Source organism: Sceloporus occidentalis, unplaced genomic scaffold, assembly GCF_023333645.1.
Source record: "Sceloporus occidentalis isolate IW3139 unplaced genomic scaffold, rSceOcc1.0.p SCAF_33, whole genome shotgun sequence".
NCBI lineage: Eukaryota > Metazoa > Chordata > Lepidosauria > Squamata > Phrynosomatidae > Sceloporus > Sceloporus occidentalis.
In genome coordinates this window covers 585,958-657,219 of record NW_028317013.1, presented here as the reverse complement: position 1 = coordinate 657,219, position 71,262 = coordinate 585,958, and the positions used below count along the sequence as shown (strand labels likewise).

General features: G+C 38.8%; 6 protein-coding genes across 6 annotated transcripts in view; 3 read left to right on the top strand and 3 right to left on the bottom strand.

Annotated features, from left to right (window-relative positions):
- Positions 1–6,008, top strand: part of LOC149298305 (transmembrane protein 183-like) — a 7,848-nt gene extending 1,840 nt beyond the window's left edge. The window contains exons 4-8 of the mRNA XM_089487487.1: positions 697–859; positions 2,692–2,872; positions 4,969–5,049; positions 5,594–5,746; positions 5,823–6,008. Coding sequence (XP_089343613.1) covers positions 697–859; positions 2,692–2,872; positions 4,969–5,049; positions 5,594–5,746; positions 5,823–6,008 — 764 coding nt within the window. The remainder of the gene's footprint in view (positions 1–696; positions 860–2,691; positions 2,873–4,968; positions 5,050–5,593; positions 5,747–5,822) is intronic.
- Positions 6,009–8,407: 2,399 nt separating this feature from the next.
- On the top strand, positions 8,408–10,343 carry LOC149298304 (putative G protein-coupled receptor 139). Its single transcript, XM_089487486.1, has 2 exons — positions 8,408–8,480; positions 9,373–10,343. The coding sequence occupies exons 1-2, from the start codon at positions 8,408–8,410 to the stop codon at positions 10,341–10,343; spliced, it is 1,044 nt and encodes a 347-aa protein (XP_089343612.1).
- Positions 10,344–15,928: 5,585 nt separating this feature from the next.
- On the bottom strand, positions 15,929–21,690 carry LOC149298303 (ras and Rab interactor 3-like). Its single transcript, XM_089487485.1, has 5 exons — positions 21,483–21,690; positions 19,805–20,569; positions 17,075–17,389; positions 16,730–16,858; positions 15,929–16,167 (listed from the first exon to the last, which is right to left on the bottom strand). The coding sequence occupies exons 1-5, from the start codon at positions 21,688–21,690 to the stop codon at positions 15,929–15,931; spliced, it is 1,656 nt and encodes a 551-aa protein (XP_089343611.1).
- Positions 21,691–26,945: 5,255 nt separating this feature from the next.
- LOC149298302 (NAD-dependent protein deacetylase sirtuin-2-like) lies at positions 26,946–42,610 on the bottom strand. The gene is made up of 14 exons (XM_089487484.1): positions 42,577–42,610; positions 41,476–41,586; positions 41,347–41,388; positions 40,803–40,909; positions 36,077–36,133; positions 35,474–35,542; positions 35,213–35,342; positions 33,983–34,042; positions 32,342–32,397; positions 30,692–30,768; positions 30,489–30,540; positions 30,306–30,373; positions 29,405–29,471; positions 26,946–27,077 (listed from the first exon to the last, which is right to left on the bottom strand). Coding segments are annotated over exons 1-14 (1,029 nt in total). The 5' UTR covers positions 42,578–42,610.
- A 3,537-nt stretch (positions 42,611–46,147) lies between these two features.
- Positions 46,148–57,948, top strand: LOC149298301 (G protein-coupled receptor 161-like). The gene is made up of 8 exons (XM_089487483.1): positions 46,148–46,202; positions 49,756–50,068; positions 51,186–51,904; positions 52,226–52,330; positions 52,561–52,674; positions 54,432–54,617; positions 55,618–55,675; positions 57,885–57,948. The coding sequence occupies exons 2-8, from the start codon at positions 49,926–49,928 to the stop codon at positions 57,946–57,948; spliced, it is 1,389 nt and encodes a 462-aa protein (XP_089343609.1). The 5' UTR covers positions 46,148–46,202; positions 49,756–49,925.
- Positions 57,949–58,439: 491 nt separating this feature from the next.
- Positions 58,440–70,588, bottom strand: LOC149298300 (dermatopontin-like). Its single transcript, XM_089487587.1, has 4 exons — positions 70,293–70,588; positions 59,559–59,684; positions 59,002–59,109; positions 58,440–58,506 (listed from the first exon to the last, which is right to left on the bottom strand). Exons 1-4 carry the CDS (start codon positions 70,586–70,588, stop codon positions 58,440–58,442), a joined length of 597 nt encoding a protein of 198 aa, XP_089343713.1.
- Between the last annotated feature and the right edge of the window lie 674 nt (positions 70,589–71,262).

Here is a 71,262-nt window from a genome sequence, read left to right as displayed (position 1 = left end):
GGTCTCTCCATTTCAAAGGCCTTCTGACAGATGTCATGCAATAGGTCATTCCTCTTGTCATACTGTAACCAGTGCTCGCGCCAAGCGCTGTCACACGCAGTCTGTCGGCCGGAAGCCTCAAATGCAGGCATCTGCTGATGGGGTCCAGAGTCCAGGCTGTCGTTAGGCAGACTCATCTCCTGGTACATCCCAAGAGACATCTTGCCTCACCTTTTATCAATGTACTCATACAACCACGGTAGCAGTTCTGCTTTCAGTGCTCAACGGTGGCGGTATAATGGTGTTCACACCAAATGCTGTTACGCCAGAGCTGTCGGCATAGATCCAGTGGTGCTGGCTTCTGCTGGCAGGGGAGAGTCCAGGATGACTTGAGAATAAAAAGGCTGGACATACTATTGTTTTCAAAGGGGAGCATTTTTGGTGTATGTAATAGTACATGCATTGGGGTGTTAAGGGGTTAAATTAGTGGGGGATCATCAATCCATTGACATTAACTAGTTAGTTTGTTATTACATTGTAGTCTGTCTCTACACAGCGAGTCCTAGGTGGGATTGTTCACCATAAGTTCCTTTGATGGATTTTTTAATTGAAGTGATCATTTTTAGGGTGTTCTAAAGAACTTTAGGAGAAGAGTTAGGAACAACACTTTCGGTATTTCATAATGAGTTTGTTGATTTTGGATTTTTTTTCTTTCAGAACAAATCGCGGTGGAGAGAACAGGCGATAACTATCCAATAGATATCTGGCTTGTGCTGGCTTCCTACATTCGGCCTGAAGATATCACTAAGTTTGCTCTTATTTGTAAGAATGCTTGGATCGTTACTTGCACTGCTGCCTTTTGGATAAGATTGTACAAAAGGTTTGATATCATTTAAACTGCCTCCTATCGTGTGCGTGTGTGTGTGTTGTTAGGGATATTAATGAGACAAAATAGGCAAAACCAATATTTCGTCACACACACAAAATAACGACGCTACCAAATATTGTAGTACCACATCTACGATATTAATTTAAGGAGATACCCTATATTTTATCTCCGATCCTAAATTCTTTCAGATCGCCGAAAACTATAATTCAAATTAGATAGATATCGCCACGATAGTCAATAAAAATATTATTTATTGTAAATACAATTTATAATATATATGAGTCACACAGTGCATGATATAAAACACTAAATTCTTAAAACATGTCAAAAATGAATCAATACAAATACAATATATTATCGATAGTTATCAATATGAATTGTTATTTTATGAGTCTAACACAATTAATTTCCAGTCCACTCAGCAACCAAAAATTGATAATAATCAGGGCAGTAATAAAGATATCACTATCTCTCCAATATTAGTTTAACTAATATGACAAATTAAAATAATTTAATTGTGTCTAAGAGTATTAGTGAAGTTCCTAATAGATGCAAATAATGTCAAACTTCATCTATAGGTAAAAATACCTTTTCATTATTGTTATTATCACGGGTTATAAGCTGCAGTCTCACAAGCCGTCGTATACAATAATGCAATATACTATTTCCTGGAAACAGGGAATTCTTTACGAAGAAGACAAAATTCACCTCTATTCAGAATAATAAAACAATTATATTTACCACCACGTGTTGCTGTTGTCCAACTGGTCCTTGTAGAAATTAATCCAGATTCATTGTCAAGAAATTAAGTGGGCAAGAATATAACTTTCTAGAAGTTAAATAGGTTAGGACTGCAAGTAACTCTAAGTGAAATATGGTGCCAGGATCTTAATTCTCTGGGGTAAATTTGGTGAATAAATCCGTCCATTTCAGGGTGCGATCTTTTTTTTTTTTTTTCTCCTTTTTTTTTATTAAAGACATAAGCTTTTAAAGACAGGGCTTATTATCATAGCCTCCACCTTTTGATTGGAATTCTCCAATCATAACGGTGGGTTTTACCCATTATAATTCGAATTTCTACTCATATTTACACCGTTGTAATTTCTTAATTTACCTGTGAGAGACGCTCTTGTCTAAGAATTAACTTAAAACCATTACATATGTGTTTGGAATTTATCCTTGGTCACCCTAATCGCCAAATGTTACTTCCTAGATAGTAACTCAGGTCTTGGTAGTCTTACCATGTATCCCCCCATTCCAAGTTACATTTCTAAAGATATGCAGCGTCTACTCCTTAACTTTCTTATGGAAGATAACATTAATTGTATCATATATACACTGAAACATCATTATACATGAATACTCCTTTGTTCTCAATTATAGAGGGAACAAGGACAAAAAGAAATAATCACTATATGATTAAATAAAATAAAATGGCTCTAACTCCATTTTGTGTAAAATCACAGAATATAGAAATACATGTTTTCTGTGATAAAATATCTGACAGTGTATTATAAATGTGCCTTCTCCATTAGTGGTAAGGTGGCATGCTTTTTGCATGGTGTCAGCAAAAAATGGAGGAGCTAAGCATATCAAGATCCTTTCCAGGTCGCATTAAGAAGTTTGTTTGTTATATGACTTCATTCTAGATACATTCTTGGTAAACACGTAAAGTATTGGAAATTGTGTTTATAAGAATAAAATATATAGGGATACTCTTAATAAACTGATTTCCCATCATTCTCTTATGGCTTGTATATGGGTTGATGTTTTGTGTAGCTTCATTCTGTCAACTTAATTTTGTCTGTTTCCTTGTATTGCAGACATTACCGTATGAACGTGTACCTTCCTGTCCGTCTGCTTCCGGAATTCATGGATAGACTACGTTGTTTGCGTGCCTGTGTAATCCGCTCCTTGTACCACATGTATGAGCCCTTTTGTTCTAGAGTGGCTAGAAATCCTCCAATCCCTGAATCTACTCCGAACACCTTGGCAAACGCAAAAGTAAGTAAAACTATCAAATGGGACTCCTTGTGTTCCAAATTATCCTATTATTATTCTTCCAGTTATAGATACATTAGCCTTTTTTTCTCACTTTTTTGAATATAAACTATTCTGATGAAAGATGTCATCTTGCTACGCCTTGGCTTTTCAAGCTGTGTCATCCTAAAATGAAAAGCGTCATAATTGAGCGGTTCTCTCGATTATGGTTCCAGTCCCATCCACAGAGGAAATGCCAGCATTCAGTGCTGGATGTCGGTGTGGCAGAGCCTGTCCTGGTGTGTGTGTGTGTCTGGGTGTTGCAGAGCCCGTCCTGGTGTGTGTGTATGTGTGTCCGGTGGAGGCGGTCTTAAAAGCCGCACAACGGCTGTTTTGAACTTCGCAGCCGTGCGGCCGCTTTCAGTATGGTCTGCTGGCCCATGGACCGGCCGGTCCCCCGGGAAACTTGCTCACGCGGGCCGCACCTCGAAGTCCGTTGGACGACCCTGGCTTACAGCAATCCTTTTGATTAACTGCTGTGTTTGCATCAGTACGGCTGAGGGTAGTCGGTGTGTCAGTAGTTAAGTCTCATGTAATGGGCCCAACTTGGGGGCTCCCAACGTTTTGTAAACCAAGGAGGGGAATTCTCTCCTCTAGAGCATTTTGAATCTAAGGTCCTTTTTAAGTTGTAGTGTGAAGGAAAATCTTTGCAAGTATGCTGTCTGTTAAATGGGTGCAAGCAGAGCACACAAACCATGTCACAGCTTTCACAACACGGTATAAATGGTGCTGGCAGGTGGCTTGCACTGCTAAGGAAACCGTTTAACATTTACTGGGAAGATATTAATTTACCTGGAGCCAATGTACGGTTTCAAACTATTGTTGTCCTTGGAAATATGCAGAAAGGGTGTCCCTGATTTGATATGCGCATGGTCAATAAAATAGGCGTGATGTTGGTGTTACATTTATCAGACTATGCATGAATCGAGCATTTGTTCCATTCTCTCCGATGCTCTATAACAACTTGTTTTGTAGTGTACCTATTGATTTTATTATGGGAAAGTCAATGTGTATCCTATTACAAGTGCAAACTGAGCTTGGATACCTCCTGCTAGATGTGACTTGCTAAAGATTCTGTCAGTGGCCATTGAGAAATTGGCAACTTATAGCTACATCTCCTGTTTTTGCATTTTTGTTCCTTTACTTTTAACGGGGTTTTTTTGTTTTTTTTTCACATTTCTTGTGAATAAGATAACAACCCGTTATAACCGTGCGGGAAATGTTTCAGTCATTTCCCAATAATCTTGGTCTTGTAGTCTCATTATTAATTTGTGTGACTTAGGGGCAGTCTCCTTTTTTTATTTTTAGACTAATATTTTATCATACTATCATTTCCGCTATACTTTTTCACCAAGATTTGGCATTTAGGATTTATAAATTGCGGATCAAAATACTTTCCAAAGAACAATTTTTCCTGCTTGCTATTTCAAGGTTTGTGAAACACGCAATGAGCAACATAGTTAAAACGGAACATTTTAACAAACGCCAAACTGCCGATTACACGCATTATTTGGAAAGTTACTCCGGCCAACAAATGCACTTTGTGTTCCCTGTGCAAATCCGCAAGAGGATTGATCGGGATTCCCTCTGTGCATTCGCATGGATTACTAGCTCTGAAGCTTCAGATTTGTGACAAAGTAACATGTTTTTTTGTGTTTTATTTTAAATAAGACAGCTGTCACAGTTGGCTTAGTTAAATTAAAATAATCCTGTAACATGGTTCTTATGGGATGTTACCGCTCAATAGTTTTTGTATAGTGGCTGTCAGAGATGTATGCTGCTGCAACTATGTTTATGACAACGTGTTAAAGCATGTACATATGCATATATTGTGTGTGTGTGTGTGTGTATATTATATATATATATATATATATATATATATATAATCTCTCAGCTAGCTTTTGTTATTGGATATATACAGAAGTGGCGAGGTGGTTTGGTATGTTGATTAGAGAAAGGTAAAACTGATAAAAGCGAAAGATCCTATTTAAGTATGTTAGAACTTCTAAGCAAAAAATTATGTGATGGGAATCTAACTTTTTTTCTTTTTCTTTACCCAGTGTTTACTTTTCTGGTATCGAAAGGTAACTGGCGCCAAGTCAGAAGCAACCTGGGAGTTTAACTTTAAATTCCAGAAGCAGGTATGTTGTGATTCCCTTTGCTTTTTAGATGTACAAACATGTATGATTCACTAGATGTTAAATCCACTATGGGGATGTATGTTTTCCGTGGTGTGGCAAGTCATTAGGAGCAATACATTGGCTGTAGCGTTAGTTTCCTTACCTATCCTGTCATCTTATTACTCATCATGTGGCCAATTCGGTTACAAGGTGGGAATCATGCATTGTCTGTTTGGGTGTAAATGCCTGAATGCAGTAAATATTTTAGTATGAGTTAAGACATTAATCGCCACTCAAATGCATTCCCGGAGCTAGAAATTGATGGAGAATTCCCTGAACGTCTATAGTGTGATTAGCGCAATAGTAATGAATTATTAAAAGGTTGTCCCTTCGTAATAAATTGGTAATGTGGTAAAATTGTTTTTTCATGTCAATGCAGTTTCAGTACTGCGCACAAATACATAGTTCATAGTTTTATTACCCAAGGGCTTTTATAGATTATATATTAAGGTAATATGGTTAAACTGCTTGTGTATAAGTTTCTAATTTATGTATTATTCACTAGCCTCCAAAGAAGAAGGACTATCTTAGTAGGTTGCAACCACCTCTTGAATACAAAGATGTCCATTTTAACCCAGATCATGACTGTTGCCTTCTCCAAGTGTCGACTCTAAATTTTAGTTGCATACCTGTGGTCATGGGCATGACCCTATGTTATGTAAGTATTTCTTACTACTTTTCCTGTAATACTAGAAAAGACTCGGAAATAAAAACTTCTATTTTGTTTCTTCTAGTTCACAATTAACGTCAGCACTGACATGAGGCACCACAGAGTGAGGTTGGTCTTTCAAGACACCCCAGTACGAAATGGAAAGAAGCCTCGTGGTGATCAAGGAGTGCCGATTGTCTTGGATCCTGTGCACAGTGTTAATCTCCTAGATTGGTGGCATCCAAAATATCCCTTTTCAGCTATGGCCTAGCATCTGTGTAGCCATTAATGGGTGCTGTTTGGGGAAGGGGGGGGGGGGAGTCAATTTATTATTTTATTTTTTTTGTACAGAGCTTTCCAGGCAAGGTGACATACAGAATAAAATCACATGTCTAGTGCAGTACTTCACGCTTTACAGAAACAATCTACACATCGCATTGCTACTGGTAGTGCAAAATATATATTAGTAATTGCGCTTCAGATGCCCGATTCCTGCCATAGTGACCACATTTGATTGCATTATTCCTCTGCGGAGTCCCTTGATAAGTACGATTTCTCCATTATTAAATTGGACTCTGTTATTCAGCTTGTGGGTAAATAAAAGGTTTATTCCCCGCTTCAAACCAAAGTCGCATAGGTACATGGTTATTGTTTAGTGCCAAAGAGCAAAGTAAGCGTATTCCCATTAGTTACATTTTTGTAAATGTTTCTAAGATTTTGTATAAATCACTGGCACCCATGATGTATTAATGTCCAAGACCCCCTCCCAATATTTCTATTTCAAATTAAGGACAACAAATGTAATACTTTTATTTTTTCTGCTTCTTGTCAAAGTTGTTGAAAAAATGCCTTTGTCAAGTCTGTGTCCATCCTCCGGCACCATAGTTAAAGTAGGGCTTTCTCTGTTATGTTGGTGAAAGCTGATAAAATGTATGTGATAAGAGCGTTGATAAATAACTCTGTACGGTGATTGTCGGTACATTATGTAAAGCAACTATTTGAGATAATGAAATCAAATTAAGCACAATGACTAGCTGTCCTAATGTTAAGCCCAATTGTTCAGGTTGCCATTTTGAACAGGCGACAAACTCTCCAAACTACCTTTAGAAAACTGGACTTTAAACTCCCAAAGTAAATCTTAAGATTTCTAGCGTTAAAGGACCGGCCAATTACTGTTTTGATCATTGGCTAATTATTACCTATTATTATTACCTTATTAACATCACAGAATGTATGTAAGGAATCTGAAATGTGCATCTTCCCGCTATCCTTACGATCAGCGCCTTAGACCCTTCCCGCCGCAGAGCTAGACACGGAAGCGTAACCCTCTGTTTTTCAAACAGTTGTCCAGAGATTTTACTGAACTTTGAAAATATCAAACCATTTTTGGGACAACTTATGTGCAAGAAGAATAGGCAAATCTTTAGTTATCTCGTTATTAAAATCATACTTTTATGGATTAAATGCAAATATCTGAATCTCAATTTTCCATGAAAAATTTGTAACCTTTTAGGAAATCAGTCTTACTGGGCTATAAAATTTGAGCTATAATTTAAGAAAGCTACCCGCTTCCTTGTAGAAAAGGGTGATGGAATCCAAAATGTTTATTTTATTTCTGGAAAATAAACAGAATCTAGCAAATAAATGGTGGGAGTGCTGGCTTATAAGGAAACTGGTGGTTATATGAAGTTAACATTTTCTGATAGATTCAATGCTGTGTGCACGGGTGAAGCAATGCCAGGCACTTAGCTGTTCATAGAATCCTTCCAATGTTTGTTGTAACTTTATAAGTTAACGTGTTGAAATGCTTGAGGTGGGAAGCTAAAATATTGTTAAATAACTAATGGGGTTCTGGATTAAAAATCTGCTACTGTTATGTAAAATAATTCTGGTATAATTATATTTGTAAAATATGTATTTTTAACAGATTCTTTTTATGTTCCATGCCATGGACAAAAACTACACATGCCTGATGTTAAAGAGAAATAAAATGTATGCTATCTGCAGTATTTCTTTTTTTCTTTTCTTTTTTTTTTGTCTCTCCCTCATTCCAGGAATTGTACTGGATTCACACAGTCCATCTTGCAGGTGGTAAAAAGTCAATTTATTCTTTAAAACGAGTCTGTATCAATCTTTCACAGACCCATGATAAGTGAAATTAATTTCGATATATCTAATAGACGTGTGCAAATGGGCCAAAAAAAGATGAAGACGAATTTTGTTCCTTGCCCGTTTGGTCCGGGCGAAAAAATCGAGGGGGTATTTTTAATTCAGAAACGGGATTCGTCGCCCGGTCCCCACATGTGCTCTCGCTCGCTCACAACTATCACCAATACAAGTTCTTGGTCATTAAATGTATTGTGTTTTACAAATTAAATTTAGTGCCCTATGCGTGTGCCATGTGGCTGATTGGTTAATGATTAGCTATTTTATTGTGTCGCTTTGGTGTTTACCACGGTAAATTATAATAAGTGATTTGATTTAAGATGTGATAAGCGGCAACAAACCAAATATTAGTGATACTAGCGTTAAAAACGTATGAACAAAGCTTAACTGCATTTTGCAGCCACGAAGACGGACGTTCTTTTGGGAAATCGTGCCTCTATTCTATTCGTTAAAAATGTGTTAGTGTTTGTATGTGTCCGAATCTGATGTCCACCTTATTTCACGATGAAGAATGAACACTGGATGATAAGCTTGCAGAAAGTATTCTACCCTTTTCTTGTCATCATTGGTGTCCCATGTAAGTAACATGCTTTTTTTTTTTTTAATATTTGTTATTATTGTTTGTTTTTGGGTTGTTTTTTTTTTACTGTTAGCATGCCTGTATAGTTTTCCCAGATTATCCCTGGAAGCAAGTAGGTGTAAGCATGCTATTAATATTGTACCCCGAGTCAGAGAATACCATTATATCGCCTGTTGCTTCAAAAGAACTACAGTATTATCTATAGGGAGACACTAATTGAGACCAACCTGGTGAAATTAAAGAGGTAGTAACATCTTGCCGATAGTCTGGTGTTGCATAGAATCTCTAATTGAAATCCATGCTTGTTTAGCTGATAGTGTAATTGGCATGACTTACTATATGGTATAAATTATTATACATGAGCTATAGGCTTAGTGTTTAATCAAGAACCTGAAAAGTTGGTATATGGAATACATACGAGTTGTAGTGAGATGTGTGTGGGGCTCTGCATAACATTGTTAGTTAAAGGGAATTATTTAGAGGTTATTTAGTTGAATAAAGCGTTGCGATAAGCAGTAAAAAAAAAAACAAATCTTGTAGAATGCTGTAAGTTGGCCGCTTCATAGTGTGTGTGTGTGTGTGTGTGTGTGTGTGTGTGTGACATGTCAAGTGGGTGGGAAGATTCTCCCCATGTCAAGTGGGAGAATCTTCTGTTCTTTGTGTGCATGGTCACGGAAGGGTTAAAGCCCATACTTCCTTAATTCGTATATTGTTGAGAAACAGGCTTCTGTCTGGTGACCTCCTAGGCATGTCTGGTATGCCCCATGGCCAGACCAGGACTGGGCCATGCAATGTAATTTAATAAATGAAGTTCGGCGTTGTGGCTTATTTCTCTCTTCCACTGCTTTCATTTATTCGACAATGTTAAAATGTTTGTGTCTATTTGCAGCTAACACAATAACGTTCATGATCTTCTGGAGAAGGAGCTGCGGACTTTCTCCTTCCTGTCGGTGCTACATGATGGCAATCTCTGTGGCTGATACCCTAGTTCTTATCCAGATTGTTTTGCTTGAAATGATCCTTCAATACTACACCATAGAACCGTTTTGGACCAGGGTCCCGTGGTGTATGATTCGTGATGTATTTAGCTACGGTGCGTACAACGCTTCCGTCTGGCTCGTGGTCTGTTTCACCATTGAACGTTTTTTTGCTATTAAAACTCACCATTTGAAGCCCAAGATATGTACCAAAAAGTGTTCTTTGTGCATTATAGCAACTGTCTTTATCTGCAGTCACGCGTTTTCAATTCCATATTTTTGGTCAAACGAGTCAAGACATCTCAATGGAACCAACAGGTTTACCTGTGTTTATAATAATCACTTACCGAGTTTCTATGTGGAAGGACTGGTATGGTTTCAAGCTACCCTTGTCTACATTATACCATATATAATCATATTTGCACTCAATGGCTCTATCTTAAAACACATTTGCAACAGCAACAAAGTACAATGTGAAACTTTCCAAGACCGTAGAAGTTTTTCATCATTTACGCGTTCAAAAAAGCAGAAGCGGAAATCGGTGGTTCTGTTGGTTACGGTTTCAATGACTTTCGCTTACCTTTGCACCACACGTTTTGTTACCCAAATCATGATTAAGACGTTATATTATAATATAAACAGAAAAGACTACACTAAGACTATCAATGTTGCTGCAGATATAGGGACGATGCTTGACCTTACTAATGCTGCTGTGAACATGTACCTTTACGCTTGTACGCAATACAGATTTCGAAAGGAATTACTAGACATTGCAAAAGCTGTTAAGTCAGGCAAACTATATGAGAAGCAGAAGCATAAACATGTAATTTTTGTCGTTCACTATAGTAAATACCCCCCCAAAAAAGCATTAGTCGGCTACTGAAAAGAATTCATACATTTTTCACTTATTGATGAAAATTAGATTATATTTGTTTCTATTACGTATTTGTCAATTTTCCTTAGAGATTTACCGTATTTGCCTGATTATAAAATGACCCCCCAAAATTTGAATATTCAGGAAAAAAAAAGAAAAAGCCTGAAGACATGTAAACTATTTTTCAGATTTAATAAAAACTATGATTGAGAAAAATGCATGTTTGTTTTTTCTTTCCTTTTATTTGCCAACCTGCCCCCCCAGTTATGCACATCTGCCCTCCAAATATGCCTCATACCCCGTTATATGCCACTCTGTCCCCCAGAAATGCCTTATACCCCCTATAAGCCACTCTGCATCCCAGATATGCCTCTTCACCCAGTTCGATGGTAGTGTTTGTGAGGGAAGGGAGAATAAAAAGATACAAATGAAAGGAAAGATGATAGAAGAAAGCGAGAGAGACATAAGAGATGACAGAAAGAGAGGGAATAACGCAGGCACCAGCAAGGTTTATTCTTTATTCTGTAACCTTGCTGCCAGGGGATAGTGCGATTAGAACACAATTGCTCCTACTACCTATGCTTGCGTGGATGAGATTTAACTTCATCTATCAAAAAGGCCCATTACATCAAAGTGAGCATTAGTTCAAGCTGTGATGTCCATATGCATAAATTTGAAATTATTCTAGCCTTGGTGCCCGAATAATTATAATTTTAATAAAGACAGGAGGCGAGTATTTTGCATATCTTCCTTTACTCTCACCAACAGCAGCAAAGAAAGAGTTAATAACACAAGTGAAAACAACCAATAGAAACAGTACACAGGTGGTATATAAACCCCTTAACTATCTTCCTCTTCCTCTTTCGTCCGCTGTGAACCGGAACTGAAGAACGCAGCAAACCGTCTAGCAATGTAAAACCGAACCCAACACCCAAACTGGAACCAAAGTCAAGAGCAAGGCGACAATGCACTCCAACTGGGAAACAGAACCACTGACACGGAGATGGCAGCAAGCTGAAACAAAGAGAGAGACATAACAGAACCAAATTCTTCACAAACATGGTAACACACAGTAGAACGAGTCATCACAAATTAGCAAACGCAACGGAGCAGACAAAACCCCCCAAAAAACAAATTCAAACCTGGCCTACTTACCCAGAGTGTACACCTAACCATCGGGAGGGCAGGGAGGGAAAATACTCGCCTCCTGTCTTTATTAAAATTATAATTATTCGGGCACCAAGGCTAGAATAATTTCAAATTTTAAGGCAAGACAGGAGGCTTCCTATTTTGCATTTTTAACGCCGGAAACCAACGCCATTGCTCCTGAAGAAACCAGGCGAAATAAAACGGTGGAGGCACGGGACCAATCTGCCGCTCGCAGAGTATCCACTAAAGCTCCACCAGCCCGAAGGGCACAGGAGGCCGCAGCTCCCCTGACGGAAAGAGCACCGATGCTCTTGAAGGAGAAGAAAACAGCCTTGAAAGGTTTCACAAAAGGAGAGGAGTTGAGATGTCAAGACCGGACAGAGCGACGTCGTGCGTGACAGATAAGTCCTGACACACCTGGCGACACATATTTGGGTCGCCTAGAAAACGGCTAGGATACAGATGAGAACAACTCATGGAAGAAATAGAGACAGCATGAGCATCCAAGGCGCTAACATCCAAAACCCTGCAAAACGATGAGACAACACAAGGGTAAGTTTCGCCGACAACTGTCTGAGGGAGAGCGAATCGTTGTCTGGCCATCCCGAAGGAAATCTAACACGACAGCTACTTCCCACAGAGAACCGTAGCGTGGCGCCGGAGGACGGGATAAACGAATACCACGCAAAAGGTGGCAGACTAAGGGAGCCAAGGGGATCCATGTGCCGTCCCAAACTCCAAGGAGCCCAGCCTCACCAAGCTGTCCGGTATGACATACTGGTACCTGGAGCCTAAGATTTGCAGAGCAAGGACTGAGCCGCCTCCAATAGGCCCAAGACTGTTCGGGGTCCCCTGAAATCATCCATACCACCAGGAGGAGATGTCTTTCCAGGATGTGCGGATGAACCTGGACCTCCGGGCCCGTCAGGGGATAGTACAGAGATGGGATCTCCAGAGGATCCTGGGCAGATACCCGCAGCAGGGCTGGAAACCACGGCTGAGCATGCCACGGGGGGGGGGTCACCAGAACCAAAGACCCCCCGTCCCAACACAGGTGATGGATGACCCTCGAAATGACCGTCAGGCGATTCGTCCTGGATGCAAATAGGTCCAGATGCAAGACCTGACTGAGAAGTCTCCAGTCGCTCGCATCCCGCCAGTGTCTGGAGAACCCGTCCGCCAAGAGAACCGCGGCACCCGGGAGGTATCCTGCCTGCAGAGTATGCTGCACGCAAGGCAAAAGTCGAAAAACGTCCTTTGTTACCTCTGAGGTACTTGGACCAAGAACCCCCTAAGCGGTTGATATACCGAACCGCCGACATGTTGTCTAAGAAGCCTAAGAAGAGAAAGCGGCTTAGGACCAGGTCGGAGTTGAGAGAATTGACTAGAAACCCTAGTTGGTGAAGGATCTGCACCACGAAAGCGGTCTGGACGAGCAGGGTCTCCCGGCAGCTAGAGAAGAGCAGAATGCCTAGATAGACTATACACCTGATACCCCTGGACCTGAAGAGAGCCATAACCGGCTTCAGGAGCTTTGTAAGGCACCAATGGGCTGAACTTAGGCCGAAGGGAAGGGCCTTGAACTGCCATACCTGCCTGCCCCAGCGAAACTGAAGAAAAAGCCCGGAATCTGGGTGAATCGGGACGGAGAGAAAGCATCTGAGAGGTCTCACCGTGTAAACCAATCACCTTCCAACATAAGGTCTCAGAAGAGACGGATCCCTTCCATTTTGAAGTGGCGATAAACGAAAGCATTGAGAGCCCGTAGATTGATCACTGGGCAGAAGTCCCCGGTGCATTAGCGTACTAGGAAAAAGGAGCTGAGGAAACCGATTGATCCTTTTGCCCACTGGATAGCCCCCTTGTCACGTAAGGTGCAGAGTTCTGCTTCCATTAAGGCCTGATCTGTAATGCCCCCCGAGATGTGGGCGGTCAGCGTACCTGAAAAGGGGGGAGAGCTGAAGAACTATCTGGAAAACCTGTACCGTTAGGGGGATCCAAGGGTCCGACGAAATACACACCCAGTCGTGGAAAAAGATGATATATGGCCCGTAACCCAGGGAAGGGAAAGAAGGACAAGAAACATTCGGGCTTACCGAAAACGGAGCGTCCCCTGGGAAATCCGGAAGCGCCTCTACTGTCTCCGCGTGGGCTGAAGGCCCTCTGTTGGAACGGCGTCCTGTAGGACATATGGTTCTGAGGGAAGTACCGGGAGCCTCGGGATGAACGGCTGCGTTCTTCAGTTCCGGTTCACAGCGGACGAAAGAGGAAGAGGAAGATAGTTAAGGGGTTTATATACCACCTGTGTACTGTTTCTATTGGTTGTTTTCACTTGTGTTATTAACTCTTTCTTTGCTGCTGTTGGTGAGAGTAAAGGAAGATATGCAAAATAGGAAGCCTCCTGTCTTGCCTTAAAATTAAAATTACAGTTCTAACATGCATTCATATATGACACAAATTCTTAAATTACATACCTGGGAACTTCTCAGGGTCACCAGCCCTGGAGCCTCCCTCACTTGCTTCATTGTAGTAGTAGAGTAGCCATGTTTAGGAGAGGTGATGGCACCCCAATAGACTTGAATGGGACGAGATCTGTTGGAAACTGAACAGTTCTGATTTCCGTTGCCTCTGGCCAAAGTCTAGGAAGCTCCCAGGTACTTACATTTAGAACTAAATAGAAAAACTTTACACAGAGGTTGTGATGTTTTATGTTTGTGGTTCTGTGCTTCCTGTTGTCGATAATAAAATGCATAACATAGCATTTATAGAGCTATTACAAAATAGAAACAGTGAAAACAATTTGACAATAAAATTAAGCGTGTTCAGACATACTGGTACAGAAGAGGGCTCTGCTTTTGCTAGCTTACAATGTGTTACATTATAAATAATATCCTTCCAGGTAAAGATCATAAAAAGTAATATAAATTATTAATGTTATTATTCTGTTCAAACTAATTTAACATTGCAAAAGCAAACGTAATAAGATTAAAAAGATAAGGGATGGTTAATATTTAACAATTCTATTCCTGGTTTCCCCCCCCACCCCCCACCCCAAGAAAAGGATTTGCTTGTTTTAAATTTAAAATGGATTCAAATGTTTGCCAAGAAAACTTGGCAAGCTATTATTTAAGAATAACAACAATTGAGATCCCTTTAAATGGTAAAGAAGACCAGAATTTATTTATAAAGAACAAATCTTACTTTAATGAAATGTAAATGAAATGTTTATAATCTGATTTATGTTAAGGACTTTGAAATAGTTTTAGACAGAGATGTCATTTCTTCGAACTGTAACATATTGATCGTTTCTTTGGCACAATCTTCAATGGTTTTGTCTGGTTCCTGCTGTTGAAAAACTGACTAAATTTTAGTAAATATCGTGCCGATGGCCCAATGCACATGTCAATCTCTTTGAACTCTTTGTAAATCTTTGCGGATGCAAAATCATAACTTATTTTCAGAGAGAAATCACAAACTATATCCAGGCCAGAACAATAGTAAAGTAGTAATATTTTTTTTTAATCTTATCTCTTTGCGCTGTTACACATCCTTTCAATGAACAAAAGCCCATTGTTTTCATGTTAGTGTCAATCAACAAGCGCTACAAGTAATTTGTGTTCCATAATCCTTACTGTGAAGTGTTATGTATATGTCACATGTAGCAAAGGGAAATGAAGCTCTGTTTTCATCCTTTACCATTTAAACGAAGAGAAATCATAAGCAAAATGTTATTCTTTCATTTATATTCTAAATAAATCCAGCCCTGTAGATGACAATGCAATCGACTGGAGGTTACTTGGACAGCTATGGTCATAGGAACAGGGAGAATATACGTGTATCCACAAGTAAAACCTATGTATGTTCTTCATGTATTGTCTTACATTCATTGCCCTATACTCCTAGCACTTGTGCAGACTTTCATTTCTATGTTTTTACTTTGCCATTGAATAATGTTCATCAGTCCACAGCGGACTGAACTAAATAATGAGCATGCATTCACACAGCTGAATATCTATTATAAAAGACACGAGCCCACCTGATCTACACAACCAATATGATTGTTGACCAACATAGACCTGGAGCTACTCAACTTACGGTAACTAGCATGGTTTTAAAAGAGTAAATGCTAAAATGTACTTATTTCGGATTAAAAGGGTTCATGTTCATAAGTTTCCAGATAGTATTCAGGACAACACATTCCACATTTTAGATTTATCTTAGTTTATAACATCATGTAATTTATTTATCAGACTGATATAATAAAACACATAGAATGACATATATTGTCAAATACTTCTGTCTATTGATAGACCATACATATACATTTAAAAAAAATAAAATAAATAGGCTTCAATTTATTTTATGACAGCAGTCTTAGCAGTGTCCTAACTTAAGTTAGTCTAAATAAAATACTATTTGTTTTGAAATTCCTTGTTAAAACAAAATTAGACACTGGAACTGTCCTCCTCATCTTTACACTTAAGGATTGTGTAGTGTTTTGGATTTGGCAGCTCCGTGCTGATCCTTTTGGTACGTCTTCCAATGGTATGTTTATGGTGAATAGTTCGTCTCCGTTGCCACTGGCGGATAGAATTTTGAGCCTCCACACTGAGATGTCTGGATACTGTATTATAACTGCTGATGTGATATAAGGCACCAAACATTGTAGTCAGATAGTAACCACCTAGGATACGAAAGATCAATAAAGATTTATTGATTACGCCACTAAAAAGAGTAAACTAACACACAGCACTATTTTGGTCATTGTTCTGTATTTACTAAGTGTATCTAAGCTCCAATAGTTTGGTGAAAATGAGCATTTATGCATTCATCAGTATGCTTCTTCATGAAGCCATAAATAGGGATCAATAGTTTGTACTTCTACTACGTATATGGTAAAATATGGTTTAAAAACAGTCAGGTAACATTGAAATAATAAATTGTGTCTTTTTACAATAGTTAGGGGACTCAGTGTGAAAGAACCTGGCTTTCACCCAACCCTGGGTCAACTCGGCTTGTGAAACATGGAGGATTATGAGAAGGAGCCAAGTAGCCTCAAACGGCTTCTCCACTTTTGCGTTTTGGTCTCACAGAAGGGTTTGCTTTTTTATGTTTTTTTTCCTGCTGTTGGTTACAAGGGCCCAGTGAGTCTCCCCAAAAGAAGTGGGTTAAATTAGTCTTTTGTCTTGTCTTTGTCATCTCTTTACTGACCTCCTTGAACCCTTGCCATCTTATTTTTGTCTTACCTTCTCCCTGCAGTTGAGATGGATCCAGAAGCTCCATCATATACTCCACATCCAGCTGCAGCGAAGTAAGATCGCAATCAATCAACACATGGATCAGAACTGGCAGGAAGTCATCAGCGCCAAAAGCTTCTAGGAGAAAAAAAAATACTTTTTTGTGTCAAATATTTCAGTTAGCTCAACAGTAAATGTTTTAACATCTTAATCAAAGCAAATCCCTAGCGGTAACGCTGCAGTGATGGAACAATTTAACATCCAGTACAGAAATTATTTTAGGTTTTGTACAACTTGGACTTTGTATTGAAACTAAGAGTACATGTGCAATCTGTGACACATAGGTTGGAATACCTTTCTTTCCACTTGAGGCTTCCATGGATTCATAGATGAGTTTGCATACTTTCAGCAGAAGTGCAATCATCTTCTCTGGAGAGTATGACATATGAATAAGGGATAATTTCTGCTTGATCTTTTCCATGGTAGCAGGTCCTGGTAGGTCAGCTTTTGGTTTCTGTTCCCTTAAATCTCCAGATTTCATCTTCTGTTGGTTCTCTAATAGTTTGGTCAAGGATCCATCTTTTGTGTGGAAGTCCAGGAGTTGGGAGTAAATAACACTTCGGACAGGTTTCAACACACACTTGTACAGAGAAGTCTCAATGATGCATGCTAAGGAGAAAGGCAAGGTGACAGTAGTAATTAAAGATACAAGTATTCACTATATGTTCACTATAGAGTTTTACGACTACTTAAAGAGTCAGTAGTGCTTTGATAGAAATTGTTCAAATTTAGTTAAAACTATTTTGTATTGGACTTTTCTGGCCTGGCCTTTTCCTTATTGGATGTGGGAAGGGGTTGTGTCTGCCTTAAGTAGACAGGGCTCTCAAAAACATTGAAAGGTGCAAGGAGGTTGCAGAATCAGGGGAGGACCTGTAGGTGTTGTGGGCAAAATGGAACAGGAGGGAGCAAATTCACTGACCCAGGGGCCAGGTAATCAATTCTGATTTGCAGGCAAAATCCAGAGTTCCTATGGATGTGTATTACATGAACGTATGTGCTCCTGGAAGGTGCGCGTTTTATACAAAATGATCATGAAAGTGGAATAGAAAAGCAGAAAAAATTTTTTTTATTTTAGAACGTCAAGAGTTCTTAATTAAAAAAATTACTAGAAAATGCAAAGTTGTTCATTCAACTCAGCAGCGTAAAAACATATGTAAAAACTGAAAAAAATCCCAGATCTAATGTTCCATAAAATAGAAATAGTTAATTTAAGTTAAATATACTTCAGCGGTATCAGTCTAAGAAAATAATTTACCAAAGATAGTCAAGTTCCTCAGCTGTCACGCCTGTAAATCTGTTCCATAAAGTAGCCAAGTGCAGTGGCATAACGCATAATTCTGCAGCCCCCTTGAGGTTCCTGCCCCATGTATGTATCCTGTTTTAGATCTAAATGGCTGTGTCTTTAAACACGTTAATGAACATGTGAAATTAGCGCTCACTTATCCACACAGGGACAAGCTGTCCTACTTTTCCAAACAGGGCCAGCTTGAGGCCCAATTAGTGCAACAACACAACTTTATGTAAACCCATTACAGTAGACAGGCTTGAGCAAAAGGGTTAGTGATTTTGTACCGCAGTTGGAAATGTTGGAGTGTGTGTGTGTGTTACAGTTTGTGTCTTTGTTTTAGTTATGGTTGGGGCACATGGCTTTAGATATCCATCAGCCAGAAGGTGCCCACATGCCATTTCTGTACATAAAATTTGTTTCATACTGTTTACCTACTTAAAATAATGTTTTACAAAAGAGGAATGATTAAACTGCATCGCTTATGTCCTTCATAGGTTAAATCAAAGTAATTGGATTAAACATCCCATGTACTTAAACCTTTCTATTCCATGTAAAAATCTACATACGTACATACCTAATATCTACCTATAGCAAATAAACACACCGCATGGTGTAATAAAAATATCCTAAATGGGTGGTAGATGGAGTAGCTTCCCACCAGAATTGCTAAAGGTGAGAATTGCTAAAACAGAATTTGAACATGTAGAGGATAGGCATTTGGCTATCCTGAATCTAAGACGAGACGAAGGACTGATTAAGGTTTAAGACTTTACCATATAAAAAACAGGCAGACTAGCTGGGCTGAATGGTTCTTATTTGTGGTCAAATATTTTATCCCTATTAATTTGAGTGGGTTTTTTTTAGTAGGAGAAGCATTGCTACTTTTGTAAATGTATATATACATAAATATATGCAAAAACAACCAAAAAATACATTGGTAAGATGGAGACGTGGCTGTGAACGGAAGCCTCAGGCTTGTAAACCACAGAAACAAACAGTTTCTGAGAACAAATGCTTATTGAATTAACCAATGCAGACAAAAGGTTACAAAAGGAATATATTTCTTTTTTTCTGCCAATGGGCCCTTTGTTATTAATTTACATGTGTTATTTCTAGTAGTTGTGATAAATAACCATGAAACATTATCATGGGCTTATCATGGTGTTAGGTGAACACTTGTGGGGCTGTGGAGCACCCATTGAACACACAGAATTTGATGGCAGATAAGAAACATGCAGACCATCTAGTCTGTCCGTTGTATCCTGATGTTAAAAACATAAACCTTAATCATTCATTGGTCTCGTCACAGTTTCCGGATAGCCTATTCCATGCAACTTTAAATTTCCTTTAAGGTATCAGCCTCTACAACTTCTGCTAGGAGGTCCACATATCTACCACCCTCTCAGTAAAGTAAAATCTCCTTATATTACATCTAAGCTTCGGACCTTTAGATTACAATCTCTTGTTTGAAAATGTTTCCTTTGTTAAAAGGAAGCAGGTTGTAAACTTGGAGTGGACCTTTTTCTGCCGGCAAATAACAAAAATAACAAATACAGTACTAAATAGAATTATTTCAGTAAACTATTGTATAGTGTTGTTTGTCCTCTTACAAGCTTACTTGAATGAACAACTTGGTTAACTTCAACTAAAAAAAGGACATTAGTTAATGGTAAGGTTAGACCATGGAGTAATGATTGGCTTAGTGTTGTGTGTATCATAATATCATTATTTCTTACCAATTTTGGACTCATCTATATCTTGATGTTCCAGAACTTCACAGAATTCATTGTTCTCCAGAAGGAAGGCCTTGAGGTCGGTGAGCAGTTGACGTATGGCTTGTAACATCCCAGTACTCGACTGGTGTTGGCCATGTCCTTTGTGAATGTTGCAAATAAATGTTTGAACTGTAGCTCCCAAATACGTTAACTGGTCTTCTGCCAGTTGTTGTATTCTGTTTCCAAGATGTTTTTCTGGTGAGACGAGTCCCGTTAGAACATTACTGACAGCAAGTAGGCTATGTCTAACTATGTTTCCCAGCGCATGTGAGTGTTTCCTTTTAGATGGCAAAGAGTGGCAGTCTACCTCCTCCTCAATGCTGCTGACAGAAACAGAATCCAGCTCTGGCAATGGTGGGAGTGGAAGGCTGTCTGCGGAATAAAGAGAAGTTTCTGAATTGGATTTCTGTAAGGAAGCTTCTGCAGGCTGATCCGGCTCAATCCATGAGACTCTATGCGATAAAAGAGAACTTCCCTTCTTGTGTTTGGAATTGGCTTGATTAGGCATATGAGATCCTTTGTTGCTTAACTTTAGTGCTCTCCTAGATACTCTTATGTTAGACATATTTGAACTTTCTGCACTTTCACCTGTTTCTGATGGCTCTTGAATTTCATAGGAAGCTTTCGGAGTCTCTTCGCTAGGTTTTGGATCGAAATGGTCATCAGCTATGTTCAGTCTTGCAACAGTGTCTACCTGCTCTTCTGTCTTACTGCCTCTTTCACGACCTAAAGAAACATTGCAAGTTATAAAATATTTAGATTTTTAAAGATTTCAGATTTCCACAACACAGTCAGCATCTTCCATGCGCCCCCTGCATTTAAGAAACAGAGTGCCAGGATTTGACATCATATCCCAGTTTATAACACCTTCTAATGCAGTCTTTGGAGGCCGAAGCTGGCCCATTGAGCAGCAGGACACTGGGGGCCCTAATCTTTAAGAGGGCTATATGACCCTGGATTTGCAGTAGGGGGACTATTATCCCCCCTTGACTTGCTGCTCCAGACAGGGGTGCTGGCTCTTTCTGGTCCAGAGAGCTCATACAGCTGAGTGTCCCCCTATTAACTTACAGGGGAGGGCGTCTCTCTGCTCGCCCCTCCGCTATAGATACGCTACCATTTTAGGGGCTTCGTGGGGAGTCACATTGCTGGCAGCAATGATTCACTACGGGACCCCCATAATTATGTTTAGGTGACACTGTGCATTTGGTACTGCAGCTGGGGGGTGGTTCCAAATTCGCTGTGTGTGGGGCAACAGGGGTATTAGCAGCATTCCCTGTAGCGACGCCTATGGTTCTGAAGCAAAAGGGGATCCAACCCGGTACTAGCAAGGTACACCTAATAGTGGCCAGTGAGTGTATATTTGACATTCATTTAAATGCCAATGTTGGAATTCTGTAATTCATTTAAATGCCAAAAATGCTTCTTTCACATCCACTGTTTTGTTGATTGAAGTTAAAATTCCACCTATCCTCTTATTGCTTTTTATTGTTTTACTACATGTGTTTAGAAAGATTTGTAATACAAGGTTTTATAGAATAATGGAGGTATTTGATGGTTCTAATGCTCAACTTCTGCAGAAATATAAGATTCAAGAAAAAAGATTTTTCAAAATATTCAGAACTGGAGAAGTTTCACCTACCTTTGGCATCGTGGATAATTGCAAGTTTCTGATCACAATTCAATTGTACAGTATTCCTCTTCATCTCTGAAAATTGCGTAAGCCATTTATCACCGTGCTCATGCAAGAAGAGAGGGTTAATGATACAAAGAGCTCCATTTTCAGTTGTTACTTGAATGGAGCAGTATGGTTGTCCTTGCTTATTGGTTGGCGACGGATGCAGTTTCATCCTCTAAAAGGTTAATTTTGAAGGCAATGTATATGGAAATCTCAATCTCCTGCAATTAAAGAATAAGTGCATTTAAAACATATACCATTTTGATATTTTATTAATAGCAAGTAATACACGATATGGACTAAAGTATTGGGACACCTGACCATTACATCAACAGGGACTTTGATGACATGGCTTTCTAAATACAGAGAAATGAATATGAAGCTGGTCCCCACTTTGCTGTTATAATAGCTTCTACTCTTTAGGGAAGGCTTTCCACAAGATTATGATGTGTTTTTGTGGGAATTTTTCATCCAGTAGAGCTTTTGTGTGGTTAGGCACTGATGTTGGACATCCTACCCAACCAGGTTATTGTGTTGTTTTTTATTTTTTTCCCCTCAAAGTTTTGCAATTGAATTGTTCATGTGATAGGTCACATTAAAGGTGGAAAAAGTTCTGACATGATTTATCCTTGTCTCATTCTTTAAAATCACAAGAACCTGGCATTTTAACAGGGGTGTGTAGACTTTTTCTATCCACTGTATGCACAAAAGTATTCCGACACACCTAATTATTGAAATAGGGGTTTTAGGCTAGGGCCAGTGAAGGAAAAACCTTCAATGCTTCAGCTTACCAAGACAATTTGGACAACCTTATGCTTCCAACTTGTGGGAACAGTTTGGGGAAAACCCTTTTCTATTCCACCATGCCTGTCCCCCAGAGCAAAAAACAAAGTCCATAAAGACATGGATCAAATGATGTAATGGTCAGGTGTCCCAATACTTTTGTCCATATAGTCTATTTGAAATACAACAGGAAGTTTCAATGTTGACACTTTGACAGGAAAGGTTCTTTGTCATAAATGTGTTTCATCAGTAGCGTAACTCTGTGTCACTAATGACAGAAAGAATTGCACGCCACATTGAAACTCCATTGTTTCACCAGAAATGGAACTCCCAATGTAGAGAAATAGTATGACGCAAAACCATACTGTTAAAACCATATTTCTGCATGTTCTTTTTTAGCCGTTAATTGATCTTTATAGATTATAGATTTAAAATTAAAATCCCCAATCCATCAAATCCTCCAAAAGGAATTCTCTTTCCTTAGTGGTGAGGCCCCAAGATAAACGAATACTGTACAAGCAGGAATGACTTTTGCCTTGGATATATATCTAAGTCGTCTCCAGGTGAAGTGCTGCTTCCCTGGGTCTCCGGGGCAGTTCCTTCGTTCTCCAGAAAGGAAAGCACCATTTGACCATGCCCACTCCCAGTCTCTTCCACCCACCAAAGACCGTTGGGCCTAGCCCCGCCACAACTTGCTCTCACCTGGCTCTTTCCCTCCACAAAGCCACCCCTCTCAAAGAATTTTCATGAAGACTTTTTTTACTTAATTGTGTTGCTATTTAGGAGAGCACTATCTTAACTACGGTCTACCTGCGGTCCTGTCTTTTAGAATATAAAGTGAGATGGTTCAACGAGTTGCGGGTATACTATCCTTATTGATTAGGACAGAGGTGAAGTTCTTCATTTTTGAGAATTAAAGTCACACAAGGAAATTTGGCTATTGTGACGGTTTCATTCATTTAAGTGACAAAGGAATAAAGTTCTTTATTGACTGTTACAGATGATTAATTACAGAGAAGTAATTCTTATCATACTTCCTCTAATTTTATTGTTTAATTTTTACATGCAAAACAAATTGTAACTAGGTTTGGACCTCCTGGACGACATTGATGTCCTATGTGAGCTAAGGGCTAATGTATGCTGTTACCAAACTGACCACAAAATGAGATATACTGATGACCTGGCATGACCCTGCTGAAAATCAGCATAATATATTCCAGTCAGAACGTTGGAGGAAGATTAGTAATTTTGAGGGAACTCAAGGGTCATGAAAGTGGCTAATAATTAAATAGAAAGGAATGGGCATAGCTCAGAATGGTACTAGAGAAGGGCATGAATAATTTGAAGGGTATAATATGAAGGTGGAGGGTAATGTAATTTGCAGAGGGGCAGTTTAACAGAAAAGGTGCTAGATACCTTTGATATATATATACAATAGTATATTGGTCATCTCAAAAATATTAGATAGATTAAACAGATGAGATGGCCAGCTGGATAAACTACTGCTATCAGGGCAAACAACTAGTAGGTAACGTAAAAAATGGACACTGTTATATAAATACGAACGCCTCCGATATGTTTCGTGAGTGGAGCCATTAACATAGACAGAGATGTTTTCTAACTGTAGTAGCGAGGTAAACATTTGATCCAAATACCTTAAAATATATGGAAGGAGAAATAACCAGCATTCCATACAATATTTCCCTCCTCCAGCCAGCATCTTTCCAATGTTAAATCCCATCATGACTGAAATAAATGAATTCTGTAAACCCTAAACCTTGATATATTCCATAGCTGTTGGCTAGTCGCAACGTTAAGGGTCTTATACCACAACAAGAGTTCTCCTGTGTAAGGTGCTGGTGACAGAGAGCCACACAGAACAGGTCCATATACATGGATCCCAAAACAAATAAATATTAAGACATAAATGCAATAAACTACCATTCCATACCAATGATCTACAACCAATGTTCATGGAGGTGGTTTGCTTTTCTCTATTGAGGTATTATCGGTAGGAAAAGACAAAGAATGAATGAACAAACGCAGTACAAATTAATAGACTTACTGTTACTCCATATGCCGCTGTGTCCTAATGCTGAAATGCAATACACTAGTTAGACGTTTATTAGGCTTAAAAGGGGAACATAGATGTTGATATATGGTGATAAGATTTTAAGCAAGACTTCCTTAGAACCTCTAGCAGGAAAAGGTCCATTTACTCAGCTACCCACCCCCATTTCCTCTCTTAGAAATGTGGCAGTTAGTACGCATTTAAGGACAACCGGTTATTCATTTTTTTAAATGTATGTGCATTTACAAAAAAAAATGGGTTTAAAACATGTATTTTCTGTATTTTGTAAAATCATCTATGATATGTTCTAACAGATGAAAATAATATTTTGTGTCTAAACCTGGTTCAGTTGAGCTGGTCTCATGCTTGGATTTTACTCTACACACTAACATTATGAGAGAGCAAAGTCTTCAAGTATTGTATTTTCTAAATTGACAGAGAAATTCACATCTATTTTCCTAAAATGTTTGTATATTTAGAAAACTTGCTGTTGCGTCTTACCTTTGATGGTTACAAGCTAGACATCAGAAGGAGGAGTGGCATAAGAGCTATACTTTACTGGAATTGACACATTGTGGGTCTCATTTCCTATGTTACACTTCACAATGCTAATCTGACGTTTTCAAAATTCTTCTTAACTTTCATGTGTGCTGCTAATGGTTGAACCCAAGTCTACTGGATCCTACATTATATATATTTAATATATATATAAAATAATTTATTTTTATACACCTGCGGCAATGGGTCTGATATGTGTGCCTATCCTGCTGCATGTTCACTCACTTACTTGTAGTGTGCGTGTACAACCACATCTATTGGATACATTGTTTTTTTTGTTAATTTTTTAATTCATGTTTGGCATACATGGGGAAATAATGGTGGAAAATAAATGTTTTTCAGGTCTCCCTAGGGAAAGTGTAAGCTATTAAAGTTGTTCTCTAAATATAACTATAGCAAAGCTATGAAAATTTGCCCAGCCTCACTAGGGAAAAACTGCTTCCAGACCCTAGCACTCAAATGGTTAAATCTTTCCCTACCTTTTCTGCCGGCCACTTCCACATCTTCTTTTTATCTTTTCATCTTCGTCATTTTGCCATAAAGTGAACTGAGGGCTAAATGGCGGCGCATCTGGTGAGGTCCTCTCCCTGATCCTTCAATCACATTAGGGCAAAACGACAGCACTTAAGGTGACTTCCACCCCCAATTGGAAGATTGGGGTGGGGGGGGGCATCACCGCAAATTTTGTCGGAAGTTCACGCCGGGTTATGTCCGTGCAGATGCTGACGAAGACAGACGATATCGGATTGAAGACTTGAAGAGAGACGATACAAGATAGAAGTGGTCGGCAGAGAAGGTAGGGAAACATTTAGAGAGCGTGAGTGAATGACAATGAGAGTGCGAGTGAATGTGGGCCCACGAATTTTGGATGAAAATTTTTAGCTTTTTGTGGGCAGTTGAATCGCAGAATTTACCAAAAATTTTTACATTTGTAATTCATACAAAAGCCTACTATTTTCTACCAAAGGGCAATTCACATAAAATAGTGAATCAACAGCTTTCAAAACTTTCAAAAAAAGCTGACACAACCTCACTTCTCTTAATCGTAATTGTTTATTTCACGTTAATGGGCAGTAGGATCTTAACCATATATTTCAATGCAAAGAACTAGTGAGTTCAGGAGAAGGTGACTTTTGTTGTAACAGAGTGACAAGTGGCTTTTAATGGTTTTGTAAACAGTCTCACACGCAGTTCATTTTACATAGACTAGAATAAAGCAAAAAGCATATTTAATTCAATACCAAGCAAATACACACCATAACACCTAAAAAAACGGAAAGTTTTATTATTCTGTGTTAAAATTAAGTACATAAGTTGCACTAAAAGGACTGTGAAATCTAGATTTTTATTGTAAAATATTTATACATTGGTGTAAAATGCTGAGGTGACATCCTTGCTAATACCACAAGCAGATATGAAGCTAGGAGATCACATACCAATATCTCACAAAGAGAATCATACTAATTTTCGACTTATGTGCCTCTTTAAAATCTGGCTATTTTAGTCCACCAATTAAATAAATTCTGCAAATGCCAGGATGAAATGTTTCTACAAGTTGAGGTAAATTAGCGAGAGGCTATAGGCTTAGTCCTTCTGATAAAGCTGATAATGCTACCTGTGCTAAAAAAATTGGGGTTATTTTTAAAACTGGCACCTTAGTGGACTTTCTGAAATACAGTTAAATATTTTATAAGGATTGTGTAGTGATAAGTGTGGTTACTTTTACAAGAGCTTAGACAGGTATGGTCATTGGACTCATTTGTTATAAATCTATATTTATAACAAAGATAAACAAACTAATAAAACCCACAATAGGGTTGTTAGTTATCAGTTCCCATGTGTCCCATGATTACAACTACAAATTCTTTGGATTCTCTCCATTATTATAACAACACATTTTCTGAAGCCCTATACCTTTTTAGGTTAGCAGTCAATGTTTTTGTTCTGTTATATCGATACCTGTAATCTTTAATTAAATAAATCACTTGTCCAAGGTGAATCTTGGACAAATCTTATTAATTAGATTTTTCAGCAGTCTTTTCTGAAGGGGGAGACTTTTCTTCATTTTGGCTAGGTTTCTTCTCGCTTTTCTGCGACGCAGCATCTATTGCTGCATGTTCCTTCTTTACCAGCTCTTCCAACTCAGCCTGTAAATAACACAATTAGAGGAAAATGGTTTGCTTAGTTGTAGGTGTTCAGACTGATCTAAATAAAGTGATGTGGGTTCCTTTGTCCTTGTGAACAGGGTTGTGTCAGACACATTTCATTTAAATAAACAAAAAACTATATATTTAACTAGATCTCAGCGCTCTACTATTATTAGACATAGTCAATATGTATGTTTAGTAAAGTCATAAGAATTCCCTTGGCCTAGCCAGGTTTCAGGTGTTGTCCAATTTTAAAATTAACTTATCCAAATCGGAGATCCTGGGGTTTCACATCCCGGAGCACCTTCGTGAATACATTCGGTCTGGGTTCCCTTTCAAATGGAGGGATGACTATATCAAGTATTTGGGTTTACTTATCCCCACGGATCTCTCGATGTTGCGTTCTCTTAACTTTGAGCCCTTGTTAACAACTTTGGAATTAGACCTACGTACATGGGCGTATCCTCATATTTCCTGGTTTGGGAGGGTGGGGGTCATAAAGATGAACCTTCTTCCCAGATTCCTCTACCTCTTCCAGACGCTGCCCATAGCTCTCCCGCGGTCTTTTTTCCGGAGGTGTCGGAGGGCCTTTTTGCGATATGTCTGGAGAGGCAGACCGTCGCGCCTAGCGTTCTCCTATCTGATTCGGCCGCGTTTGCAGGGGGGGGGTTGGTCTCCCGAGTTTGGAGCTTTATTGGCAGGCGTCTCACTTACGTCGTGTCATCGAATGGTCCGTTGACTCGACTAAGCAATGGGTGTCCGTGGAGGGGTCCTTCCTGACGTGCCCGGTTTCCTCGCTACCGTGGACTCGTGACCCCGTGAGTTGTGTCACTCTCTCTGCCCACCCCTTCCTTATCCCTACCTTGCGGGTCTTTCGTAGATTGTTGCGCGACGGTTCGGTTGCAAGGGTCCCCGGCCCACTGACTCCCTTGGTGGGGAACCCGGACTTCCCTCCGGGTCGCTCAGGCAGTGGCTTGCAGGCTTTCCTCCCGCCGGGAGTACGTACCTTACGCCTTTGCCATGTGGCAGCTCTGAAGCCCTTGGAGGCCTTGTTTGGCCCGGGAGCCTGCCCCTTTTCCCTCCAGTTCCTCTACCATCAACTTCGGCATTTTGCGTCTTCTTTAGCGGTCTTGCCGCATATGGAACGACCGCTTTCACAATTGGAGAGGTTATGCCTTGAACAGCAGGAGCCGCCCCATCTCTTGTCTAAATTATATGCGCTGTTGCTTTCTCCTGAGCCGGTCGCCAAGCCATACTATTTTAGCCTTTGGGAGAGGGACCTGGCTTGCTCGTTTGAACCGGAGGATTGGTCTAAGATCCTCTCTATCGTCCACAAGGGGTCGGTGTCTAGTCGAGTGCAGGAGACGTCTTTCAAGATTCTAACCAGATGGTACAGGGTTCCCCTGGACATTCATAGGTTCGCCCCTCAGGTACCTCCGACTTGCTGGAGGTGTGGTACCCACCCTGGTTCCCTGTTGCATATTTGGTGGTCCTGTCCTGATATTAGGCCCTTTTGGGATTCCGTCGTGACGGCGATCCGTGATGTTGCTGACCCTGATTTCCAGGCTTCTCCTGAAGCCATTCTGCTACATCATACGCAGTCTTCTTTCTCGGGCTATAAGCGGTCCTTAAGGTTTCACTTGATTAACGCGGCCAATGCAGTCCTCCCCCGCCACTGGAAGTCAGCCACTCCTCCCCCCTTCATGGCTTGGGTTAACCAGGTCGAATTCATTTATCAGATGGAAGTTCTGGTGTGGTCAGCTAGGGGTGCGGGTCATAAAGTTGAACTTAAATGGTTTCATTGGAGGTCTTTTATTACGTCTCTGGAACATCGCCCCTTACTTGGCTCCCTCTAGGGGACCGCTGCTGCTGTTCTTTTGGGTGTACGCCTTCTTTTCGCGCCTCTTCTTGTTTGTTTTTACTAAGTATGTACTGTAGGTTGTAATGGCTCTGTGTCGGAGATACCCATTGGACCCTGGGACGGATATGTTATACATTGTTATACATTATTTTCTGTTTCTTTTTGTTTTATTTCTTGTTTACCAGCACTGTACTATTGGGTACCCCACTGCTTGCCAGCCTGGTGTTGGCCCCCTCTATAGGGGTAGCTTTACTATTTTCTGTACCCGATTTGTTCCAGTATATGCTCTCGATGTCTCATGTTTTCTCGGCCACTCCGGTACGTGTGCTGTCTCCTCTTATGCTGTGTGTGTCTATGCTCTGCGGTTTACCTATGTAGCAGGTATTATGTACCATGTATTTGTTACTATACGTGCAATAAACTGAGAATTGAGAAAAAAAAAAAAAAGAATTCCCTTGGCACATACCTTCCATCCCAGCAACTCAGCTAATGCGAGGCAACCATCATCACAGTTTCCAAGCCAGGCTACATCCCTTAATATAAAGATTCCATTATTACTCGGGTTTATTCACAAAAGCAGGGATTTTACATCTAGTAATATTTTAAGTTAGAAAACAGACCTAAATCGGCAGAGTGCCATCCCTCTAAGGCATTTTATTGCATTGATCAAGATTAGGTGGGAAATATTTTAAGCATGTTTGCTCTGAAGGGAGGAAATATCCATATAGAGGTCAGAGTAATGCATGGATCAACAAGTTTTAAGTATTCACACCAATCTTCACGCACTGATATCCTATATTGATTATCATAATATTATCATAATTACCGTGGGTGTATTTACTACCCGAATGTTACTTTATATCTATTGATGCTAAATCTCATTTTCTACCACTCAGATCATTCTCCCATTTAAAAAAAAAAAATAAAAAAAAACATTCTGCGCACATCATGAGCTGGTATATTTGGTGAGCTACAGGCATACTGTTTCATAGTGATTGTACACACGTTATGCCTGTAGGTAACTGGTTAGGTTGTCAATGGTTTTCTTCTGCACAGCATCGCTATATGCCTTTTATATAATATGTATATGTTTTTTTTTGTTTGTTTGTTTGTTTTTTTAATATACCCTGGCCTTGTCAACGCAGCTTCTCTCAACCCAATGAATGCAGATGAGGGTTAAATGAGACTCTGGGAGAAACCGTCTCCATCTTTGTGAACAGAAACCTAACTGGCCTTACTATGTACTGCAAGAAATGTTCCCGATTTAACTTTGCATTACTAACAATCAACCATGCTCTTCTTGTAGGAAAAAAAATTTTCTATCCATAACGCAAAGAATGCTGGTCCTCATAAAACAAAAATATTACCTGTATGCTTTCTCAGAATCAAAATCCATTCCTCCTCCCAAACCAAGCATGCTGAAGAACGTGTCTCCCTGGAAGTGACCAGTAATGTGTTAAATTCGTGAGAAGAAGCACAGAGAGAGGATAAGCCGGTACGCAGAAATATATCGTTTTAACACACTTCATCTAACTCTCCGTTGTACTTACTTCTCCAGTTTTCTCTTTGTTTATTAATAGCCGTGGTGTCTTACTAGGAACCCTGTCACAACATAACGATTGTTAGGTCAAGATACTATTTAGTAAAGTGACAGCCGAATCTAGTAGCAATGTAAGTTGACAATGACACATTTATGTAATGCTGTAGCAACAGACTGACTTAGTTACAATGGCCTGAAGCCAAGACATCTTACTTGCTGACCAGAGATGCAAACGGCTGCACCTGTAGGGATGTTCCCATGACGATGAGGAGGTCTATTTTGGAAAAGTCCTTAAAAATCGGAGGAAAACACAGTTCAAAACAAATCAATACTGTTTTATCAATTGCCCCCTCGATCAACGTTAGATAAGTAACACACATCAGGGAGAATATTTTAAAACTCTCTGAAATTGGACACAGTATGAAAGACAAGAGTTACAATATTGACTAGAGAACTTACACACGCACAGAGAAGAAACTGAAAAAGAACTGTGCAAATAGCACAGGGCTACATGTGGTTGAAGGGGGAGGGTAAGGAAAGAGTTAACAGGCAGGGGTCAACTAAAGGACATCATGGACTGTCCTGGATTGTGCTCATGACACTCAATTTGCCAGCATTTTTGCATTGTCGCGCCTTTGGGCAGCTCGTGCTAGAGTTTGGGCGGGAATATTTTCTATAAATAGGGAGCGTCTGAGGTGCTGGAGCTGTAACTGTCTGCACTGACCTGGTGAGTCTGGTGAGCAGTTAGCAGGAGAGCCGCAGGTAGCAGCATGGAAGAGCTGATGAACAGACGGCCGCCCTCCATCCCTTGTTTTATTTTAATTCTTTATACATACTTATTTGTCCTGGCTTTTATTGGAGTTAAGTTGCTTTCTTTGCAGAGGGCGAACTTGGGGGGAATTAGTATTTATGGTGGCTGGCTGGCTTATAGGGCGGTTGGCCTGAGTAATTTAAATTGGTTATGCTGTGGCTTGGGCAAAGAGTTTCTGATTGTTATTGTTCAAAGTTATATGTTAAATGGTTATTGTTTAACCCTGTTTAAGGATTTCATGCAAATACCAATACATCTAACATCACAGAGCCAACATTTTATATATCGGTTCTAAATCCAGTGTAAGAAATGAAGGGTGCCTTTAACATAGGACATTACATTGATTGCATAATGATTTGGGGACGATTTGAGTTTCTATAAGGTGAGATATCTGGTTTTACAATGTAAGGTAATTTGCATAGTAATGCATTACAAAGGGTTTGGAACAAAGGCTCCAACAGAGGTGGGATACCCCACAGGGGGTCAGACAACTGAAGCCGATGTATATTAACATAACTGTGTGCATGTTTGCATAGACTACCTGTCTCCTCCATAATTGGGTCATACAGGAAATGTCTGAAAAGAGGGGTTGGGTGAACCACTTTCTGGGAGGTACAAGGAATTCTGGGATGACTAGTTAGGGGCTGCAGGAGAAAGAGCAGTCTGAGAGAAGGAGAGTCTGAGAAAAAGAAGAGTCGGAGAAAGAAGAGTAAGAGAGAAAGAAGAGGGAGAAAAGAGAGTCTGAGAAAGGAGAGCGCAGCAAACAGAAGTGTCCTGGGTCAGGAGACTCAGAACGAAGCTGCGGAAGATGGCGTTCGGGAGAAGCCTGTGAGCTGAGAGAGGTTTCCCAAGAATGTGCTTAAGTATCCCTTTTGTTTTGTATTATTATCAAATGTTTTCTGTATGTTATATGTTTTATAACCTGTAACAGTAGCCTAGTTCAATATCAATATACATTTTTCTATGCGCTTGTATTTGTGCTTTATTCGTCACACATTCCCTAAAAGAATAACCCTGTAAGAGGGTCATAATTTCTTACACCAGTGACTTACAGATTTGACAGCAGAGAAGAACCGGGATGGCAGACTTTCCCCAAAGAACACAATATCTGCAAGAAAGTGCCCAGCAAATTACTCCATATTTAGCATACCCATAAAAAATAACTTTGAAATGTGTATGAATTTTCTGAAAGGAAATTATAAAAATGACACACATCAGTAGTCATAAAGCAGTACCACATTTTTATATTTAAAGTATTATAATAAATTTTATTCTCTTTATAATCTTGTAATTATCAAAATTAGATAAAAAAATAAATACAATTTTGCAAAAATTTACACATTTGGGTATTTAGTCCTCTCGATTACATTCACATTGTGATCTCTATAAATAGAAAGGTTTGTTGTTATCAAGACTTTCTGTATTCAGTGAAATTTTGTAACGTGAGCAACGAGCACAGTTCCCAGGTAATGTTAACAATGTTCATTTATGAGTTTTGTGAAAAGTAATGGGAAGACATACAATATGTGTTCACTTACTTTTGGATGTATACGTCCAGGCTTTTTCCCTCACAAACCTCCCCACTTTCTTTTTCCCCATTTGCTAATAGGAAGCCCCAAAACTAAGCAACAGTTCCATTTGTTACGAAAAGGTGACACAGTCACATGCTAACACAAAAGTAAAAGCATGTAAAAGAAAAGTAGTATGCTAAACAAAAAATATTTCAGTGGGACTATGGTCTTTTTTAAGTTAAAAAAAAAAGGAATTTGATTCAGTTAATGCCATTTGAGTAAAATGTGGCTCGATTGCCAATCTGGTGGCTGCCAGTTGACATAAATTAGCAGACATGGCCGGGTCATCTGCAGATATATAGGCACTGGAGCGCACATTCATGCTCGCCCTATGCCTACCCACTGGTAGCCAGGTCCAGGAAGGATTAACAACGTTTATAGTCACGTTACAATACTGTATCACTTACACAAAAAAAGATCAATTTCACAAGCCATATCTGGGCGTAAATTGTTCAATTAATACGTTCAGTGGTAGCTTTCCGCAATGCTTAATAAGGTGCATCCTAGAGCATTAGTTGGAGAAATCCGATTGCCTCTTGGAGTGAAGAAGGAATTTTTTTTCCCCTGATGGCTGAATTCGAAGTAGCTTAATTAGGGTGTTTTTTTTTTTTGCCTTCTTTTGGATCAAGAATAGGAAGGTTAGATAGAAGGATTGAACTTGATGGACTTAGGTCTTTTTTCAACCTTATGTACTATGTAACTATGAGTCTGAGGACTTATAAATGGAGGAAAATTATTTGTCTGAGCTTAACTTAACATGGTTTCCTAAACTCCTAAGTATCTTTCAGTGATCCAATTCACATGTCCATAAGCCACATTTCACTAATTTTTTTCCCATTTTTAACATTGCCTCATACATAAATCAGATTCAAGGTGAGTTAAACCAGAACTTTTGCAGAGAAGTGTATTCAGCAGCAATATGGAAGTCTACATGGATGTTTGTAGACCTGCCCAGAAACATAGCTAATTTACAAATGTGACACATTTTCAACTTTGAATAGATAGATAGAAATTTCCTGGGGCAGATACACAATTATGTATGTCTGAAGTAAATATATAATATTGCTTATGAATATTAAAACTGTGTGCAAGATAACCCAGGAAAACATTTTTGCATCTTACCCGGCTTGACCAGATTGTTGCATTTGTCACATTTTGGAATCAGATCAGAAAAGATCTTTTCTGAAAGAAAAGAAAGATATTATTTATTCTTCTCATTATTTATACTTATTACTATTCGTAAAATACAGAGGTTACGTATGTAGGAAAATCACTAATCAAGCCTAACTAATAGGAAGTGAAGAACAAAACATTGATTTACCTAATCTAAAAAAAAAAAAAAAAAGAACAATAATGTGCTTTCTGCAGAAATAATATTCTAGAATTTAATCTACAGCGATACTTCCTATTTAGAGACAGAATGCCAATGTTTTATCAAGAACTCAGCAAGTTCAAAAGACGCATCATTTTAAAGAGAAATAGTAAATAAAGAGGGAACAATCAGTTATTTCCCCCCCAGACATAACACTTTACAGTGAATAGTTAGAAACGGGGCACTGCAATAGGAACTAGAGTTACAAAAAATGGTATACTTGTCCATGCCTAAAAGGGAACCGTCACATTGCAGATTATCACGGATTCTAATTCACCTATATACAATAAATGTTTTTGATCAACAGTGGACATAAAAAGTCTACACACCCCTGTTGAAATGCCTGGTTCTTGTGATGTTAAAGAATGAGACGAGAAGATAAATCATGTCAGAACTGAAATCTTTGAGGGGGACAGGGGTGTGTAGACTTTTTATATCCACTGTATATAATGTAAAAATTCCCTAGTACAATCAAGCTGCTACCTTGGTGTCTAAAGAACAAAGGAACCGCATGGTTGCAAGCGACCTAGCACTAGAGCTACACGCGCAGTCTACTAAACAGTGCTGGAAGAATGCAGGAAATGCGATGCAAGTTTCTACTTGAGCTGAAAGGAAGACTCAAAATCCATCATCACTTGAGAATTGTGGGAAACTTTGTAAAATTCACACAAAAATCTAAACTTAAGAACAGAACATTAAAAATAAAAATTGACGTGATGGGAGGTTTTCAGTTGAACATACCGTTACTTTGTATCTCATAACTGTAGGACTAAAACTCATTGTAAAACTCATTGTATTTACACAATTTGATTTATGTAGATCAGAAAAAGATACACTTAGGTACATCGGTTTTAGTAGATTAGTTTGCATCTACATATATCTTAAACACAGGAGGTAAGAGTCCCGTTATGGTTTTAATATATCTTTGATCAATGTGTGATAATCAACAAGAGGGATTATTGGCTGACGAGTGGTGTTACCTTTCATCCAGGACAGGGGATATTCCGCTTTACAAAAAGTTCCAACGCAGTGGGAAGTGTGAAATGTTCCATGAGCCTCCACCAGGTCCTCAGAGGACAGGCCAGCCACCCTCTCCAACGTGTCAATGTTCTAGAAATAGAAGAGCAATATAGAGAATGTTAAAACAGACTCTATACAGTTGTAAACAGCTATGAAGAGATAACCTTTGCTATGCCCATAGTGTTTGTTTGTTTTTCCAAAGATTATGGCTCTGGTATTACCTGAGAGTAGCAACGCAGTAACAGACCCTTTTCCTTTAACATCCGAACAAAGTAATGGCAGACTGTCGGCTAAAAAAAAAAAAAAAAAAAAAAGATGATACAGGAAAGAAACCCAAAACAAATAAGAAAGTCGTACCAGAGAGGTAAACATGATAATAATAGTGAAATAAACAATATAATAATAAGAGCAAAAAATGGTGAGAATAAAACAAGGTAAGGTTCTTTTGTATAATCAACAGAGGAAGGGAGCAGGAGCTAGAAGAGCTACAGAAGAAATAGAAGGTTCAGAAAAAGAAAGAAATCAAGGAAATGACCCATAACAAATGTTTTATATAACAGATTAATGTTTTCCAAAAAGTAAAAATAAATTTAAAAAAAAGCCATTGGATAGACATGATAAATCAGATTTTCCTGAAAGGTAATTCATGGATTGCCCCACAATTTAGAAAAGCGTTAAAACGTTTCCAATTTGGCACAACTCAAAAAATGGACAGTTTACCAAAATAGGACAAACTGTTTTTGAAACCCTCAAGCCATTTATTCTTACCAGCAGCTTATCACAAACACCTAGTCTATGTCATCTATAATGTGTAGCATTCTTACCTTAAATTGTCCAGGGTAAAGTTCTCGGGCAAGAGCAAAAAAGGGTTCTGGATTTTGCTATGAAGAGAAGAACATTAACATTAAATTAACTCCTTAAGGACAGAGCTGTTTTTTTGTACCCTTCGTGACAATTGCTTTGTTTTTGTGTTTATCTGTAATTTTCTTCTTTATTGTTTTTTGAGGACAATAAGGGCACCTTTTCTAATTTTATTTAAAAAATATTTTACTCATCTACAAAAGCTAATGAAGAAAAAACATGCTAAATAGATTATAATATTTGTCCTGTGTTTTGAAATACCCATGGGTTTTTTTTTGCAAGTTATGGGGCAATAAATTAAGTAATGTTTTCCTAATTCAACCCCCCCCTCCCCCAAATCTGGACATTCTGCCCCATATCTTTATTTTTACGAACATTGTGATTAGTAAGATGGGCTCTCTTGACTTACATGGTTGAATGCAGTACCTGTATTAAACCTGCAGAGTTCTCAGGACGGTCTGGACAGACCCTCTTGGCAACTCATTTATTTTTTAGTGAGTGCCGCCATCTTGCGAGAGGCAGCATCTCTCTATATGGCGCTTGTGGTCACTCTACAGAGGGATCACAGTGCGCCCAGGGCTAGGGGTCGATGAATGCCTCGATATCGAGGCATTATAGCGAAACCGTTTCAACTTAGGAGGCGATCGATGATAAGCTCTTTCAAAGCAGGCAGTCACCTCCATATTGAACATGGCACACATTGACTCTCCCGGGAGCAATCAGACGGGGCTCCTGCAGCAGTTTTCAGTGTTGATGAATGCCTTGATATTGAGGCATTACAGCAACACTGTTTGGGAGAAGAAAATCTTGGATTGCTTTCTAAACTTGTTTAATCCCATGATGAGTCTAGCATGTCAATTGTTGCCAAGGGCTTAAAGATATTGGCATATCAAAATCAACAGAAATAATTGGTAATGACACCTACTTCACTTCTGGTTCTTCAAAATCAATTTTTTGAAAAAAACACTACAGGCCACCAGAGCCTATACCAGGGGCGTCCAAGTTTTTTCTGCAGTGGGCCACTTCATCAGAATTGTATAAGTGCGAGGGCCGCACTCATTTTTCACTGTGAGAAAATATGGCCTTTAATAAAATATGCAGATTAACATAAATTAAATGACACAAAACCTTTACTTTTCCTCTCACTGATTTCTAGGATTTCTGGGCCTACAAATTCAGGATTCTGGATAAGTAAAAATAAAATAGTTCTATTTATTTTAGCGATGCACTAAAATGAAAATTCTGGACCAAAACCGAAAATTCAGGGTTCACTTAGCCAGAACTGAAACTGACCCCCCCCACACAATTTTAATAAAAGTAAGTTACACACCAAAATTGTACAAAAAATTATATATTATGATTGTTAACAGCAATGTCAGGCATACCCAGATTCCAGCATGTACTGGTTGGCTGGGCATTGTATTTTTTGTCCAATTTTAGTGTGTAACCACGCTTTTATTAAAAGTAACACACCACAATTGGACAAAAAAAATCAACAATATGACTTGGCATGATGGGACTGTGATTGCTGTTAGCTGTTAGCAATCACACTCCTATCATCCCAAGTCAGCCAGTACATGCTGGTACAGGGTGGCTGTAAGTGCAGACCCCATACTGCTGGCAGCATCAATACACAAGGGGGACAGCTAGCCAGGTTTCAGCATGTACTGGCTGACTTGGCATGATAGGAGTGTGATTGCTAACAGCAAACACACTCTTTTTATACCCAGCCAACCAGTAAATGCTGGAACCTACGCATGATGGGACTGTGATTTCTGTTAGCAGATTGCTGTTAGCTGTTAGCAATCACACTCCTATCATCCCAAGTCAGCCAGTACATGCTGGTACAGGGTGGCTGTAAGTGCAGACCCCATACTGCTGGCAGCATCAATACACAAGGGGGCAGCTAGCCAGGTTTCAGCATATACTGGCTGACTTGGCATGATAGGAGTGGGATTGTTAACAGCAATCACAGTCCCATCATGCCTAGGTTCCAGCACTTACACATCCATGTTATCACACACACAAATTCATTCATTCACAAATTCATTCCCTCAATCAGGCATACTCATTCAAACACACTCCCCCACCCCCTTACCTGCTCTACAGCTCTCGATGCCGCTCACAGACTTCAGCAGGGGGTGCGGCCTCCCTCATTCTCCCCACAGAGGAAGCAGGACTGGAGCAGAGAATAGACCCTCCCACAAGTAAGCAGCAGGGCTCTTGTGATCCTGGCTGCCAATCTCACTCGGGCCGCACCTCGAGGTCCCGCGGGCCGCATTTGGCCCGCGGGCCGCATGTTGGACACCCCTGGCCTATACTAATAAAAAGAAAATCCAGACAAGACTATTGCACATATGCATACAATAATAGTTGGGTTTATTAACCCCTTAAGGACCAGGCTGTGTTTTACCTTTTGTACCATTGGGACCGAGGCTGTTTTAACACTTTTGCGGTGTTCGTGTTTAGATGTAATTTTCTCTTCACTCATTTAGTGAACCCACACAAATTATATGTTGTTTTTTTCAGGACAAGAAGGGCTTTCTTCAGATACCATTGTTTTAATCATATTATCTAATTTCCCATAAAAAAATACTAAAATATGATGAAAAATGTAAAAAAAACCCACATTTTCTGACTTTTACCCCAAAAATCTTTTACTCATCCAAAAAAGCTAATGAAAAAAACCTACTAAATATATTCTACTATTTGTCCTGAGTTTAGAAATACCCAATGTTTTTATGTTTTTTAGCTTTTTTCTGCACGTTATGGAGCATTAAGTATAAGTAGCGTTTTGCTATTTCAAAACCATTTTTTCCAAATCTGGTAATTCTTCCCCCCATGTGCCATTTCGGGTATCTTTGAAGCCGGCCAATACAATTTACCCCATCAAATCATATATTTTTGAAAACTAGACACCCCAAGGTATTTCAAATGCTAGTATTTTAACCCTTTCCATGCATGAGATTCTACCACCAGCCTTTGCCACACTTTGTGGTAGTATTTTTTTTTTTTATTTTTTTTTTACACAAATTGTACTTTGGGTATACATTTATAGCTCCAGGTATACATCACTATCAAACAACACCCTAATATGTGTTCAACAACATCTCTCGCGTACAGTGATACCACCCATGCATGGGTTTGACTGCTGTTTGGGGTTAAAAGGCCACATTTGGGAAGTGCTGTTTTTTTTATCCTATTTTGGTCAGTCTGTGCCTATGCCCTATCTTTGAGCCTGGCCACTACAATTTACCTCATAAAACCATATATTTTTGAAAACTAGACACCCCAAGGTACTTAAAATGGTAGTATTTAACCCTTTCCATGCATCAGATTCTACCACCAGCCTTTGCCACACTTTGTGGTAGTATTTTTTTTTGTATTTTTTTCACACAAATTGTACTTTGGGTATAAATGTATAGCTCCAGGTATACGTCACTATCAAACAACACCCTAATATGTGTTCAGGAACATCTCCCGAGTTAAGTCATACCCCACATGTATGGGTTTGTCTGGTGTTTGGGGGTTAAAATGCCACATTTTGGAAGTGCGCTTTTTTTCCCCCCCATTTCGGTCAGTCTGTGCCTATGCCCTATCTTTGAGCCCGGCCACTCCAATGTACCCCATCAAACCATTCATTTTTTTAAATTAGACACCCCTTGGGTATTTGAAATGCTTTTATTTAAAGTTTTCCACGTCAGGATTTTTGGGAAGATACAGCGCTAATTTTAGCACTTGCTCATAATAATAAACTTTATTTTTTTATTTTATTTATTTTACTCTTTTTGGACTTTTTTTTTTACATTTTGCTGGAACTGGATAGTTCCTCTAAAGCATAATAATTTTTAAATGTTAGCATGTTTTTTTTAAGCTTTTTCTTTTTTTCCTTTTTTTTTTTTTAATATTTTACTAATCACATAGTGATTAGAAAGCTGGGCTCCATTGACTTGTATGGTTCAATGCAGTACCTGTATTCAACCTGCAAGTGGAGCCAGAGTTCTCTAGAGGGTCTGGAGACCGTCTAGCGAACTTTTTCAACTTTATAATTTTTTTCCCCGGGCTGCTGCCATCTTGCGGATGGCGAAGACTGCGTGCAGCTGCGGCTGTGACCGCTCTCCAGAGCGGTCACAGCCCGCCCTGGGGTAAGTATTTGGTGTCGCTGGATGCCTCCTGATCGAGGCATTCCAGCGACACCATTGAAGTTTAGGAGGTGATCGTTGATCGCCTCCTAAACGCTTTTAAAACGGGCGTCCGCCGCCATACAATGTATGGCGGATATTGATACCCCGGGGAGGGGCCAGACATGGCCCATCATGCCGATCTCGGTGTTGCTGAATGCCTCGACACTAAATGCCTGTTAACTAAACAGTTAAGAAAACTGAACTATGCATTACGAGACTTCTCATGTCAAAGCTAATACTAGTGAATACACCCTAGTGTTAATTAGCTATACCTTGATTCTCTACCAGGATCTTAATGCCATCAGAATCTTAGTTATGCATTCCTTTGATCACAGGAATCTTCTGATTTGTAAATGATAATGACCACTTTGGTAAAATCTTTAAACGTCTCTATCAATGTTTCATCAATTCCCTCTGATCATCTTTCCAACCACTCTTACCCCAAGTTCACAGTTCAGCTACAAACAAAGTTTGCTTTATCTTTACTTACTTTACATTTTCTCACCTTAAAAAATCCTATTTCAAAGATGGCCTCTGGATACGGCAAATTGTATTTCTGGAGGTTAGTGTAAAGTCCGCTGCCTGGTGAACGGAAGTCAGGTATTCCTGCAGCTAAAGAAGGATTACAGAGAAAAAAGATCAGGAATAGTTGCGAGTCACAGACAACATTGAGAGTAGTTACCAAAATCTGTTTACAGGCACAGACCAAGGGATTAGTTGTAGCAACTAGCAAGTATTCACATCAATATACCTAGGAGGTACTATGAAGTGTTTAAATAGTCAATGAGTGCTATGGGTAGAAGTTACATAGATGACCACAGTTGGAGTTACGAGACTCATAGTTAAAGCGACTAACTGAGAAGGAGTAAAAAGAGTCAGCAAGAATAGATAGTGGAGTTTTAGGGAGCAGTAATGGAAAACCCAAGAAATCATTAAAGGAGGACACTACAGGAACAATCCAAGTCACTGCAGTAGTTTCAGGAAAACTTGGGTGAGCTGTTAAGGTAATTTGGTATTAGTGGCTGCACTGCAGTACCATTATTACTTACATGTTGAGATGCCTGCTCCCACCATACATACCACATTCTTACCTAGTGATTTAAAAAATAAAGAGTCAAAATTCAGAGAACAAATGAAATTACATACATATAGTTTGGATGAATGTCACGTTGACTCACATTTTCCACTAAGCATGAACCTGCTCACTCCTTCCAAGTTTAGCTCCTCCAAAACCTTTTCAGGAGTACCAATACCGAGAGTACGGGAGAAAAGGTTACGTAAGAAATCCACTGTAAAGAACAAACACATTTTAGGAAATATATTTCATACATTAATTGGATCATTTTAATCCCTTAATCAGTTTCAATACTAAGCAAAATGTTCTTATAGCATGGAGAGCAGCTATAGTACCAGTGGATCCTCTTCTGAAAAAGAACTATTTGTTTAAGGCACTAGGTACCAATCCCTGAGGTATCTGGGCATTAAATGTCTGGCTGAAAACATGAGCTTTTTAAATTGCATTATATAAAACACATTTTTTAAATTGCATATATGTATATATATATATATATATATATATATATCCAGATACACTGTGACAAAGCTGACAAGCGAAACACGTAGTGCATGTGTCATGGAGGGAATGTGAATGCTGATATCTGGGGTCGAATAGTATAACCGTTTGCAGTTTAGGCAGGTCCCATCAGCTCTATCCAGTTTACCGGTATGTAAGCATATCATTGATTTATTTATATTAAATACTGTTACTGCTCCTAATCCTTGTTCCCCACGATCTTTATTGATTACCCTGGTGCATGAAGTCGTATTTGTAATATTTCCAAGTTGCACCAGTGGCTGATATGTGCCTTAAAAATTTTGAGCAGTGACTGCTCTAAATAATGTAAAAGTCTCTCTCAATCAGAATGAGTTTTTATTTTATGGTCTTATTACACCATGAATTAGTGTGAGATGGTCTCTGTATCTTTGGTAAGTAAATTCTTTATAACCCTCTAACCTGAGGTGCACTACACTCATTACTGTGTTATACGTTTCAAATTGGGGCAATTGTGGATATATCGAGGCATCCTTTATAACGCATATGTGGGTAAAAATTAATTTTTATTCTTGAATATAAATATCCAGTAATTACCCAAGGATACGCCATAGTAAAATAATAATGCCACGAGTATGCCATGAAGGGGTATAAACCTTTTTTCACCCTTACTAAACTTTTCCCTGACACCAGAAGCATCACTCTTAACACTCAATCAGTAGCTTACTTTCTGATGTACTGCTGCTGTCTTCGCTGGAATCAGAATCCTATAAAACCAACAAATGTGATGTGTAAATACACATAAATCATTATTTGTGAATAAACAGATGTGTGTTTTTTTAATAAAAAAAAAAAAACTATTTGCAAAAGTGATCTTATTACCATAGAAACCAATGTACGCTTCCTTCTGACTGGTTCATTCTATTGGTGGATATGATTATAAGACTACTATTCAAACTATACACCAGAATCACTTTTTATACGTAACTCAAACAGGGTATTTAAAAACTTGTGGGAAATAGCAAATAGTATCTTACTATAAGGTGTGGGTTTAGAATGGTGATAGGAAATGGTTAATAAAAGTGATTAGAATGTTGGTAGTAAATGCCAGTAAGTAATATTGCAGCATGGGTATGTGTGCATGCGTGTATTATCATTATAGCATGTGATTAACATATTTAAGTCATTCATGACACTGTATATACTGAAGCAGCATTTGATTCTGCACACAGACATTCTAAGATAGTTTAAGATGTTTAAGAAGTTACCTCTGAATCGTTGGACTGTTTTGACAGTTCCTCGGTTTTTTTTGCTTCTGTTACAAGAAGGAAAATTGACATTTAAAAAAAGAAGACCTTGATCTTAGGGCACAGAGTAATATAGAGACCAGGCAGATCCTGTTAAAATGGCAATTCAGAGGTAAATGAAAGAATAAAAAAAAAGACAACATTTCCATTTGATTCTGTTTTGTATGATGCAGACATACAGCATCCCTATTTATTTTTTCCCTTAAATGTTTTTTTCCTGGTTTTTATTCTCTATGAAGTCAAACTTTCTGGAAATTTTAGATGGAAAATATATTAATTTATTGCTGCATACTGCCAAATGTATCATTCTCTTGCTATCAATATCTATCAGGCAGTGGTTCCTTGTTTCTATCCTAGTTCCAAGCCTAAACACGACTGAATTGTAAATCATGGACCCAACGCGAATAATATACTCTACCCAACACTATACAGATACTATACTATACAGCAACACAGAAACAAACACTATATACATATATATATATATATATATATATATATATATATAAAAATATAAAATTCAGGATTCATACAACCATTTATTTTAGATTATGTCTATATATGATATATTCCGAATTAAATATCTTTCATAATTAAGGGATGCATTACCATTTACACAAAAAAGTATATGACAGCACTGCTGATAATTAAATTTAAATTATCTTTATTAATCTCGATTCTAAGCAAACATATGGACACTGCTTTGTGTGAGCTATATTACGTTTCTGTCTACGTGCACTTATTGAAACGTTACACGTTAAATATGAAGGGTCTCTTATAACCCCACACCGACATGTATGTTTAAAGCCATACATATATGTAAACACAAACTAATACCTGCAGCCATGGAACCCGCAGGCCACTTCCTGGTGCAGCAGCAAGCAGCCGGTCATGTGATCGCACAAGTCCCGCAAGTGCTAGGCTCGCATTGGTTATGACAGCTCAATTTTGATTGGTTAAACATGAGCTGATTGACAGGAAATGGACCTTCTTGTTTAGTGGTTGTTCTAGGAACGCGGGGTTGATTGTTTCTTACTGGTGACGAAATTGTTTTTTTTTTTCCTGTGAGGATTATATTAACCCCTTCAATTTTTTTGAGGTTTTTGGTACCTCAAGTCCCCGAGCAGTTTTGCCATTTTTGCGCTATGTCGGTTCAGCGATTATTCTCTTTTCCTGTGAATAGTGTACCCATATAAACTATATATTGTTTTTTCAAGGACAGATAGAGCTTTCTTTTGATACCATAGTTCAGGGGTTCTCAAACTGCGGCCCTCCAGCTGCTGCAGGACTACATCTCCCATACTCCTCAGCCAGCCCCTTAGCTGAAGGAGCATTATGGGAGATGTAGTCCTGCAGCAGCTGGAGGGCCGCAGTTTGAGAACCCCTGCCATAGTTGGATGATTAGCTGAAAATGTAGAATGAGAAATTAAGTAAACACTAGCGAAAATTTGAAAAATACATAAAAAACAGAAACACCCAATTTATATAGATTCTCCATACTTTCCCGGCACTTATAGGGAACATACTATAAGGTGTACATTATTTGTAGAATTTGTAGAATTATATGCTTATGGTTTAACCGGTTTGGGGGTGGTGAACGGGGGCAGGAGGGTTATACTGGGTAGATGTTGTGTTAGGGCAATGGGATGTATTGTTTTTTTTTATTATTATTATTATTAGCTTTTTTATATATATTTTTATTTTGTTTTTGTATTTTTTATATATCTTTTTTAAACAAAAAAGTTAGAGGTCCTCTTAGGGACCTCTTGAACATGTTATTAATGCCAGTGATGTCACAATGACATCACTTAGCTCACTTTATTGTTTTTTTCTAATTATTATTTATTGTATTATTTTAGTGATTTTTTTTTTTAAATCACTAACCTTTTTTTTCTCCTTTTCGTTTTTCAGCATGGGAGGAGGGTGAGAAACATGGTTTCTCACTCTCCTCCCTGCGATCCCCCTGCACCGATCACACTGTGATCTCTATGCAAGTCCCCACAGACTTGCATAGAGATCACAGCGTCTGTGTCTCATCGGCACCCGATGAACTTCCGAGTGACGTCAGCAGTGACGCAACCTGGAAGGGAAAGCCCGATCACACAATCGTGGCGGAAGCTGTTACATCAAATTGTACAGCAGAAAGCCAGCGATGCTGTCAGGGGGGAGTCCGACAGCCTGATCTCCCGTGCAGCGGCAGGGATGTGTCCCTGCCGCTGCAAGAAGGGCAGGACGTACCGGTACGTCCATAGGGGATTCTTGGGATGCGTTTTTTGGACGTAGGGGTTAATTATGATTTGGTACATTTTTAGACTGTGTGCTCATGAAAAAAATAGTAATTCACTTTTTATCTGTAATAACTGGTCCACATTAAGACCCATGAAACACATTCACCCACTAACCGAAAACAAGTGGTGCAAAGATCAGTAAAGAATCTGCACTCATTGCAGTAATGTATTAGTACTAGACCCCATAGGGGATAATGGGCTGTGGATTTTTTTTTGTCTGGTTTTTTTTACATGTATTTTTCCTATCCCTTCATCTAACCAATTTAGAAAGCTTTATGCCTATCCCCTGCATGTTTAAATTCCCTCGCTGTATTAGCCTCTACCACCTTTGATGGGCGGCTGTTCTATTTATCTACCACTCTGTCTTCACTAAAATTACTTTGTCTATAACGTTTGTCATGTTACACCTGCATTGTTTTGTTTGCTGTGCAGGTAAAAGTTCACTGTGTGCTTGTGATTTTCCATACTTCCCAACATTTTAAATAACCAGGGGCACATGTTTTAGGTGATGTCAGATGATGGGGTTGGGTCTTTGCTGAGAACACTGGCGTAACTACAGAGGTTGCAGTGGTCGTAACTGCAACAGGGCCGTGCCTGAAGGCGGCCCCTGAGACCACTTGTTCTTGTCTCCTCGTACTGGTTCAAAATTGTGTAGAAAGGGCTCTTCTGACCTGGGCCAGGCACGTCACGCAAAAACGGTCACATGACGACCAATGTTTCATTAAACAAGCTTAGATCACTTTCTTCGCTTCAATTGTGTTGCTGTAATGCCTCAATTTCAAAAATGTATGGTTAGATTACAAAATGCACACTTCCTAAATGTGGTGTTTTACCTCCCAAACAACCCAACAAACACGTGCATGGGGGGTATTACTGTACTCGGGAGATGTTGCTGAACAAATATTGGGGTGTTGTTTGATAGTGACGTATAACCTGGAGCCATACATTTATACCTGAAGTACAATTTGTGTGAAAAAAAATTACTACCACAAACTTTGGTGGTAGAATCTCATGCATGGAAAGGGTTAAAATACTAGCATTTGAAATACTTTGGGGTGTCTAGTTTTCAAAAACATGGTTTGATGGGGTAAATTGCCTTGGCCAGCTTCAAAGATACCCGAAATGGCACATGGGGCAGAATGACCAGCTTTGGAATAAAATAGTTTTGAAATAGCAAAATGCTACTTGTACTTATTGCCCAATAACTTGCAGAAAAAAGCAAAAAAAACAAAACATTGGGTATTTCTAAACTCAGGACAAATAGTAGAATATATTTAACAGTTTTTTTCATTAGCTTTTTTTGGATGAGTAAAATATTTTTCAAATAAAAGTGAGAAAAAGTTTTTTTTTTTAATTTTCATCATATTTTATTTTATTTTTTTATAGTAAATTAGATAATATGATCCAAAAATCCTCTGAAGAAAGCCCTTCTTGTCCTGAAAAAAACCCAATATATAACCTAAATGAGTGAGGAGAAAATTACATCTAAACACGAGCACCGCAAAAGTGTTGAATCCTCGGTCCCAAAGGGTACGAAATAAACTTTAATCCAGTGTTTAGATTTGATTTTTTTTTGGGGAGACTCTTTTAATATCCAGTTCATACAATAAATATACTTTGTTTTGGTGTAACCTCTCATTCCCATACCAGTTCATACCTCCCTTTTCATCTCTAGCAGTGTAAACAACATTAAATAATGAAAACATATACTCACGTGTGTTCATTCCATGTCCATTAAGATAAAAACATTAGTAAGTGGGCTAGTTTTTAAAAATATTAAATCCATATTCAAATATATCTGGTGATAAAGATCAGCTCAGTAACTGCCCAGTGTTATGGAAGAGTGAATGTGTGGCTGTCAGGTAGTGTTTACCAGACATGTAAAATCTTCTTAATTGTAATCTGATTAGGGCTATTTTATTGTCACTGCATGACACATTTAAAGGGATGTTTTACCCGCCACATGTCTTATTTCTAAAGAATGTGAGCAAGGGGACTGTAGTGAAGTTGGTACCCTAACAAACTGTCTATAAACACAGATCAAACACTCCTAATGAAACCCTGTCGTGCAATATGACAGGAGTGGTGTCCCAGTTGAGTTACAAACACACTGACCAAATGGTGATCTCACAACTGGCCCTCTTGTTGGCTTTGACTGGGAACAGGAGGAATAGCACAAGCAAAAGGGCATGAAAGATGAACTATGCATAGAAAGGCACTGTCAGAGACAAACAGTATGGATCTACAGAGGTTCTAATGTGTATATACACTCACTGGCCACTTCTGGGTATTTCAGAAAAAGCTGATCTACTGGGATTTTCACACACAACCATCTGTAGGGCTTACAGAGAATGGTCCAAAAAAGAGAAAATATCCAGTGACTGGCAGTTGTGTGGACGAAAGAATGCCTTGTTGATGTCAGAGGAGAATGGGCAGACTGGTTTGTGATGACAGAAAGCCAACAGTAACTCAAATAACCACTCGTTACAACCAAGGTATGCAGAATACCATCTCTGAACGCACAAAACGTCAAACCCTGAAGCAGATGGGCTACAGCAGCAGAAGACCACACCGGGTGCCAATCCTGTCAGCTAAGAACAGGAAACTGAGGCAACAATTCGCACAGGCTCACCGAAATTGGACGACGGAAGACTGGAAGAACGTTGCCTGGTCCAGCTGGAACATTCAGATGACAGGGATGAAAGCATGGATCCATCCTGCCTTGTATCAATGGTTCAGGCTGGTGTAATGGTTTGGGGTACATTTTCTTGGCACACTTTGGGGCCCTTAGTACCAATTTAATGTTTCCAGCACCTTGTAGAAAGTAGTGTATGTTTTGGTGAAAATGTATCTTTTCTATTTAGTGTACCCTATACACTAGTGAATTTAACCCTTTATTTTCCGTGTGCCTACCCTGCCCTCTCCTGTGTGCTGTCATGTAGTGAAATGAACATGTCTCGTAGTATAGCCTGTAGATTACACAATAACCCATACATGTGCAGCGTTTCAGTAATCTGGAAGGGCAGATGAATACTTTTTGGTGATTATTCGTGCTTTATGACAATTTACATATAGCCATTCCACTACCAATATCCTCCAATCTAGACCATCTGGTGTATTTATGTAGGGGCATATATGGGCATTTATGTAGGGGCATTATATGCTTCAGTCACCCGTTTCCCATTGTATCGAGCGCACCTAATATCACCGGATGCTGCGGCGTAGATTCTTTGTCTTGATGTGTACTCATTTTGCTGATGAGGAAAAAATTAAAGGATTCAATAAAATCAAATATTACAAAATAAAAGTAATGAGTGAACCATTTAGTTTCACGGTTTCATTTCAGTCTCCGTACACATTACTATTACAGTACTACTAGGGCTGGAGAACACTGATTCATTTATACCCAACCCTCTATTCTAAATTCATAGAAAAGAATGATAATCTAGGAGGAAAAAGGGACACGGGTAGCAAGCTACAAATCGGCGCACACTCGGCGGGCCGCTACCACTAACTCTACATTAGTCTGTTGAGGGCGTGGTCAACTGATGACGTCACTAATCTGCGGCGTCGCGCATCCTTTAGTCGAGCACAGTTGTAGTGTGCATGCGCAATAGGCAAAACATGGAATCTGGCCAGGGGTATAGGCTTTCCAGGTCTGTGTGCTCGCCCCTGCTTCCAGTAATACAATAGGCGGGAGTTCCGTTTTGTTTATTTAGTTTGTATCGTATGTTTCCGTTTATGAGAACACCCTGCGGGTGCATACATTGCGGCGTTCCCCCGTTCGGTGCGATGCGTCTGGCGACTTCCCTTCTGACGGTACCCGCGCTATGTACGTTTTATTTGTTTTTCACTGAACTTTTATGTGCATGGAAAATGTTAACTAACGTGAGCTATGTAGAGAAAGGAAGTGGAAATGATCAATTTCTGAAGTTTTGTATGCGGGGTCCAGTAGTTTGACAGGAAAAGACGCAAAAATCTTGAGAATATATTATGATGTAATTTAATTATACTTACCTATGTGCTTTCGTCATACATATGTAAACACGTGTTTGGAATGCTTTTTTTTTTGTGATCCACAAATCCCCTCATAAATTACCCACAATGCATCATGGAGACATACTTCATTTGATTGAGTTGGCTGGCTGCATAAATCTGGCAAACTGTGAATATATTACTTTATTCTCCAATTAATTTTTTTTTTTTAAATTACAATTTCAGGTTTCCAGCCTGCTTCAAATTGAATAGCCATGTGAATTACAATGAACATCAACTCTACTGATGGAAAGGCTGTGGGACCTGACAACGAAGAGGAAAACGGAGCGACCATAGTAGCGGAGTCCATTGCTATAATAATTATCGATATTCTAATATGTTTGGGAAACCTTGTCATAGTGGTTACCCTATACAAGAAATCCTATCTGCTCTCGCTTAGCAATAAGTTTGTGTTTAGTCTGACGCTTTCCAACCTCCTTCTTTCTATGTTAGTCCTGCCATTTGTAATTGTTAGCTCAATATTGAGAGAATGGATTTTTGGAGTAGTTTGGTGCAATTTTTCTGCATTACTTTACATGTTGATCAGTTCCGCAAGCATGCTTACTTTAGGGATTATAGCTATTGATCGGTAAGTTTTTCGTTTTCTTATTTATATAGATAAGATTTGACCCCTTTTCTTGCTGTGACAATGATTTGGTGATAGTACTTTTATGGAGATGCTATGGAGATATCATGATGCCATTGCCCCTGCATGCAAACATTTTATAACAAGAACCTGAATTTTTTTTTAGTGTAATTTTTTTATGTACGTCCCCTCGGGGGACACTGGGTTTGCATCACACTTTCATTGAAATTTGAGCATCACTTCTGTAAAACATTGATCCCTGGCTTACCCTAAATGCATCAACCTCCACTTATGTAATGTTTAGGGCACTTTTACCTCACATGATATCCTAATTTTTTCTCATCTGATGTCTCATCATCCCTGGTAATTTCAACATCCCATTGACAACCCTACGAGCTCTGTGGCTTCTCACTTTATTCTCTGTTACGTTCAGACACGCAGTCTAACTCCCCCGCTTTGAAAGCATGAATCCACCATGGCCTTTTTTTATCCGCTCTCTGTCATCATGCCTCGTCTCTTTTTTCTAAATGTGTGTCTGCATGATTCCTAAAACTTAGTCTCTTTAAAATGTAAGTAATCTTCCATCCTTCTAACACTAACGTTTTTTTTCTTTGTTAATGTCAATGATGGAACCATCATCCCTACCCAACACGCTTGCTGTCTGTCACCATTGACTCTATCCCTCCTTCACCCATCTATCTCATTCACCGCTCACATTGTCTACTTCCAAAAACTGTTGACTACATCTTAAATATATTGCTAATGCTTATTTGTTCTTTATTAGTACATACTCTCTGCTGATTCCTCCTTTTGCATGTTCGGAATGTATTATGTTTTGTTAAGCGGGGATTTCTTGTGCTCAAGTTATCCACGTGGACAAAAGAAACCTACACCTGAAAATTGGCCAATTTGTCAAAACTCATATTATAGATTGTGCTTGATGGAATCTGTGTAGTAATGACCCTTTTTTTCTCTCTATCAACTCTCACATTTTAAATGTCAGTTTTATTGCCGGAAAATACTTCTTGCAAACTGTTTGCACAAGCTTTTTAAAAAGTCTGCAATAGTTTAAAACATTGTATTCCACTTTTAAAATTGTTTTAACTTTTTCTTAATACAGGTATTATGCTGTTCTTTATCCAATGGTTTACCCTATGAAGATTACTGGGAACCGGGCGGTTCTGGCTATTGCATATGTTTGGCTGCATTCCCTTATAGGCTGTCTCCCTCCTCTCTTTGGATGGTCCTCCTTAGAATTTGATAACTTTAAATGGATGTGTGTAGCCGCTTGGCACAAAGAAGCTGGATACACTGCCTTTTGGCAAATATGGTGTGCTTTTTTACCATTCATCGTTATGATGATTTGCTACGGCTTTATATTCCGTGTGGCTAGAATAAAAGCTCGCAAAATTCACTGTGGAACTGTTGTGATTATCCAAGACGTCTCCCAAAAGAATGGAGAAAAAAATTCAAGTACTTCTACTTCTTCATCGGGAAGCAGAAAGAATGGCTTTTCAAGTATTGTTTATTCAGCCAACCAGTGCAAAGCTTTCATAACCATTTTGGTTGTCATTGGTGCTTTTGTCCTTACCTGGGGTCCGTACATGATTGTTATAAGCACTGAGGCCTTATGGGGGAAAAACAGTGTTTCTCCAGTCCTGGAGACTTTAGCGACCTGGCTGTCGTTTACAAGTGCAATCTGCCATCCGCTTATTTACGGACTGTGGAATAAAACTGTCCGGAAAGAACTCCTAAGCATGTGCTTTGGAAATCGGTACCGAGATCCATTTCATCAACCTAGAACGTCAAGAATGTTCAGCATCTCCAATAGAATAACAGGTAATGGAGGCCTGTCCGTGAACATGTTTTCTAATGTGCTGAAGATTGTTCTTTACTTTAGCAGAAGTGAAGGTATTTTTATGTTATGTATTTTTAAATTCTTTTGCTGGTGTCATTTATTTTTACAACTTCATCCATAAGGACTGTCCTTGTAGGACTATGTTCATTGCACTAAATTAACTTTGCACAAAACTTTGTTTGGAATGGTGCATGTTTGCACACATCTGGTGTCATCCATTCAAAATACCTTTTCATTTTCTTCTTAAATCCCAGAACTAAACTGACTAATCTACTAATGATTGTTTATTCTTGTCTCATTAGACCTTGGGTTACCTCCTCACCTCTCTGCTCTGATAGCAAATGGGAAGGTTTCTGATCATCAGAGCACGACCACAAACACTGGCTTTAGCTACTCAAACGATTCAGGTAATTTTCTTTCACTTCCTCTGGTTTTTGTGCTGACATTTCACAACGTTCTTGAAATTAATATCTGCATTTTAATTTTGTTTTAAACAGATGAAATGCCCGTTTCTCTAAGTATACCGCTTTATGTGTAAATACCATATTCACTTTGATAGTTGGGTCATGTGAATATCATTTTATGGATTGCAATTTGATCAGTGGGTTTGATAATACTTTTTTCTTTTCTTTCATAGGTACTGATGTAATGCTGCTTGAAGACTGCAGTTCAGATGGTACTCAACAGCCTCGAGCTCTCTATTCCAGGAGAAAGAGTTCTGTGACGTTTGAAGATGAAGTGGAGCAGAAATGTGGTATGCACTTAAATGTCTTGTATTCAAATAGTTAATATATCACCTGCCTGTTTTCTTTTTTTACAATCTCAGTTTTGTAATAATCTAATTCATCAAAGCAGCCTAATACCCAGTGTTAAGTGACAATTAGGGCTGAAACAACTAATCGATAATAATCGATTAATGAAAATCGTTGTCAACGATTTTCATTATCATTTAGTCGAATCGATTTTTATCGATTATTAAAAGAGGTTTTTTTCAGAGCAAATGCTCTGAAAAACTCCTCTCCTTATATAATCCGACCTCAAACAGAGATCAGATTATAACACTAGAATCCAGATCCCCCGCAACGATGCAGGGGACCTGGATTCCCCTCGCTGTCGGCCGGTCTCTCACTTCCGTCTCTCTCCCCCCTCCCATCTGCCTCTCTCCCGACTCCCTGGTGCTTTGTGAACCTCCGTTGCTGACAGGCACTTTCACTGGAGCTTCATAGAAGCCTCAGCGTAAGTGAAGGGCAGTAACAGAGGCTCTCTGTGCGCATCGCGCAGACCCCCTCCATTACTGCCCTTCACTTACGCTGAAGCTGCAGTGAAAGTGCCTGTCGGCAACGGAGTCGGGAGAGAGGCAGAGCGGTGTATGGGAGCCACCCTCCCATACTCCACTCTGGCTCCTCCCCCTCCCATACGTCACTCTGCCTCTCTACCCGGCTCCCTGGTGTCTTCTGAACCTCCGTTGCTGACAGGAGCCAGAGTGGCGTATGGGAGGGGGGAGGAGCCAGAGTGGCGTATGGGAGGGGGGAGGAGCCAGAGTGGTGTATGGGTGGTATTATGAATTTCAGGGCATATAGGGGGTATAAGGCATATCGATATTAGGCGTATCAGGGGGGCATAAAACATATTTGGGGGTAAAAGGTATGTCAGGGGGCTCAGTTGCATATCACTGGCATATAAGGAGTATAAGGCATATCGGGGGCACAGTGGAATCTCTGGCATATATGGAGGCAGAGTGGCAAGCTGGGGGTCAGATGTGCATAACTGGGGGCAGTTTGGTAAATAAAAGAAAATATAAACAAGGCTTTTTTCTCATAGTTTTTATTAAATATGAAAAATAGTTAACATATGAATTAATATTTACTAATAACTTTGCATTAAAAGCTAGTTTGAGAAACACCGTGTTTGGGTTCTTGTAGCTTTTATTATTATGTCAGTAAAATAAGAGGGTGAATAGAGAGAGAGGCCATTGCAATAAAGACATTTAAGTGTAAATTGTACTTTTTTTTATTACATTATTTTAAATTTTAAAAAAATTGCATTTTCTTTATCCGATTAATCGAAAAAATAATCGGCCAACTAATCGATTATTAAAATAATCGTTAGTTGCAGCCCTAGTGACAATGCATTTATATATGGCACGTTAGGTTATTGTTACTAGGTGTGCAAGATGATTAACCATTTCAGTACCACGGGCACTTGACTAATATTTACCATATCATAATTTCCTAACCTGTTCGAATTTTTGCGTTTTGACCAGTTGGCTTTTAATAAAATGTTTCTTTATATCAGTAATGTAAATTAGGCGTGTGTGTGTGTGTACGCTATGACACAGCTGTGCAGTATACACAAACCCAGTTTGCATAACATTTTAACTCTCACCTCTCGGGGATAATGCAACCTTTCTTGATTACCTCTTCTGTGTGTACTGCGTTGTTAGTGAATAAACCCTGTAAAGCTCCAGGATGTGGTATTTTTGTGGTGGTTGCACGTTAAATTCTTAAGACACGTTTATGCATTTCTTTGCAGATGTTCACCCAGTGCCGACAGAAAAAAGTATTTCTGATTGTCCCCTGGAATCGTATGCGTCTTGTTTAGCTAAAGCCATTGAAATGGATGCTAAAATCAGTCTGTTTGGAAAAGAAGCAGCACATGTTTCTTCAGCGTTTCCGGCTACATCAGGAAATACTGGTGTGCTTAAAACTGGCAGAAATCACGTGATCCAAAAGCCCATATTGCAAAGCATTGATGAAGTAAACCTATAAACACAATGTGTTCTGTTACACAGTATACGTAACAGTGGTACAATTTAGTACGAGTTTAAAGTATTTTTTTCTTATGCAAAGCATAAATAGGTATTTGTAGGTGAACACGTTTACCTACCTGCTCCCAAAACCACTTTTAAGGTCCTCATTGGTGCCACTGATGTCTTCATGGCATTAACTTTAATATTGAGTGTTGGTTTTGTGCCTTATGTTTATTATAGTGTTACATGCATATCGCTACAAGTAGTATTGAGTGTTTACCGCATTCTGCAATATAATGCATTCCCCACCTTCTGGTACTCGGACTTTAGCGTTTATAGGAAAGTTTAATGAATTCAGTACTATGTACTGCTTTTAATTGCTAGAAAATTCAAATATAATCTTGACAAGCACAAAAGGAATGGCGGATTTTGAAATGGAGACTGCCATAATGCAGGCATCTGTTAACTTATTTATTTTAGTTTCCACAAAATGTTATTGGACCACAGAATTTCCTCTCACGTTTCAGTTCATGTACGTATAAGTGAAAGTGGCACTGTTAAACTTCCACGTCTTTTAACGTTGTGTATTAGTTGTTCTGCATGCATATATTATACTATTTTTAAACGTGTGTAACTTGGGTATATTTTCCTTTATAAGCCTTTTGTAAATATGTGCACATTTTTTGTACTTTTTTTTATTATAAATTCAATAGTTTGAATACCTTTTTTGTATGAGTTATTTTTTCATACTAGGCAATGTAATATAATATCGCTATATATCACTATTTCTTTCCGTCCATCATTGCCTTTATCCAGGTAAAAATGCTGAATTGAGTATCACGCATACTAGAGATACTTTTCAGATGAAAAGTTTTGTGGGTTGCAAGAACTGCTTTATGGAATTGTTAGGCAGAATATTTTTTTTTTTCTTTCTTTCTTCAATAGGTGGCCATAATTTCACAGGCTTCATCGAGGCATTGGAAGGAATGGAATATGGGTACAGGTATTTCTAAGCGTTTCGCTACAGGTGCTGCCGTTTATTGGGCCAACATAAAAGACAGCCACTTCTGAAACTTATGTGATGAAAATCTTAGGCGGAAGAGATCGCAAAGATCGTGTATTTATATATAGGATTAACAGCAATCACACTTCTATCATGCCCAGGCACACACAGATTCCAGCATGTACTGGCTGATTTAGCATGATAGGAGTGTGATTGCTAACACAATATTACAAAAAAAAATTAAAAAAAAACTATACACACACACACACATATATATATATATAAAAATTTCTAACAGCAATCACACTATCATGCCCAGGTTCTAGCATCTACTTGTTGCCTGGGCATGGTAGGAGCGTGATTGCTGTTAGAAATTTTTATATGTATATGTGTGTGTGTGTGTGTGTGTATAGTTTTTTTTTTTATTTTTTTTGTAATATTGTTGAATGTTTCTCTCCAGTATTGATCTGTTACTTTTAATGAAAGTGTTGTAAATACACCAAAATTGGACAAAAAATATATAATATTGCTAACCATGTTTCTAACTCTCCTCAAATGCTAAAAAACAAATTTAAAATTTTAGTGATTTTAAAAAAAATCACTAAAATACAATAAATATTAAAAAAAAATAGTGAGATAAGTGATGTCATTGTGACATCACTGGCATTAATAACATGTTCAAGAGGTCCCTAAGAGGACCTCTAACCATACTGCCTAACAGTGCAATTTCTTTTTTACAAAAAAGAAAATATAAACATTTTAAAAAAGAAAATAATAAAAGGAATAAACTTTACACCCTCCAAACTGTTAAGCCATAAGTATGAAAAATACTACCCTGTGTAAGGGATGGATATGGCCCTCTAGAAAAAGAAAAAAAAAATTGGGTTTCTCTGCCGTAACACATACCCTGTGCAAAATAATCTAAGCAACAGTTGGATAATGAACACAGTTGAATAATGTACACCTTATAGTATGTTCCCTATAAGTGCTGGGAAAGTATGGAAATTCTATATAAATTAGGTATTTCTGAAATGAGGACACCCGAATTGATAAACTTGGAGGGGATTTTCCATCACTTTACCTAATTTTGTGAGGATTCACAGGGAAAATATATATAATTTTTTTTTTCCTAATTGTCGCTAGTTTTTACCAAATTTCTCATCTTAAATTTTCAGCTAATTATCTAACTATGGTATCAAAAGAAAGCGCTATCTCTCTTTGAAGAAACAATATATAATTTATATGGGTACACTATTCACAGGGAAGGAGAATAATCGCTGAACCAACATACCACAAAAATGGCAAAATTGCACTGGGCTTTGAGGTACCAAAAACCCCTGGGACTGAAGGGGTTAATCACGCATACTCACTCGCAGCTACTTCCCTCTGTGTTGCTCGCGCTTTGTGTGAACAACTTCTCTTGCCCGCCCAGGGGAAGAAGGCATTTTGCCGGTAATGCCCTTTTTGGGCGATATATTTCAGCCACCGATATACATCGGTGCATCCCTAGTTAAGGATTATTTCAAACATAAATGTATTGCTCGTTGTGCTTCCTAACACACCAACAGTACCTCACCGACATGCCCCAAAACACATGTGGATTTGTTGGTTCCTTTGTGCAGAGAGAATACAATCACGCGCACACTCTGTCTCCTACAATCATCGCAGGACAAATGATGCCTCCATAAAAACCTCACCCAATATCCAGAAGGCAGTGCTTTTTCTCTGTTGTTTTTCTGTATGTAGTCCCTTAAGGGAAGGGCTGTGACATTTGAATTAAATTACTAATGGGAGAGCTGGCAGGAGAGTCCCTCACCTCGGTATTTGTTATGAGTGGCCAACGCTGGCAAGTTTTTCAAGCAAGAAGAACTGAGTAGCCACTGCTTACTTTACTGACTGAGGAGACATTGTCTCAGTGATTTAACTATGCATTGCACAGGGCCATCCAATGCCTTCCAACAGCAGGCAGACATTGAGGTTCCCTTTATAAGGTGGCTAACATTGACATGGAAGGCATAAAGGTTTATTCCACAAGAGCTATGACCACCTCATGGGTTGAATAGAGATGGACACACATGCATGGGGGACTCGGGTTGGGCAAGCTGTACTTCAAGCTACTGATCAGTGATCACAAATTTCAGATCACGGAGGAGGATCTAGGTCAGGTAAGTGCTTTTTTTTTTTTTTTTTTTTTTTTTTTTTTATTTAGGAAGAATGCGCATATTAAAGAACTCACAAAATCAGCATTCAGTCAGTATTTAAAAGCTGTGTAGAATTTATTATGCATAAATTGATATTTTCTATATTTCATGTACATTTTTGATGTGTTATTCCCAATAGCGTGCTAATGTGCACTGTATCCTTAAGTATTTGTAGTAATTGTATTTGCAAAACAAAGTGAGCATTATATAGTATTTCCTAGCAAACATCAATATACTAAACCTAACACTGTTATATATATGCCATTAAACTTTTGTTTGAACTTTTAATAAAACTATTACACAAACCTTATGTTTGTACAACTATTCTCAAGAGTTTAAGCAAAAAAAAAAAAAGCTCTTTACTTACTTGATGCTGTTTTAATTACAAATGAGGTCTGCTTAAATGTTAAAATCTAAAACAAAAGGTGTAATGGCCCTTTAACTACCCTTGTGCATATGTTCTCAAACATTAAAAGATTTTACATTTTAAACAGATGTAGCATAGAAAAAGCAGAAATAGATTTTTTTTTCCTTTTTGAAGCATTTTTAGGAAGGACAAATTTCTAGAAGTTTTCAAATTCACAGTTGAAGTCTGTCATTCTGCATACTATATACTTCCACTGGCGATCCCTTTAAATGGGGGGAAAAAAAGTATCCAGGAATTAATGTTTTTATTCATTCAAGGTCACTTAGTGCATATACATTTTATATATATATATAATGTGTATTCTGATACATTCTTTCTGTATCTGTTTCTTTAGTGTATTTCGCTACTAAAATTTTGCATGGGAAATGAAAAATATGAACTTTTCCTAGAACAAGAACCGAATAGTAGCTAAATATGAAGGTTGAAAGAAATTATTATATACTAGCAAAGCGATCGTGTATGTTGCCATTTTATCTCATTAGCAAACTGATTTCTGTAATAAAATTTCAGCTTGTGCGGTTACATTGTATAAGAAGTTGTAAAATGATTGTCTAAGTTTGTCAATTCTAGTCTTGTTCATACCCTTTGAATATATGCACTGTAAAACAAGCGCTGCATACATTATTGGCGCTGTATAAATTATATAAATATTACATAACATTAATCTGATGCTGTAGAAATAGATAATATACACTAACCTTTCCACTCCAGAGAATGTAGTAGTCGCTCCTCTGATGTAATATCCATACGAGTAAAGAACCATATCCACTTCTTTTCCATAATGAGAAGGATAATCTTGCGTCAGCCTGTGATGAAATAAAATGTCATCAATGTATGCCATAGCCATCCTGCACTCCAATGTAATAAAAAAAAAAAAAAAAAAAAGGAATCACATTTCAACAGAAGAAAAAATACTGAATACTACCAACCACTCTTTCAATGGATCTACCCCGAATTATCCATTATGGACACTAGACAGATGCCTCAGGGTAAAATTAATTTACTGGCACCATGGCACCACCACAATAGAGGTGAGGAGGTTGTAAGCAGGGTCTCAAGGTGAGAGCATATTTATTCAATTTATTTTTTTGTTACCTCTGAGGGCCTAAACGGGTCTTAAGCGGACACTGATTAGTACCAATAGATTATGTATTTTCCATGCGATTTATTCAATAAAAAAATATATATTTAATGTAACCTAAGCTGAATGTCCTGGTTTAGTAAATAATCCTTAAGTAATCCTTTAGTAACTTACCAACAACCATAGGAGCATCTTCGGCTGTAACGACAGCAGTAAAATTGCCATTCTCGATCCAGAACTGCCTCAAAGTACTGACTTTGAAAGCCTGCGACCAGCCCATTGTTTGAACATGTTTGATACCTAAAACAGCAAATGAAAATATTGTAGAAGTATCACCAAAAAAAACCCTCCAACAAGCAATATTTTTTACAATATCCATTAACTGCAACAGTTTATAGACTTGACACTGAAAAGAAAATTATATTCAAGGATCAATTTTGTCATTTTTAAAGAAATATGTTCCTTTAATTTACATACAGGTACATACAAGTTGAACCATTAACAGTGACAGAGCCTGTACTGTGTGTGTTATTAATCCTTAAAGACTTAAATAAGGCTTATCGAGGCATAAATTGTACACATCGGGAGCCAATAGAAAAAAAATACTTTTAAATACAAAATAGGGATGTACACCTTTAGTGTACAGCCTCACCATTCCACTAGATGGGGCTGGTTGTTCACAAGTGATGTTGTCCGTTTGCCATGTGGATAGCGGAGGCATTATCTGCAACCACTAGACCATGGTCTTTAACGGGACTCATCAGCATCAGGTTGGATGCCGGCTTATTCCTTGAGGCTTAGAGCAATAAGTGAAGCACACACAACAAAAGTTGCAGTGGGGAAAGGTCATGGAAAAGCCCTATAAAGTAGATATAGAAAAACTGTGGGAATTGCAAGTCTCTGGGCTTCTACCCCGTACCTTTAAGTGGAAGGGTTTTCCATCACCTTTACCCCACCACTACATATGCTGTGTGTTTCACCTTTTAATATCTGCGCATTCATGATCTTGAAGAATCACAATTATGCCCCTGGTCAGCCATTGTAGACTTGTGGCCTTTGTAGTACTTTCTAGGAGTATATCTGGGGATTTCACCATCACTCATTATGTATAATAAGGTATCTCGCTTGCCATTATTTTTTCCACATGTACAAACAAAAATACTACATACAGTTACAGGAAAAAGTATGCAAACGCTTTGGAATTATCTGGATTTCTGCATATATAAGTCATTAAAGTTGATCTTTAGAGGGTTAAAAGGCATATTATGGGGAAGAGTGGCATATAGGGAGGTTTAAGGCATTCAGGAGGCAGAGTGGCGTATAGAGGGTTAAAAAGGCATTTCTGGAGGCAGAGTGGCATTAAGGGGGTTAAAAGGCATTTCACAGAGCACTCTGCCTCCAGAAATGCCTTATGCCCCCCATTTAACACTCCCCTGCCCCCCCCCCCAAACTTACCGGTGCTTCTGACTTCCCTGTCATGTAGCCGGGGCAGCGTGAAGATCCCACGCGCTTACGCTGCAGCCAGAAGGAGGCGTGGCTAGCAGCGGGGGTTGTCTGCGTCCATCGCGCAGACCTTCCTCGACTGTCAGAGATCAGAGTTGCGGGGAACTCTGATCTCTGACAGCCGGGGAAGGTCTGCGCGATGGACGCAGACAACCCCCGCTGCTAGCCACACCTCCTTCCAGCTGCAGCGGAAGTTGTCTACGCGAATCGCGTAGACATCTACACGCTGCCCCAGCTACACACCGGGGACTCAGAGGTACCGGTAAGAGGGGGGCAAGGGGAGCGGGGGGGTTCGAGACAGGAGGATCCAGCTCCCCTGCACCTGCGGGGGATCTGGATCTTAGTCGTCTCATAGTCAGACCTATTTGAGGTCTGATTATAAGACGACTCCGATTATAAGACGAGGGGTATTTTTCAGAGCATTTGCTCTGAAAAAAAACCTCGTCTTATAATCGAGCAAATACAGTAGTCTTCTTTATTTTACATGCATAACCAAGAAAGACACAGAGCCGACATGCTTAACGCATTTCGCCCTAGGTGTTTGTCTGATCTAGAGTCAACATTTAAATACATTTACAATTAAATAAATAATAGGTGTGTAAATAATTAGGGACAAGTTACACAGCTATGTATAGCTATGTTATGGGTGGGATTACTTAAAAGTGAATATATAAAAAATAAATGGTTGATACAGAATGAAAAATCTAAAAAAAAAAAAAATTAAACTGAGGTGCAATAAACCTCACTTATAAAGAATAATGAAACTCACTCTGGGTGAGAAATCCTCAAGCTACATGCACAGGGCAGGGGAGGAGAGTAATACTATGCAAATCGCATATCAAATGAATGCTGCGGGCAACTAACTTTAAACAGATGAACAAGTCGTGATCAGGGCCAGCTTTATCACCCCAAGACAGTTTTTGTTTTTTGTATACATTGTACAGCCAATACACTGTTTTTGCAGCATGCTCACACTGTTTGGTAGGCCTCGTATTACACATTTGTATTATTTGAGCCTGAGACTAGCTTAGCGCACCAAAATTTTTTCTTTTCCCTGTTTGCACATATTTGAGGTTGTTGGCTCCTCATCAGTCTGGTTGCAGCTTGCTGTCCAGGGGTTAATGGGGAGGAGGTTTAATTGCACCTCCCCCAACACATTAATAAGGTTTTGGTAGCAGTATAAACTGCTTTGTGTGCCCACTATGTAGGAGGTGAGCGTAGGTTCTCACCCTATTGAGAGTGTGCCTTGACGTGGCGGGTGAGCTTAATTATGCTTTGGCCAATTCATACAACCAAAACTTCTCATTTATATTATGTTTATATATTTGTTGCCAACTTTATTAGGGTAAGAAGCGCAGACAGTTTTTGGTTTTTATATTCACAAACTGTATTTAACTTGTATTATCGATATCTCTGTATTCCTGAACAAGTCACTGGCTTTGAATTGTGAAATGAAATCAGATTTGGATTCGTAAACTTGTGTGAATTATACTAATAGTTCCCGGAAAATGTGAACATTCATACAAGATTAGTTACTTTACATTCTTTATCAGACAAGACTGGTTTCTGTTCTTTCTCTCACTGTTTTTAGTCAATTAAATATATATTTCTCTTCTGTTTGTACTTCAGCAGTGGTATTTCATCATAGACGTTTATAGAATAATCACTTTTCTTTTATATAAAAAAATGAAACCTTATATAAAAACATTGACGGGTAGAACTGATGAAAATATGCATCCTTGGGGAGTCTAGGTTGTTCGATGTATCTTGGGGCCTCTGAGATAATGGCCAGATTCTCAGGGTTACACAGTCACCTTCTCTGCTCAGTTTAACCCTTTAGTAATTAAATATAGTAGTAGAAACATCCGGCAATTCAGTGAGACAATTTCTAGATTTCTAGGAAAACTTTCAGCAATTTAGTATCGTTAACATGGTAAATTTTAATTAAGAACAGTAATATTCCAAAGATCTATTAATTTAGTATATCAAGAGATGCAGAGAATATATCCCCTTCTATTATCTGATTTGTGTGCCAGTTTTGGTTGACTTGGCTGCAATAACTAGCAGGAAAGATCTTGGATTGGAACTGTGACACAATTTCAAGGGAACACAAAATGTTAATTTAAAAGGGACACTCATATGCATTTAGATGGATAAGATAAGCTAGAGTGTCCCTTCAATCAAGTAAAAAATTGCATCATCGACAACTTTTGCCAAGGACCACTTAATAGTTACGTGGCAGAAATGTAGACACTGATAGGTTGTTGCCATATTATCTGAGAAAAAGTATCTTAAAAGTTTGTGTGTTTGTGATTAACCATTCTGAAGAAAAAATAAAATGAAACATCTGTTTATTTGGAGGAGCAACTTCCAAGCATTCCGGTTGTTTCCTTTATCAAAATGAGCACCACAAAAAATTTACCTAGGCATTAGTGATGTTTTCTTGGAAATGCTCTTCCACAAACAAAATTATTTGGTATGCTTTCAATTCAAAACACACTTATTCCAAGGAATCGAAAACGCCATATTAATTAAATCATCATTTCTTTTGGATGTAAAATTATATGCAATTACATTATTTTCATGGTTAAGTCATTGGGAAATGTTTTCTATCATCTGACAAGTAAAAAAAGAAAAAATTAGATAAAAGCCTTAATTAATCCAGACTTTCCTGCATATATACAGTTATAGACTGCATACCTATCTGTGTATCCATTCTGTAGGAAAATCAATACATCCCACTTACCAAAGTTTGGACAATTTGAATTTTTTGCAGTGTATTTGTGGGGAACGTCTGCTAAATTTCTCAGTTAAAATTATTCTAGCTCTAACCTTGTTTGCATTGCTGTCTACCTCTAATAAGTAGTAATTCCTAACCTCAAAGCATTGTGATAGAATCGTTCTTGTTGAACCTGGGGCTAAACCCTTGGCCTCTAAAAAATTGATGAAGGACAAAACCCTATAAAAAAAGCATAAAATAAGACAAAGGGCAGAGCTAAGAGTAGCTGGTGTGAAATAGGTAAGACACATAAGCAATGCTAAAGGGACACATTCAAGACAAGCTAGCTGAGGCAGAACAATCCGCAAACAAAAAATGATCCAGCTGTGCATTGGAAGAAAGACTAGGCTTCCAGAACTTTTTGAAAACCAGGTGTTGTAAGTAGCAAAACACAAGCTTAGAAAAGAAGGAAAGAACTGGCCCGCATCGGAATGATACCTCTTGATGAAGTCTGTGCTACTGACGTTGTTTGGCAATGACAGTGTGGTTAGAGAACCACTCAAAAAAGCCATTTGGTTCAATTAAAATGTTTTTCCTCTCACTCTAACAGCTAAACACTTGAAGATTATGCTGTTATTGGCCACAGTTACTAATAATGTTATGGAAATTTGGACAATGAGCAATACTGCTGTGAAATATAAATCTTAAAATGGCCTTTGTATTGTGTAGCCAAAATGCACATTAATGCCATTAATAGAATAACATGTACATATCTTGAAAAAAAATATGTGATGGTGCTGGTGCATGTCCTATATACCTAAGATTTAAAGGACAGAAGAGCACAAGAAATGCTTAAAGGAGAGAGAGAAAAAGAAGAACAGAGAAAGGAGGGAAGAGGAGAGCAAAATGAAGGGTAATAAGAACACAGGTGGAAGAAAGAAGTGAAAAAGTAGAGAAGGATAGAGAGCTGTATTACACAATTTTAAAATATACCTGCAAAACCTGTTGCCGGTCCTTGTGTTCCAGAATCGGCACTGACAGGACCACTGGTCATCTCCTCAGGCTAAAAATCTCCAGCACATGCACAACTTCCTCTCACCATTGTCAACCATGGTCATGAAAATATACTAATTGCTACTGCTGACATACTATCAGGTCACAGGTGGTAGACAACACCTTAGGATTTAATGTGTATGCATACATGTCTCTAATGGAGCAAGCGTTTACTTACATTTAATGTTTCCCCTGGCCAAATGATTCAGTTTATCTACCTGAGGTGAATCAAAGTGGTGCTGATCAGATGCTACACATACCGCGGCCACCATCAACCTGTGCAAGTGTGTGAACTGTGCTTCTTCCCTCCACCACCTCCTGAGCCTAGAAAATATTCTTCATTGGATTGTCAAAGTTTCATAAATGTGGTGTTGTTTGAAAATATCCAGAAATGCAATTTGTTATTATCGTTTTTAGGAAGAATGCTATAGAGGACCACCTACTAAGCCAAGCTAATGCAAAATGAAACACAAAGAATACTCTAAGCCTCATACAAATTTCCTCCCTTGATGCCTCTCTTTTTTGAAGAGGCTCAGAATGTTTGCTGGGTATGAGTATATAACATTGTTTTACAGTCATAAAAGACATAATAAATCTATGTAAAACAGGCAAAGCAAAAGCTCACTGTATAACTAAGGTGGTGCAAGTGTGTTTCAGCCAGAGCTGTCAACGTGCCACATGAAGTCGACAAGCAGAGTAGAAGATCAAACCAGTCAGAGAAAGAGATAGATACCAATAAAAGGAGGCATTCATTTAAGAAAGTTACATTTAAGTATTGTGTGCCAGAGAAAGGATTAAATTGATTTCTACACTCTACTATCAGGGTGTGTGTGTTGGCAGTTGTGAATCTGACCACGCCAGCATAATCTCAATGTCAAATAATGTCAAATTGCTGCAGAGTAACAGGCCTCGTGTTGCCCAATAAGGCGGCCATTTTATTTTTCCTAGTAGATATTTTGGTGCTTAGATGTATGCACATGATTTTCTGTGTGGATTGTGCACCATCAGAATACGGAAGGTGCGCTTTTACATTTTGCAGCACAGAAGTAGTAACTGAAACTCATATATGTGCTGCGGGTGTACATCTTGCATGATAAAATGGTATTTCTCGTTGGCTCTACAGAAATGTAGTCTGTGGGAAATGCATTCAGTTACTGGAATTTATTGTAATAAGTATTGCATTTTATGTTTTATGTTTATGGGTGTGTAGGTTTATATATGTACAACAACTCGGTGAATGATCCTTGTTCATATGTATTTATTTTATTTGTCTCAAGCAGGTGTCCACCACTATAATTTGTGCAAATGATGTCTTTTAAATTCTGCTTGCACGCATTTTCTGTTCAATGAAGCTTTTCATGGATATAATCTCATTTCAGCAATGGCACTTGCTTGAAGAATCACTGCTTGTACAGAAGCATTCTTATTTACTCCTGTAGAAGTCAATGGAAACACAATATAGGCGTCTTACAGTAAGGGCCACTAGTGCATATATAAGAATGTGCCTACTTGAATAAGTTCTCTTTTTATCTTTAACCCATGTCACCTTAATGGTGAATCTGGTTAGTGAATCTGTGAGTTGTTAGTATGCAAGGGCATGTGATTGAAGTCTGATTAGTAGAGCTGACCCATTAACTTGACCGGCCACTCAACCTTTTAGTGAAGAGACCCATTCACTCATTGATCTATTAAAGAATTACATCACTTGCCATTTTATCAGTTGGAAATGATATTGCACAGTTTTTGGGTTTATCTGATTATAATACCGTTTATAACATCCAAAATGATGCATTATACGTTTATTAGTTTAAGGTCAACTGTTTAATAATATATTATGTTTGCATCTGGGCCTTTTCAAAAGCATGTTCTACATTTGTTATCCACTTAATTTATATATATATTTAAAGGGGAACTCCCACCATTTTTTTTTATAGAGCACGGACTATGAAACTAACTTAACTATTATGTTGCATCAAAGTACTCCCCTACCAGTAATCATTTCGTACTTGTGAAGCTGGTCTTCACAACCTGGAAGCCGCCGGAAGATCAGAACACTGCACCATTACATAATTCCCAACAAGGACAGGGGCACCAGAGAGCATTACTGCCTCGGGTGCCATTTGGTCCCATTCACACTGGTTAAGTATAAAAACAAAACATGTGGCAAAGCGTATCCAGCCAGCAGCCACATTTACGTCAATTGGCATCTGCTGACAGATCAAGATAGTATAGTATAGCATTTGCCAGGTGCACTAGATGGCCAGCCCGGGCCTGGGACGCTGGAGGGACTGGGCAAGTTTGGTAGAGGGCCATAATAATAATAATTGTTTAGACAAGGCTGTTTTTTTAAAATGATAAGTGACAATATCGTTCAGCACTGCAATTGTTTCCCTTAAGACTGGAAAATAAGAGAACCTTTGTTCGCTAATAATGCATATAGTGCCAAAGAATCTCACGGTTGAGATCTTTAAGTGCAGCCAGTCATGGTTTTTTGTTTCTAGTTTACAAGCCTGTGTTACAGGTTTCTGATTCATACTGGTGCCAGTTTGTATGAACGTATATATGCTTTGACTATGGCAAACTGTAAACTAAGTTCTCCATGACATGATTTCTTGAGGATACTTTCTGACTTGCTGTTTAAATAAGTATACATATAGCATTCATTTACAGTGCGCTTAGAGTTCAAGAATGCTTATAGTAAACAGTCTGAGCTTTTTACTTACATTGGAAAATGAGCAGACTAAATAGACTGGTTGGTTCTTTTCTGTTGTTTTTGTATCTATGAGATCTCAAATTAATATTGTATCAGAGGGAAGATCTCAGAAAGGCTGACACTGTGAGAATATGTTTTTTTGCACTTTTATTCTAATAATTGCCAGGTGGTTGATTTCCATCTAGACTTCTATCCTTCTGGCCACTTATGCTTGCCAATATCTCAATATTATACATAGTTTCCAACTGTCCCTAGTTAGTTAGATGCAGTCCAACAGCAGCTGCAGATGTATAAGATGGATGCAGCCACAAAACCAAAGCAAATCACAGATCTCTCTTGTAATCCTCACAAATACTTGGCACAGGCGCCATAGTACCTTTTAAAAATCCAAAAGAATTCAGGGTGCAAACAGTGATTCAGGGGATCTGGGGGGGGCAATCACCCCCATCTGCCACTGCTCATTGGGCTAATTACAAGGGAGATCTCCTTAACCGGCTCAATCAAACTCAATGGACTTTGAGGGTGCGCCTTTAAGTTACAGAGTGCGGGCAAATGTCTGACGTTCAAAAGCAACGAACAACTCAACAAATTTTGTCCCATCAAAGTACTTCAAGAGACTCGTTCAGGAGTTAGGAAGGGGCGCGCCGCTGTGCCATAAAACTTTGTTGTAAACAGCACATTTACTCAGCACTGGCTCTATAGTACTAGTGATGGGAAGTTCGGATCATTAAAGTGAATCGGATCATTTCGATTCGTTCACTGAAATGATCCGATTCATGATCCGGATCTTCGGATCACTCAGTGTGTCTGCACGGAGTTACTGTTTTCCAGTAACTCCGTGCAGACACACTAACGATTGGCCCCGCCCCTTTCATTATGAATCCTCCCCCCTGCCTCCAGTGATGTCAATGAAGGCAGAGAGTCGTTCAAAGATTCGGATCTTACAGGGATCCGAATCTTACAGTGATCCGGATCACTGTAAGATCCGGATCATTGTAAGATCCGGATCATTGTAAGATCCGGATCTTTGAACGACTCTCTGCCTTCATAAGGGTTAATTTTATGCTGATGACTGAGGGTTAATTTCATTAATTTAATAAAGTTAACTGTAGGTGCAGTTATAGGTAAAGGGGGGCAAACTCAGGGGAATCTAAATCCTGGGGGCAGTGTGAACATTATTAATGTATTTATTTATAAAAGTATGGTATCAGTGATATTCTCTGAATGATTCGAATCTCTGTAAGATTCGGATCCTTGTAAGATCCGGATCCCTGTAAGATTCGAATCATTCGACTCTTCGGATCATTCGACTCTTCGGTTCATTCGACTCTTCGGTTCATTCGACTCTTCGGATCATTCGACTCTTTGAACGACTCTATGAGTCATCGTTCCTGTGTGAATTAATGAGCTGTAACCTGACCCCAGAGTGCTCTGCAGATGACTCACAGCTCTAGGATCAGGTTACAGCTGCATGATTCACAGACTGAACCGCTACAAACGAATCGTTCAGTCTAGTGAACCGACTCATCCGGATCACTAAAAAGAACCGGATCAAATGAACGATTCGTTCATGATCCGGACATCACTATATAGTACCCTTTGTATGGCACTGAGGTGCTCAGCAGAGAGGACATTGGCCCATGGAGGTAAGTCTTAATCAATCCCAAACCAAATACATCACTGGACATCAGGATTGACTGTATGTTCCTGTCTGGTCTGTGTGTGAATTGCCCACATTAAGCAGGGGCTTTTGTGTCTCTCACATTGATTAGAGCTGCATTATGACATTGTGTGTGGCTGTTGCAATTGAAGGAGACTATACTATATGCAGGTGCTGTTAGATAGTTACATAGTTTAAAGATCTTCCATCCGTACTTGCACCAAAATGTAAAACTGCTCATGAGGGCATGGAGTAGACACTGAGAACAAAATGCTTGCCTAGTGCATGCTCAGTGTAGATGCGCATATATGTGTGGGTTTCACTTAGGAACCCTTTATATAAAGCAAAGTAGAGCACAATTGCCTATTGTCCCTTATTATTTCTTGTGTGACTGGGGCTGTGTGCTGGTCAATCAGTTTCCTGCAAAAAAAAAGTTAAAAAAGGGGCCCTGTAAAAGTGCCCCCTTGGACACTGCTAGAACTGCCTGTCTTCAAATTTGCTGCGTTTCATTTGCATCAGAATTTAAAAACTATTTAAAGAATTAGCATGAACGTAGGCCAGATGAATTACAGATCACACCCTAAAGTTTGGACTCATCCAGGGGCCGGCTAGCCTGGGGACAGGGGGGGGCAATTTTCTTTCCAGGCTGGTCCCAAGTCTTTAAACAGGAGCAGCCCAAGGCAGTAGTGTGGAAGCTTGAATCAGGTGTAAGCAGCCTTGAACACAGGCACAGGTGATGTGTGTGTCTGTCCAGTTCAGTATGTGAATGAATGATGTGTCGTGCAGGGAGCGTGTATGTATGTGTGTTTTAGAGTGAGTGTGTGTTAGCCAGAGGTCACTTGGTTTTATATGCCCCCTTTGCAGGAAGGTTCCAGCCCTTCTCTGGAGTGGTTAATTATAATTGCATGATCAATAAAACGTATCTACGATATAATTATAAAGATGTAATTACTAAGGAATTCAATCCCTTAAGCATTGCATAATCAAGGTTTTAAAACAAGCCGCAACATTTTTGAACATGCAGAAAATGTGCTTTATGTGATGTATGAATTTAATATTGGGTAACTTTATTTCTTATGAAGTAAGATATAGTTTATCAAATACTCCTGCACAGTTTGGAGTCAAAAACAAAAACACATTATAATTTAAATATTAAACTTAATGTTATAACTTTGTATTTTTTTTCTTGTGGTTTGTCAAATCAAACCTCAGTTTAGCCACATAGTAAATTAAGTCTAAGAAATAATTTTGATATCTTACCATTCCATTCCAGCCCTATTAATCTCTTCCCACCAACATTCTGTAGGCTCACCAAGATCATAAGGTGTAGGCATGCATCCGTAGTTCCACTGTCTGTCGGACCCTTCCTTTTTGCTGAATGTGCTCCGTATTGCAACTACTACCTGTCCATGTGGACACTGGAAATTAAACCCTTGTCTAAATTGATTGGCCCATTGGTCATCTGGTGAGTAGTCATGCTGTGAATAGTAGTAGTCATATTGTCCCCAAGCTGTAGTCACCAACTGCAAGAATAACCCAACCAGCAACAGCATCATGTTCACTTCTCTTCTGGCACAGTCTATAGAAATTATTTGCTGTACTCACTCGTTTTTATTCTTTATAACATTTGGTTTCCAGATGTTCAGCGAGCTGAGCCAAGTGCAGTGTGTCACAGCTTAGCAGAGAAAAAAATAAAGCAAGTTGAAATGTGTTCATGCACAGTTAGAATTTAAGGTGGAAGTTTTTATACTGAGAAGACTTGGTAAGATGATAATATAACATGTTCTCAACGAGGAATGAAATGGATATCACCAATTCCAAGCAATTTCATTGTTTGACTACACATTGTCTACTCCATGTTAAAGTGCATTCAAAAGTATGCAGCCATTGATACCTGTCTAATGATACAGGTGAGGGTAGGATTTACTTAAAGTACAGAATAATACTAAGAGCTTCTATTTCATAAAATTCCTTCCTAAATAAATCATGCTAATACCAGAGGTAGAGCTCTGTCTAGCTGGATAAAATGCCTGGCACACAGCTTCGTCATGGCAGGATTTAGCATTACAAAATTTCTGAATTTTGGGTAATCCAGATGTGAACCTCCAAATTCCAGATGTGAACAGCAATGGAACCATGTACCATTTAAGTAACCTTTCCATTAAAAGAAGAAAAATTTATTTATTCTTAATGAGAGTCATTCTTAATTTAGTTTTTCCCTGTAGTAGTT

What these genes read in the sequence shown, in the direction of transcription:
- LOC149298304 (XM_089487486.1), top strand. Translation starts at nt 8,408, where the DNA reads ATGAAGAATGAACACTGGATGATAAGCTTGCAGAAAGTATTCTACCCT. An exon ending in TGTCATCATTGGTGTCCCAT is followed by an intron (nt 8,481 to 9,372) that starts GTAAGTAACATG and finishes GTCTATTTGCAG; the next exon opens with CTAACACAATAACGTTCATG.
- LOC149298303 (XM_089487485.1), bottom strand. Translation starts at nt 21,690, where the DNA reads ATGAAACTGCATCCGTCGCCAACCAATAAGCAAGGACAACCATACTGC. An exon ending in AGCCTCAAGTGGAAAGAAAG is followed by an intron (nt 16,859 to 17,074) that starts GTATTCCAACCT and finishes TTTTTCTCCTAG; the next exon opens with AAGCTTTTGGCGCTGATGAC. An exon ending in ATCTCAACTGCAGGGAGAAG is followed by an intron (nt 16,168 to 16,729) that starts GTAAGACAAAAA and finishes TTCGTATCCTAG; the next exon opens with GTGGTTACTATCTGACTACA.
- LOC149298302 (XM_089487484.1), bottom strand. An exon ending in GGGAGCAGGCATCTCAACAT is followed by an intron (nt 40,910 to 41,346) that starts GTAAGTAATAAT and finishes ATCCTTCTTTAG; the next exon opens with CTGCAGGAATACCTGACTTC. An exon ending in GATTCTGAGAAAGCATACAG is followed by an intron (nt 29,472 to 30,305) that starts GTAATATTTTTG and finishes CTTTATATTAAG; the next exon opens with GGATGTAGCCTGGCTTGGAA.
- LOC149298301 (XM_089487483.1), top strand. Translation starts at nt 49,926, where the DNA reads ATGTTAGTCCTGCCATTTGTAATTGTTAGCTCAATATTGAGAGAATGG. An exon ending in CATCTCCAATAGAATAACAG is followed by an intron (nt 51,905 to 52,225) that starts GTAATGGAGGCC and finishes TTGTCTCATTAG; the next exon opens with ACCTTGGGTTACCTCCTCAC. An exon ending in TAGCTACTCAAACGATTCAG is followed by an intron (nt 52,331 to 52,560) that starts GTAATTTTCTTT and finishes TTTCTTTCATAG; the next exon opens with GTACTGATGTAATGCTGCTT.
- LOC149298300 (XM_089487587.1), bottom strand. Translation starts at nt 70,588, where the DNA reads ATGATGCTGTTGCTGGTTGGGTTATTCTTGCAGTTGGTGACTACAGCT. An exon ending in AATAGGGCTGGAATGGAATG is followed by an intron (nt 59,685 to 70,292) that starts GTAAGATATCAA and finishes TTGCTGTTTTAG; the next exon opens with GTATCAAACATGTTCAAACA. An exon ending in AGATGCTCCTATGGTTGTTG is followed by an intron (nt 59,110 to 59,558) that starts GTAAGTTACTAA and finishes ATTTCATCACAG; the next exon opens with GCTGACGCAAGATTATCCTT.